The sequence below is a fragment of the Miniopterus natalensis genome, chromosome X, assembly GCF_054644295.1.
Source record: "Miniopterus natalensis isolate mMinNat1 chromosome X, mMinNat1.hap1, whole genome shotgun sequence".
Classification (NCBI taxonomy): domain Eukaryota; kingdom Metazoa; phylum Chordata; class Mammalia; order Chiroptera; family Miniopteridae; genus Miniopterus; species Miniopterus natalensis.
In genome coordinates this window covers 31,009,912-31,082,000 of record NC_142103.1, presented here as the reverse complement: position 1 = coordinate 31,082,000, position 72,089 = coordinate 31,009,912, and the positions used below count along the sequence as shown (strand labels likewise).

At 39.6% G+C, this 72,089-nt stretch overlaps 1 pseudogene; it reads right to left on the bottom strand.

The window, feature by feature from the left end:
* Positions 1–18,450: 18,450 nt before the first annotated feature.
* LOC107524003 (ATP synthase peripheral stalk subunit OSCP, mitochondrial pseudogene) lies at positions 18,451–22,983 on the bottom strand (annotated as a pseudogene).
* Positions 22,984–72,089: the final 49,106 nt, after the last annotated feature.

The window sequence follows — 72,089 nt, the reverse complement described above, 5'->3', positions numbered from 1 at the left end:
AGCATTCCATTGTTGCACCCCGTTCTGTTCCCTGGCCCCACACTTTCTCCATCCTACTCTCCATGCCCCCTTTTCTCTTCCTCCTTCATGCTAACAAACAAACAAACAACTAAAAAACACTAGAACTGTTTGGGTGAGAAGACACTAGATTGTAGATGATGTTCAGAGGGGAAATGATTTAGTTTCATTTTCCTGACTTCAGTGTCCTTGACGTGTGGATCTCCACATTGCAAAGGCATTAGTACAGAACCAGGTAGAACAAAGCAAACCCCCCATTGCCCAGGAGACAAGTTCATTCAATTAAGATCTTATTTAGTAAAAAGAGCCCACTGTAGAATGTCTAGAGTGGAAGAAAATTTTGCAAACACAATAAAAGAAAAACCTGAAAAAAGCATGGAATGGTTGGGAGGTGGGGAGAGTGGGATGGTTGCAGAAGAGAGAATTTTCAACAGGAGTAAGAAAGAAAGAACCAGGAAAAGAGACAGAGAGCTAAAAAGAAGACCGCAGGTGTCAAAGGATATTTATTTCTCTGACTGGAAGAGCGATAAATTATACTCTTGCATCAAAACACTTAGTGCTTAGTATTATAATTTCCATTAAACATAGAAAATAAATTATATACATAGTTTTCCAGGATCAAAAATGAAGGGAGACAGAGGTTGACAATTTGTTAGCAATGAAAAAGCAGTATATATTCTGTGAGCAGAGGGCACCGTTCGACTTAACCATTTAAAACATAGCAAATTTGGTTACTTTTAGAGGACTATGACCCATTTGCTTTCTTTTTAAATGATGCTCATGTTTGGCACATTGAAACATGAGTGTCTCTGTGTTTGGAAAACTTGAAACTGTAACTCAAAGGTGAAGACATTCTTCTAGATATTTTCCTTAGAGTACAAGGTACATAGCGGTGTAGCGCCCATTATGGACTCTAGAATAGGTCAAGCTCCATGAAATACACAAAGGGGGTGGGTAGGCCGTGTAATGGCACAAGACAGTGCCACATGCCTTTCATCCTCAATAAACCGTCCAAAGCAACCACAATGTACTTGTTAACAAATAAGTATGAGAATAAGATGACTTTACATTTGTAGAAATAAGCTTCGATCACAAAGCACATTCTTTTATATGAGTCCCTCAGCCATCTCGTGAGGTTTGCAGGACAAGTTATATTTTCTCTCTTCTGAAGACAAAGAAACTGAAGCTCAGCTCAGCGAGCTGAATTAACCTTTGCAACAACATGGATGGACCTGGAGAGCATGATGCTGAGTGAAATAAGCCAGGCAGGGAAAGCCAAGTACCACATGATCTCACTCATATGTGGAACTTAATGAACAAACTGAACCACCAAGCAAAAGAGAGACAGACTCATAAATAGAGAGCAGGCAGACAGCTCTGGTGGGGTGGGTGGGGGGCAGTTGGGAGGGGTGGACAGATTGAGCATAAAAGAAAGAAAAAGAGAAAGAACTCATGGGCATGGACAGTGTGGTGAAACAGGGTGGTGATGGCAGGGGTAGGGAGGTGGTGGGTGGAAATGGAAGAGGGCATAGAAGGGATAAGTGGTGATGGGAGAAAAAAAAAAAAGAAAAAATATATATATATGTAGCAACTGAAACTCAGGTCTCTAGATCCAAATCCAATATTTTTTCCTTCAACTACGTTGCTCCTAAACTTATGGGAATCACAATTAGTTCAGTCAAATTGAGTGTGGTTATCTATAAATCCGAGCTGCAGATTTAGAACAGAATCTAGGAGATACCTCAACACTATAGCTAAATTTTAGAGTTCTCTCTAAGATCACTATCTTCCTGAATGCACCATCTACCAGACACTTTATTCTTGGTCATTAGCAACTCCTAGCCATATTCTGCCTTAGGTATACAATAGGTGTTCAAAAACTACTTCTTTGGCTTAATTCTGATGTTAAAGACTTATAATTAACAATCTAATAAGCTGTTTGTATTTCCATTTACTTTTCAATTTGACAGTGAGACTAGAATTAAGAATATGAGATATTAAAACCGCCCATAAGATACATCAATTTTATTGACATACTTTTTTTTTTTTTTTTTTTGCAGAGATGAACTATGAACTCTTTTCTTTAAGTTTAGCAAGCTTCTGATGCATTCAAGGAAATAATTAGAAGGTGCTCCAGATATTATTTCAAAAATGATTAGCTGCTTTTGTCTACACAGTGCAACTTATTAAAAATTATTTGGAAATAAATATGACAAATGTGTGTAATACATGGGAAGAAGAAAAAAACATGGGACAAAGGCAAGAGTTTAAGCTTGGGCACATTAATTTTTTTTTTTTAATACATAAAGGCACGCAACACTCAAATTCGGGATTACTTTTTTCTTCTTTGCCTTTTCGCTTTTAAATAGGGACACTTAGAAATGTGATTATTTTTCTTAAAATGTAATATTAACCAAATTTGAAGTGTTTGATGTGAAATAAAACCCTAATTTCGAAGGAAGCAATCTCAAAATGAGACCTAGAAGCCCTGTCATGCCATGTAAATTTATGGCTATCGGATGCAATAGAAGACAGAAGTCTCAAAAGCAGTCTATTCATTAACTGTAGAGAATCCCACGCAAATTGGGTCTTCTAAAGTGTTACAGACAGAGAAGAAATGTCACAAAACCTTGTCCATGTCTAGCAGTTCTGCTAAAACTGAACCAAACCAAGATAAAACCGTCCCACAAACTGGCAAATCTCAGAGGGAAGGTGCGGGAGTGGGGGTTGGGAAGAGATTAACAAAAGAATTTATATGCATATGTGCTTAACCCATGGACACAGACACTAGTGCAGTGAAAGCCTGGGGCATGGGGGTGTGGGCGCAGGGTAGAAGGGGTCAATTGGTGACAAAAGGGGGACATCTGTAATACTTTCAACAATAAAGATAAATTTAAAAAAAATAACCCTTCCATAAATTAATGTAGGAATTACTCCTGAGCTGTTGTAACAAAGGCAGGACAACTCCTTGTTGTTTTTTTACGTACCACATTTTATTGTTAGCATGAGAGGAATTATAGCTGCACTATAATTTAGTGCCAATATTTGCTTTTTCTATCTTTTGCCTGGGACTTGAAGTTTTGTGAAAGCAGGCATCACCGCTAACTTTATCTCCAATACCTAACATAGTGCCTGGCACGCAGAAGACAGTTACTAGGCACTTTTTAAAGTAAATAAATATCAAGAGGGAATAAGTTTGAAAGTATAAGAATGTTTTACAGATATCCAGAAATCTCAAATCTGAAAAACAGTGCTGAAAAATAATGTTTCTTATAGTCAAGAAATAGCCTTTGTACAATAAGCAGGAATGAATCTAGTGAAGAGCCAAGAGCAGGTCAACCACTTATACAGTGACTGGTTCGTTCATCAATAGATTCCATCAGTTGAGAAAAGTCAGTCTTCCAGGTACAAAATCTGAAAAAAACAGAAGTCATGGAGAAAACACGAACAATCAGAGAAAGGAAAACAGAGGTGGAGACTCTGATACCAAAAGAAGCCAGTGGCAAAAAGATAATTGACATTATATTGCTGCATGCTCTGTAGTCTTCTGAGTCTAACAGCCATTTCATTTTCATTTTCTCAGGAGGCCTGTAAACACTAAGGCAGCAGGCTCTTTGGCAGTAGAACTCTGTGTGTGTGTGTGTGTGTGTGTGTGTGTGTGTGTGTGTGTGTGTGTGTGTGTGTGTGTGTGTGTGTGATGGTGGGGGGCGGGGAGAATAAGCCACCTATATCTCAATAGTCCTTAGGTACATCACTGTGTCCCATTATAAACATGCCAGCCACAGAACACTTTTTTGGTCCATCTGAGGAGTTACAGTTTTGTTTTGTTTTTTTTAATTTTATTGATTTTTAAAGAGAGAGAGAGAAAGAGAAACATGGATCTGTTGCCTCCTGCAAACTCCCTGACCAGGGATTGAACCTGCAACCTGAGTATGTGCCCTGACCAGGAATTGAACCTGCAACCTTTCAGTTCATGGGACGATGCTCCAACTCACCAAGCCACACCAGCCAGGGCAAGAGTTCCAGTTTTTATGAAAGAGCACACTATGGTCCATTGTGATAAGTCTAAGAAATAGCGGATGATCTTCAGAATGCTGTTGGCAAATCAAAAAGAGGCTAATAGCAACAGTAAAGATTTCTACCAAGCAAGACAATGACTTAGGAGACGGCTTCTTTGGATTTTGATTCAACAATCGATTCTGTGGGAAAGTAGTCATGCTACATCCAAAGGAGATCGGACTGTTGCACAATCATTTCTTTCACTTTATGAGAAAGGGGAAGATGACAAAACTCAGTTCAATAAAAGTAATTTTTAAAGAGAATGACTTCCTGACTTTGATACTTAAATAATTTTATTTAGCAACTGAATATATATCTAAATAGTTATATATTTGATAGTGATAACTCTGAGTAATTAAGAAGGGATTAAATTATGTTTCATATAATCTTATAGAGTACAATACATTTTGGAAATACATTTGAGAAAAAGAAATTTAAACAGAAGCATTGGTCCTTGCAGGGAAATCCACTTAGTCAAGCCTTAGCAGTCCTGCATGAGGCCATACACACCACTTTCGTTGACTAGGAACTAGCAAACCTTGGATGATTTTAGCCCTTATGGGGGGCATACACCTGTTTTATTCACTGGCACCTACTGAATCAAAAGGTATAAAACCTGATTCAAGAAACCAAAGTTAAAGAACCCGATAGCAAGGTATCAGGGGAAAAAAGATATTCTATCTGTGCTACAAAGCATGAACACTGCGATCCCGGACTCTCACCTAAGATTATTGCAAATAGCTATTATCTCAGCAACAAGTTCTTTTGAATAGAGCTTGTACTACCCAAGATGCAACTCAATATCTTCTTCATTAAACAAACAGTCTTTAGGAATTGCTGTCTAATTTATAGCTGTGCTTTTTAATACAAATTTTCTCATAAGACTGAAGGCAATTTCTGCATTCCATTTTCATATGTGGGCATTATTTGAGACTATTTCCAACCAGAGGAAAAATTTGTAATTTACACTAAGATGAACTCTCCCCATTATTACAATATTTATAGCTTGTGAGTTTAATATTCTGAACAGATCGGTGACATAGCTACCAAGTAAATACAGTGGAAATAAATTTTACAGCTAAATGTGTGCCTGGAGTTAGTGGCAAATGATGATGAAAAAGTATTAAAGAGGGTTCCTTTGGTTCTGTGGTCTTCCTTTATAGTTTAGATGGTATAGTTTATGAACAGAGTGGACAAGCAGACAATTTTCAAAAGCTAGCCGAGTTTTATAATTATCCACAAAATGGGCACAGATTAATTCTCTTCTTTTTTATTACAACTGAAAGTAAAGCACACTTATTTGGTATAGGTCTTCAATGTTTGTTTGTTTTTTTTTAATGTGTCAAATTCTTCAATCTGCATGCTTTTGTGGTTGCAATGTATCCCTCAAATAAAACAAGTGAAGTTCCCATGACTCCTGGGACTCTGACATTTTGAGTCTAGCTTAATCTCTGTTGAAACTTATCTAGACCATCCCCAAATTCCAATCCTCAAACTTTCAAAATGGCCCATTAAAAATAATAATGCAATTTTTTGTGTGCTCATTCATTTAACACCTGTGCTATAGTTCATTTGATCTTGAAGCCTTAAGTTTACAGTTTTTAATGTTTTAGTCACCCACTCCTTGTTGACACATAGTTGGATTCCCCTCCAGTCTTAAGAAATGTTTCATTTAGGTATCTCAAAATCTCTTCTTTTTCCTTTTGAATATGTTTAAACATGGAAAGAAATTGGGAATGGATAACAAAATTTTCAGATCAGTTACAAGAAATCCTTACCTCAGGTGCAATGTTTTCTGGGAATGATTAGAGGCCATTATGACAAAATGAGAGGACTCAGACCTTATTTGGTCAAAGCTGATTCTGTATGGTTCATCAAACCAAGCAGACAGAAGCATGTCCCTGGGAGGGAGGCCAAAGAAGAAAATATATGATTGGCTGCTTTCAATGGCTGGGCGGGTCTGGAGAGTTTGGAAGCAAGGGCTGTTTCTAATCCATGAAGCCCATGAGAGCAAGGGTGAGGTCTGACATGTTATGTGCCATGACTTCCACATCAAACATCAGATCTGGTACCAAGTAGGCACTCACTCAGTACATGTGGATTAACTAACGCAATTCTAACAAGCTACTTCTCTTCTCTTAAAAAACACTTCTAAAACTGTTATTTTCAAAAGACAAATGAAGACTGCAAGATACTCTCCTTCTCTCAAGTTAACTAGGACATCGTGATACAATCTGAAAACTTAGTGTGTCAACTGCATTCAGAGCCTCTAACTTTGGTAACCTGTGAGTATAGATTTAGAAAATGGAAGTATCATTCCAAATATTTTTAAAATGGTCAAGGAAGTGAACTAATTTCTTTCACAAAGGTGAAAAAAACAACCACCCCACAATATTTCCCCTTCAAAATGGAAACCCAATGTAATCGATGGAATGAAGAAGTGGAGTTTAAATTGTGGCATTAAGCAGGAGTCTATCTCCAACATGGAGAGTTGCTGTAGTTTACACTTGAGTGTAAAATTAAAGGAACATTGTAGCCTTTCCGTGTGAAAACTACATGTGTTTTTACACCATAGGAATTTATATTCATATGTATTCAAACACCCCTTTTTTGAGGCTTGAAAAAAATATTGAGTGTTTGTAAATGTAAAAAGTCATTTGATGCCTAGAAAGGGAAGGGTCTTTTGTTAGGGAGAAAGCACTTGACTGATTCTAAAATGCATTTCCTTTTCTTCTATTAAAATAAGTATTGACAGCCTATTGGCTACATTATTGAAGGAGCATGAACTTCTTCTAGAAAGGTCTTTCCCATTAAGCTAGTCAGTTGAATGGGATATTTCAGGTAGCTTCTAATTCATAATTTATTTTGACCCTAGGCAGAAAAAACCCATGATCACTACATTTGCTATTTGAAATAACAACTCTTGTAGCTAGATGTGTATGTTGTAGGAGAGGCAAGACTGTTAATAAAAATAATGTAACTCTAGACAAACTAGGGTTAAAATTTAATTGGCCATGATTTTTATTTAATTATTTATTTTCTTTTACTATTTGTTGCTTAATTCTGTTTGCTGTGATTTTATTTGGGAGTTTTGCACCTATGTTTATGAATGAGATTACTTGTCATTTTCACTTCTTGTACAGTCCTCAGCTACAGCAGTTCTAAAAACTGAGTTGGAGAGACTGAACTCATTTTCAAACTCCTGAAGAGTCCGTATATTGTAATGATCTTTCGTGTTTTGGGAAAAAGCTTATAATCATGCCATTATTTTGTTAATGATTATTATTGCACTTATACGTGGAAGAGTAGATATTGAAATGGTATGTTCAGTTTCTTTAATGCTCTATTCTGATTTATTTCTTCTGGAATCACACACATCTCAATAATGTTGCTTCTACATTGAATGGGCCCAAGGTTTTGTTTCTGGTTCTTTTTGTGGGTATTTAAAACCAAAGCCCCCAGCTAGCATGGGCTCTTTTTGATCCTTGTCACTAGTTATTCATCCCATGCTACCTGGCTGCCCAAGTATTGGTTTGTGTACTTACCAATCTACCTTACAGTCTCCTTGGGCACATAGAGTTTCCCTTTGTTTCCTGAGAGCACAGATATTTCACCATGTATTTAGAACTTGGTTTATCTTTTATCCAATCTTTTCAGGTGTTTATAGTAGGAAGGTTTCCATGCTAGCTCAGTCCATCAAGGTTCCAGAATTGCTCTATTATGTTTTATTTTAATCCTCACTTGAGGATATGTTTTTATTGATTTGAGAGAGAGAGGAAGGGAGAGGGAGAGAGAGAAACATCGATGTGCGAGAGAAACATCAATCGGTTGCTTTCCTTACATGCCCCAACCACGGATCAAACTAGTGACCCTTTGGTGCACAAGATAATGCTCCAACCAACTGAGCCACACCAACCAGGGCTGCTCAATTATGTTTTATGTCCACTGTGTCAGTGCCATCTTCTAAACTCACTGCCATTTTTACCACCTGGATGTGGCCCTCATCAATCCCAAATCTGCTCCAGTGAGGGTCATCTATGACCCCATTGCTGCTAAATCCAATGGGTTCTTTCTGCCCTCTATATCCCTACAGCAGGATCTGGCAGATAGCGTGTACTCAGTAAATGCTTGTGAAGTGAATTAATTTTACTTGACATCAAAGCATCATTTGCCACCTCTATAAAATTTTCTATTTCCTTGCTTCTGAAACCAGGGTTATTTCCTTTTACGTCTCTGTATACTGCTCCTTACTCTCTTCCCAGATTTCCTCTTTTTAAATGTATCCACTAAGTGTTGTTGCTTCCCAACTAATAGTTCCCTCTCTTTCTGGCTAAACCCACACATTCCCTTATCTTCAGATATCACCACAGCCTGCCAGTTTTCAAGTCTTTGCCTCCAACTCAGCCTTCTTTCCTGACATTTAGACTCATACATAAAAGTGTCTATGTGGCTGCCTAACAGGTAACTTAAACTCACATGACCTAAACTGAATTTACTAAAGTAAATTTCCAGAATTTACTTTTCTTCCTATGTTTTCTATTTCATTTCTCTGAAGGCGAAGTCTTGACATCACCCTTCACTAATCTTTTTCCTTCACACTGCCCACCAGCCCAAGCTGACCTCCAAATCCTATAAATGATGTCTCCTAAACAGCTCTTGAATCTGTCTTTCTTTCCCTGTCTCTCTCACTGTTGCTTAATTTAGATTCTTATCATTTTATGCCCATATTATAGAAATGGCCTCATCTCCAACCTCAGGTTTTAATTTAGCTTCCCTTATACTCTACCTTCAATCCATCCTCTATCCTCCTGACAATTTTATCTTAAAAATTAAATCAGGTAATGACATTTTTAAAATTTAAAATTCTTTAGTATCTTCCTATCACTCTCAGGATGGAATCTACTCCCTTTAGTATGTCATTCAAAGTCTCTGCTTGTTTTCAATCTCATATCTCAACACTTTCCCTTTATACTCTATAATCCAGCCGCACTGAGCTATTCTCAGTTCCCTGAATGAGTACTTGCACTAATGCAGCATTCACTGGCTCACTAGATTGTATTAGGTACCACTATTATGCAGCTCTCATCACACTATTTTGTAAATGCCCATAATTAGAGACCCTATGTTATCTAGGTATCATGTTCAGCACACACCAGGACCTCAGTAAATGTTGAATGAATATAAATCTATATGTTAATATATTTTTATTTTTTTTCTACTATCTACCATTTAGTGGAGGTGTTACTAGTAATAATAATAACACAAATATTATGTATTATATATAATATATATAATATATATATAATTCCTTGCTACAAGTCAGGCACTATTCTAAGTGTTTTATATATGTTAACTGATCTAATACTCAGAACAAGCTTTGCATTTCTATTTTTTTCAGAAATTGAGGCACAGAGAGATTATGTGACTTGTCAGGAATGCATAGCCAATAAATGGTGGAGCTGGGATTCAAACCCAGGCAGTCTGTCTCCGGAGTCCATAAAAGGCTATAAGGAGAGAAAAAGAAGAGCATATTTTATGGATGATTCAAAATGCATTACCAAGACCTAAATTATTGATAGCTGAAGATTACACCCTTGCAATTTAGACTTCATGTGACATATAGAGAGCACATAACTTTAATAGAAAAATTAACCTTGGTTTTGCCAACTTACATTGTTGTTATTCTTGATCGCCCCCCCCCCCCCCTTGGGCTTATGTTTTATTCTCTGGCCGCATCTGATCTTTTCCATGTTTGTCATTTCAATCACCATTTCGTATATGAACCAGGTCAAGACAATTGATAATAGCTTTGAAAATTAAAAACATCTTGGCTTTCATGATCCCCAAGACTTAAGCTTACTTCAATTATTATTAAAACAAATGTTTTCTTCTTTTAGCTTTTGTCTTCCTACACTGAGAAGAAATGCCCCCAAACTTGTCTACTTTGTTTGTCTGTTTTGAACCTGAAGATGAAATTGAAATAGCAATACTAATAGCTTTTATAGGTACCAGTAATAACGCAGGATTTCAGAAATATGTCATGTTTTAATAGCAGTATTTTTCCCATCCCAAATACAAAATGTGGTTTCACACGCAATAAACCCAGAATTGTCATTTCTAAGAAACAGCAATCAGATAGGTATCAATTTTATGGTCAATGATGACATGTCTCCAAAGTATCTACAGTAACTTCTGCGATGTCTCACTATTTGGAGATTTGATTGCTATCTCACCCCAATTCCTTCTCTAGCCCAAGTTGCCCATAGCTCAAAGTGACTGTCCAGTAAAAACTTGTGTCAACAACCAAAAATATACTCTATACTTTGAAATTATGAACCTGCTGCAGAGTGGAAAAGCCATTAACTTTTCTTCTTTCATAAAGCATTGCTGTGGCCTCCATTTCTGTTGCAAACCCGAGACTGACTTTTATCACCAGGACACAAAGTTACAAGCTTTACATACTAATAGAGTGATTAACTGCAATAAAAGTTCACTCTCATTTGAAACGCTATTAATATTTTTTCATTATATATGTTATATATTATATATATATATACATAATGAAACGGAAGGCCCCTAAATAATATGAGAAATGGACTGACTCTGCAATGTGTTTCAAATGCAAACAGTCTACCCAATTAAGCAGATATAATCCGTTAAAACCTGAAAAGCGGATACCTTGTCGGTATCACAATCCACATATATGTCTATTCAAATCCCTTGATATAATGAAGACTGATTACTGATTCCTACATCATTTCAAAGAGAAGGTAGATTGCTGCTAATTCTTTTATGGCAATGATCTGTGCCATAACACATTCTAGTAAGCAAGTGCTATAGATTGCTTTGCTTTCCAGTCGTAGGCTCATACGGATGATGTGGGGAAAGAATTGATTTTTTTCATTTTATGCTTTTAGCAGTTCTGTTAGGTGTGTTGTTTATAGAATTAGAACTTTTCTTTTCATTCTTTTTCAGCTTTATCTTTTCCTTCCACTACTGATTTTGTTTGACATAGAAGAGGCTAATGGAACACTCAGTTCTTTCTTTGCTTTTTGTTGGCCTTTGACAACCATTGTATGTACAGTCAGTCTTCTTTTCAGCAATTTGGAAGGACTTTACATGGTTTTGAATAATGAACTTCTATGACTGAACCTATATACTCTTTGAGACAGCAAATATATTTTCTATTACTTTGTGACCTGTGGAGCTTCTGACTTTGGGGGGTTCTTATTGGCCAGGGTAGCCTGCATCTTCCTTCTGCACACGCTGCCCAAAGCTTTGGTGCTTGGCAAGAGCATCTGCATGCATGCGCTTATTTGGAGAAAATAAATTGGCTTTCTCACCTAAGTAAATGACCTTGTTATTTATAGCTGCTCTCTGCATTCGATTCTTGTTTTGTAAAAGTAAAAAGTAAAATGCGTTCTTTACAGTTAAATCTATTTAGGTTGTCATCCTCTCGTGCTCTCTACCTCGTCCTGTAGATAAATTGCTTTGTTTTTCCTAATGTCAAATTTTTCTGGACCCATTTTTTTTCTTTTTTGAGTAACCTTCATGGAATTCTAAATATCTCCTGATTCACAAATATGTGCATAATTCCCCAGCCTGCATCCAAAATATGAAGGAAAAATGTCATTGGACCGGCTCTCACAATAAATAAAAAAATCTACGTGTTTGCTGGAGACAAGAAGGTAATACATTTAAAAAATACCATCCAATCTTGAAATATTCTTGTTATACAAATATTCAAATATTATTTATCATTTTGTAGTTTTGACTTTCTTGTTTTCAAGGCTTCGAAGTTCAGAGTCAGCCTAAAATAGTTGGAATAAGTCTTTGAAAATGGTTTCCAAACTCTCCCCAGGGAGGGTACTGAGTCATGGGACACCCCTTTCACCTTTTCAGGGAGCAGGATAAGTCAGCTTGACTAATTCACTGCCTGACCACTGGGCACAGTATAAATCATGTAGGAAAATGTCAGTTGAAATGTTAGTGCACTTGAAGGTCATCGGTTGAATTTTCAGTGTGTATCTATATCACCCTCAGAAGTCCTCATCATCAATACAGTCATAAAGCAGTGACCAATTGCTCTTCTTGTCTCCCTTTAGACTTATACCCACTGCCTCATATTCAAACTCACATCAGGACCAGTGTGGTGAAAAAGCATGGAACTAGGTGACGAAGCTTCCTGCTATGTCTGGTCATCGGATGGAAATTAACTGAGCAAAGATGAAACTTTTTCCCTACTCGCTTCCAAAACAAGCAAAGAAAAACCAAAAAGAAAAAAATATATTCGAAAACAAAAGACAACTACAAGGATTCTACAGAGAGTGGCAAAAAAAAAAAAAAAGAGTCAAAACTAACAGATATAAAAAAATAATGCTAGTTACTTGATTGGTCATTTTCCCCATAAATACTTAGACACTTCATTAATCTAGGAGATTCAACATGTTTTTGCAGCAGTTCAGAAGACAGTTTCCTAAACACGTGTCATACCAGCAGGAGGTTTCTGTTTTGACAGTACCTTATCAGACGATATTTAGCTAGTGGTGCCTGTTCTGCATGGAAGGCAGGCTAACAACAGAGTCTGAAATAATTTTCCAAAAAAAAATTCCAAAATCAAATTTATGTTCTACTATCTTATAAAACAAACATTAAAATAAGGCAGAAATTATTATAGATGGTAACTAATACACAAACAAAGTAACAACTCAATGTGGTAAAAGAAGACAGTGGCAATTATTATAACTGACCTTGTGGAAAATTGTAGGTGTGGCACTCACTACCTAACACTTTCTGCAACAGCAAATTTGAGGATCAGTTTTAACAATTTATCGAGCATTTGTTGAACTGATCTGTAATACTTTCAACAATAAATATCATTTTTTTAAAAATGTCATTAAAATGTAGCAGTTCAAAATATTTGAGCCTAGATGACTTAGCCCCTATGACCTCTCTGACCTTTTCTTATATTATTTTCCAGCTCATTCTCTCAACCCCAGGCACACTGGCCTCCTTAGGGGAGGCCTCTTAGGGGGCTAACCCCTCAGGGCCCTGTACCTTCTGCCTGGAGTTTTCTTCACTCAATATCTATTTGTTTAATTCACTAATTTCCTCCAAATCTTTCCTCAAATCTTTCTCTCAGTGAAGCCTGCCTTGATTACTGAAACCCCACCCGACCTTGGCTCTTGTAACTCTCCTTATTTTGCCGTAAGATTTTTTTCCTTGATAGTGCTTATCATTTTCTATATTATACTCATTTATTTCCTTTATTGTCTGTGTCCCTCTACTAGAACGTAAGCTCTTTGAGGACAGCGATCATTGTTTGCTTTGATAACCTTGTTCAGTGTCTAGCAGAGAGCAGACACTCGAGAAATATTGTTGAATGACCGACTAAAGGGGGAAAACATGATTCTGATGAAGATGGTAAGTCCATGTGATATGGGGAAGGTTCTGGGGAAGCATGAAGTCACTGGAGCACAACAAACCTGCAAGGTGGGTAGTATACTCATTTTATAGAATACTCCAGAGGTTAAATGACTTGTCACACCGCTAATAATGCCAGAACATAACTTTCATGTATGTCAGTAAGACTCCAAGTCAGATTGCTACATGTCAGATGGGGCTAGAAAAAGTTGCTGAAGTTAAAGTTTACCTGCAAAGAAAACCCAGAGGAGGTGATATGACCTAGTACCTAAGATACTATTCTAATGAGAAGTAAGACCCTAAAAGAGGAAATAGTTGTCAGGGTAGAGGAAAGACATCCTGAAAGATAGATTTTTAGGCTTACTGGCCATTGGTTAGAGATCTGGAGAGTCCAGAGGGGAGGCAATACTTCAGGAGTCCTTGAGAATGAGCTTTATTTCACCCTGTTCTGCCTTGACCGAATCCCTTCGGAGAACCTGAAAGCTGAGACACTTGTCCACCCCCCACTCCCAATTCCTTAAAATCCCAAATAAAATTCAGACATAGAATAGCATGCCAAGATTTACCCTTCACTCAGGGAAGAGAGTATTCAGAACATCTCTAATGGAATTTGAGGTTCTTTAAGGCCTGTCAAACAACTCAGAATACATTCCCATGAAAACAGGTATTGCTTCCATTTCCCCTGCATTGTAACTTGTAACAATTTCTAAATCCAGTTTATCAGTATCTGACTCAAAGAACTGTTTGGGAAAATAAATTAAAGTGCTTAGAATAGTGTTTGACATTTAGTAAATGTTCAATTAGTGTCAGTTATTAAGTATTTTTAAATTATGAGGTAGTATACTTAGATAGAAATATAATATAAATTAAAGCTAAAAATTAAGCCAGCTACATTCTTGGGCATTTAAATTTTTGTTAAAAAATTAAAAATAGAGGTAAAGTCATTTTATTCCAACCTCACTCTTATTTTCAATGATAAAAGGATAAATGACAAATTGTTCATTATTTGAACAATATTTAACATTTACTGAGAATTCAATGAATAATAATCACTAAGCTCTTTTAAATAATGGGGCACCCATCAACAATGAGAGAGAATTTGATATTCAAGATTGAAAGAATCAATTAAATAAATTTCCAGAGGGAAAAAGCAGTGCACCTTCAGAGTGCTTAATATTTGGGTCTTTAGTTATAATGTAGTGTGTTTTTTAAAGGACTGAAATTTTGTTTTTATTTTTCCTTAACTTTAGGCAGTTTACTTTTATTTTATTATTATTATTTTTTAATATTTTTATTGATTTCAGAGAGAGGAACGGAGAGGGAGAGAGAGAAACATCAATATGAGAGAGTCATTGATCGGCTGCCTCCCGCACGCCCCCTGCTGGGGATCGAGCCCGCAACCCGGGCCTGTGCCCTGACCGGGAATAGAACCACGATCGCCTGGATCCTAAGTCGATGCTCAACAGCTAAGCCAAGCCAGCAGGGCTAGACAGTTTATTTTTAAAGCAATACTATATTTTTTGTGCTTCAACATTTCTGCACAACTGAAATTTTCCTAGTTTCACTTGCTTATTTTCCACTTAAAGTAAAAATAAATGTAAAGCTTTGTATTAAAAAGAAGAAGAAAAAACAGGTATTACTTTATGTCTGTACACTCAATTACTATTGGATTTATTGTTAAATGTGACTTCACAGGATTGGGCCCACTTGTAATTACACTGTAGCTGTGGGAGTCAGTGCTGCTCTGTCCCTATTTCACAGGCCACCCCAATCAGTGCTGTTTTCAGGCATATACTTGCACAGCCTGGATTTAGCACTGGGGGCATTCCTGCTCACCCCTAACACCCCTAGGTCACCATTACCCCCACAGCCTCCCAGAACAGGAGGGTTGGTGAGCTATAAAACATGTGATAGAACTTATATAGAGATCATTACAGAGATATATAATTTGTGGAACATGAGTCATGATTCTGTTTGTTTTATGATGGGATAAAAAACTCATATTTTCATCAAAATGGAAAAGGGAAACAAAAAAATAGAAAGGTGGTGCTAGCTTTTGCTGTATAACAAGCCATCCTGAGACTTAGTGGCTTAGAATAATAATAATTTATTGGCTTACACTTGTGTGGGTCAGAAATTTGGACTGGATTTAGCTGGACTAGCTTGTCAATGCTGGACCTCTCTTTTCATGTGGTCATTCATCTTCAAGATGGCTAGAGTGGGCTTATTTTTTTTTAATATTTTTTAAAATTTTATTGATTTGAGAGACAGGGACAGAGAGCAAGAGAGAGAGTGACAAAGAGAGAGAGATTTGTTGTTCCACTTACTTATGCATTCATTGGTTGATTCTTGTATGTGCCCTGACTGAAGATCGAACCCACGACCCTGGTGTATCGGGACGATGCTCTGACCCACTGAGCTCCCTGGCCAGGGCCTAGGGCAGGCCTCTTCACATAGCCGAGGCAGGCTTCCCAGAAAGCAAGAGCAGAGGAAGTTGCCAGGTTTCTGAAGGGCTGGGCTCAGAACTCACACACTCTGACATCTGTGATATTCTAGTGATCCGAAAAATCTGCAAGACCAGCCCATATTCACAGGACAGGGAAATAGACTCCGCTTTTTAATGGGAAGAGCTAAAAAAAAAAAAAAAACTAAAAAAAGAAAAGCCCATTTCAATCTACCACAGATACCTGCCTTATTGTGCTTAAGCCTCAGAGGTAATAAACCAAAGTCAGATCAGGCAGGCACTGATAAACTATATTAAGAAATGTGAACTTTACCCTGAGGGGAGAGAAAACATTGGACTGTTTTGAGCAGGAAACTTGTATGATTAAATGTATGTGCTAGAAATATCACATTGACTGAAGAACAGAGAATGAATTAGAAGAGATTAAAGAAGTGCAGTTAGCACGGTCTGGAATTTTCTTGTTATGATCCGAGCGAGAGGTGGCTTGAGCCAGCGTAGTGACCGAGAGAGTGGAGGGAGATACGCAGAACTGGAAAGCTGTTCAGGAGACAGGAACCGTGAGGATCCTTGAGAAGGTGGCAGCGAACCTAAGTGGGTAAATAAATCAGGCGGTAATAATGGAACTTGAAATATTAATTTTTGCCTGTAACTTGAGCTTGTTTACATCTTGATTCATTTCAGGCCTAGTATTTGACCTGTATAGGTGGTTTCCTATTATCAAGAAACATTGCCTTGGTCAATTATGACTTCTATTTTTTAATGTTTCTTTATCTTTATTGTTGAGACCATTACAGAGGTCCCCCTTTTAACCCCGCTGATCCCCTCCACCCCACACCCATCCCACCCCCAGGCCCTCCCCACACCAATTATGACATTTGTATCATCACACGGTTAAGAAGTCACTAACATAGTAGGCGCTTAAATAAAATCTTATTGCAGAATATGAGTAATGCGTCTCTCTTCCTGCTTACTTAGCAGAAAACAGGTATGCATTCTGCTTGCTAGTATTTTGAATTAAATAGAATATCTGGGTGTTCATAATGAGCAAACACCACCCGTTAGAACTCTTCTAAAGCGAGGCTCCTCCAAAGTCGCAACTTCTCAATCAGTTAACGATATCCATTGATAAAATACAGTGGCTCTGGTCCACCTATTTTCCATGGCTGTTACAATGCACCCCGTTAACCCCCCGACCAAGCAGATTCAGGTTTCCCAACCAAGACAACGCAATGCCCTTCGGAGGCACCAGGGCACCTCCTTTAGCAGCTGCGGCGGGGCCTGCTCCCGCATCCTGCTTTCTGCCCATTCTGTCCCTCCCAGGTTTCCTGCTGCTCTACAGTTTCAGGAGACAACACCGCTTTATTCCAAAACCAGAGGATGACATTTTATTCCCCTCAAGGTCTTTTTCTCCCTCTTCCACGCTGCCTCTTTGCCCAAGGGAAAAACACGCATAAATGAAAGCAACTTCCCCGCGTTAGGTATTTATTGAGCAGCCCTACCTTCTGTCAGGGCGTTTAGCTAAGATGTAAATCTAAGAGCAAGGTGAATACTGTACTTGGTTAAGCAGCCGCCATCCAATTTTCACACAGACGGTTTTCAAGTCTAAGTAATATTCATAGCACCTTTGCTTTTATTCCCATTTATCATTATGAAAGGCAAGTAGGGGTTTTAAGATGTTGGTTTCAGGGAGGGAGGAGGTGTTGTGAAGCCTTATGATCTTGATAGGCGCTAATATATCACTTTCCTCCATCTGAAATTTAAAAAGAAATAAATAAACCAACAACACAAAAGTAATGTCTCCTGAAGTTGAGTGGAGACTAAAGTTTCACCTTCAAAGAATAATTTTATCTCGTCCTAAACTTGAAATAAATCTTAGTAATGCCCTCAGTCCCTCCAACAAATTAGCTCACATTAGGAAGCCGGCTAAATATAAAACAGCTGTGTGCACATCATTCCGCTGGATTGTACTTTCCGTCCGTAATATGAGTAGCCTTGTATGCATACTGAATAATCCATACCCAGAGGGTTGTTTGGATGGGAGCTGATAGATTTATATTCTATTGATTGAGAAAGTTTGAGAAAAGTAGCTCCCCAAACTACAGTAATGAGAAACAACCATAATGTTGTGCGTCAATGGTTATTTAGCTACAAAAGAAATATTACCTCCCAGACCTGATTTACCCTGGTACTAAAATGTATGTTTATTCCAAATGGACAAATTAAGGAGTGCTGGTTTTAGGAAAAGGCTGCAAATGATTTCTTTGAGGATCAGAGGGGAATATTTCCAAATGCACCTTTATTTCTAGAGTAAGCTGGTATTTCAGGGCTGCCATCTTGATCTCACTTGAATGGAAGGTGTGGAAGTCTATTGTACTTCATTGTAGCCCTTGATTTTTTTTGATTTTTTTTCTTTCCTTTCTGTTCAGGAAGCATTTTCCTGTTGCTCCAAGTTTAAGAATTTTCACTGACAGAAAAAATCAACACTTTCAGAAAACCTCCTGCATAACCTTGCTCAGCTTCTGAATCTTGGTTTTTGCAGGCATATCAACATGTTTCTCCCCAATACAGACAATCATTCCACCCATGATTGACAGGCCAACCTTAACTTCCAATTTCAACATTTGGCTTTTACTTAGGAAGCTGTTCAGGACCATTTTTAATTCAGAAAGAGTGGCTTCATCTAAAGGAGATGCAGTGGTCACTGTGCATGGGATTTCTCCACGGTGGACAGTCATCATGGTAGAAAAGGCAGAAATGATGCTGGGAGTACTAGTCAAGTGACCATTTTCAGCAAACAAATCGATCAGGTTGGAAAGGAGGGGAGAAGACCTCTCTTTTGTGGTCCTGTCATTTAGGCTTTCCACTTTAATGGAATACTTTGCAAAGAGATTCATAATCAAAGCAGCCAATTTAGGGTCCTTTGAGATTTGTGCTACTCTCAACAGTTCCTTTTCTACTAGCTCCAGTTTGTTCTGTTTAGATGCAGCAGAATAAAGAGAGGTGGCCAAGTGACCTTCGATACCATATACCTGAGCAGGTGGCCGCACGAGCTCGGCAAACGGCCTGGCCACAGATGTGCTGAAGCATCGCACCTCTGGGAGAGCCCACTGCTGGGGACACTGCTGGGGAGGCTGCCTCCTCCCGGCAGCTGTCGGTCAAACCCATGTTGGGAGAGAGTGACCCATGATTTTCGCAGTCATATCACATTTATAAAAGCAGCTTGGAAGATGGTCTGCTTATTTATAGAGCTCAGTAATCTTGGCTTTTTCAACTATAGCTCCTATCATAGTGTCTGGGATAGAGTAGAAGATCAATGAATGTTCATTTTATTGATCAAGCAATCCATCAATATAAAAAAATACTGGGATTTACAAAACACAGGATGAATTTGAGGAATGGTCACACCTAGAGAAGAATTCTACAGGTAAAGCACATCTGTGAAATAGAGCTGCTAATGAAAGGCACTTAGAACAATACTTGAGGCATATAAGCATGACATTGATATCAATTATTATTAAGATGATGCATAAATATCTCAATCTAAACTCTTGTATTAACTGGAGTCTAATCAGGAAGGTAGAAACAACTCTGAGTACTTAAAACACAGGACATTTGCCTGGCCCAGCGTGGCTCAGCGGTTGAGAGTGGATCCAGGTGATCCGGGCTCGATCCCCAGTTGGGGGCGTGCAGGAGGCAGCGGATCAGTGACTCTCTCATCATTGATATTTCTCTCTCTCTCTCCTTTCCTCCCTCTGAAATCAATATATATTTAAAAAATAAATAAATAAGAAAACATAAATAAAACACAGGACATTTAATGCAGAAAAGAGTTACATAGGTGATGGAAGGTCTCTGAGAGGACAGAAGGGAATGGTGAAGCAATTGAGAGATTAGCAAAAGCAGGAATTTGCTGCAGTACTGGAGCATAAGGCCAAAGGAAGGAGCAGATGCAACCAGAATCAGAATTCAGGGTTCGTGGTCACTGAGAGGTACCTGGAACTGTGGCAGATTTCTATAAACAGAGTTGGAGCCATGGACACTAAGGAGGAGGGAACAAATATTTTGGCTTCACTTTCCTGTCCTCCAATATCTTACCAGTGGCTTCCACTGCTCAAGCTCATGCAGATGCCAGCTGACAAAAGAATCTTAGAAATGTTGCCTGTAGGGGGCCAGCCCCTGGTGATACAGAGCAGAGCAGGAAAGTGCAAGGAATGAATTTGAGAGCCAAGGGACCAAGCACTTGCACAATCCCACATTGGTTGTTCCATTGAATGATTGCATTACCAGTCGTCTCTCTCACTAGAGTATAAATATCTTTGACAACAGAGCCGGGGTATCATACTTTTTTGTATTTCTGACCCCCTTCCCCTGTCAGTACTGTGCTTGTATATAATAGGTGTTCATTTGTAAGGCCTGGTAGAAATTTTTCACATAGATCTGAATCTCTTGACTTCTAGTACAATTACATTTTCCCTTATGTAAACAGAGGATATGAATCAATTATGTCTGCCTTTCTTATGTAAGACATGGCTTTTTACTAAGATGCAGAGATGACTGCATGGTAATAACTGTATATCTGCACTGATTAAAACCGAGCAAGATATGCAAACTGGCTGCCTGAAGCCCTTTGCTTAGAAATCCCACTTATTTCAACTTGAACTCCCCAATTTACTCCAGGAAAAAAAAAAAAAAAAGGCTTCTTTACTTCTGAAATAAAGCAAACGAATGTCATAATTGATATGTTAAGGGTAGAAGTTCAATGCCATGGCTTTCCTACTTATTTTACAATCAACGGTAAAAAATTTATTTTATATACTGACCCAGCACACAGACATACACACAACTGAAACAGAAGTTTGAAAATGTACAACGTACTCTATTCCAAATTTGTTTTTAAATGCTAATCAAACTTGTTAAATTGATTTCAGAACTCACCCATGGATTGCAATCCATAATTTGCAAAGCACTAGTCTAATAGGATTATATCCTTGACAAAGATTGGAAGTACATGGCATCATAGGTCCCCAGCCTCTTCCTTGGTAGAGGTAATAAAAGGGTCAGAACTCCCTCCATCTCCAAAAGGAGCCTGAAGACCCAGGGTCAGGGCAGCACCTGCCCCCCCCCCCCCCGGCATTTACCCCAAACTCCAGCTCTATGCAATTCGGACAAGTTAAGATTCCGTCCTTAGGCAGAGGGAGGAAAACACTGAAAATAACACTTAATTATGTTTGAGACATTAGATTTCTTAGGGTCTAAATCGCTTTAACCAGTCTCTGTGGGTCCTCACATTTTCTCTTTGTGATTAACACAACAAAGCACAGTTTGGCCCAGAATGGGGAAGCATTCTTTATTCTGTCAGGTCCTGAAACAAAAAGTAAAGGGACTAACTAGAAGTCGGAAGGGCAAATGAGCTCAGTGCAAGCTGGCAGCATATTATTATTGAAAATCAACAAGGCTTCTATTATGGTAAAATTAGGAATTCGTCCTTTGTGAATATCACCTCAGAGTTTCCCAGTGCTTCAAAAATCCCATTTTTAAGAAGTTCTGTTTTCTCACAAACTTCAGGATTCCTATCAAGCTGTCTGAAAACAAAATATTTGTGTTCCTTAAACACAGCTGGCAGATTTGAGAGTGTTACACACAATTGGCCGTATGTCAAACAATACATAGAGCATAATGCATCATATATGGCTTTAAAATAGGATACTTAATTAAATGAAGAATCTAGCAATATTCAGGGATATGAATGTAAATGCATAATCTTTTGGAAACCACATCATGACTTCTTGGGTAAATTTTGTAATAATTTAAAATATATAAATATATCTTTATTGTTTTCGGAGAGAGGAAGGGAGAGGGAGAGAGATAGAAACATCAATGATGAGAGTCATCGATCTGCCACTCCCCACACGCCCCCAACCAGGGACCGAGCCCACAACCCGGGCATGTGCCCCGACGGGGAATCAAACCTCGATCTCCTGGATCCTAGGTCAATGCTCAACCACCAAGCCAGGCCCGGCTGGGCTGTAATGAATTTTTAATGCTGGAGCACAATGATCTCCTTATTGCCACCCCAGTCCACATAATAAATACAGTCATTCTAACCACAGTGTTGGGATGATATACAATTCATAGTAGACAAATTCATCCCATAGACACATGCTCACTACTTCAGCCACCTTTACCTGAGTATAAAATTTGACATACTGTCTTTCAAGACAAAGTCAACTCCTGAAATAGTTATGCTTATGCAAAGAATGGGCAGAGGGCATGTAGATAATCTTAAAAAATCATTTATTTCTGTCTTTGTGATACAATTAAAAGATACCTGAAAAAGAAAATGCATAGCCGTGGCTAGCAGCACTGCATAGCTTAGGGGTCTGGAGTTTGGTTCTAATTCTGGCTCTGTTTAATCATGAACCTTTTGGAAGTTACTTAACTTCTCTGATCCTCATTTTCCTCATCAGTAAAGTGGGGCTAATAATAGACTATAAATCACAGAGCTGTTGCAAAGATTAAGTGAGATTTTATTTGGAACAGGGCATAATTTAGTGCCTGGAATGAGGAAAGCTCTCAATAGATAGTGTCAACAGTAATAAAAATATGTGCTGCAATTGAAATGGTGATCATGATTTCATTTCTCCAAGCTCAGCTTCGAGCCTTTTGTCCCATCACATGACTGTTGGTAGCCTGAGATTCTGCATCTAGATGAACCAATGACATAAGATGAAGAATCAAGTGCATGCTCATATTTATATAGGATCGAGATGCTGCTGTTTCGTTCATAGAGATTCATCCTGCAAATCTCACCTGCACCGCATAACCAGTCCCATTTTTGAGAGTAGCTTCATGGTGCAGCTGAATGACAAAGAAATAATACATCCACTCTATTTATCCTTTCTTGACAGGCTCAGTTATCCAGTGCCACTCTCTGTGTACCCTGTCACATCAGGAGCCATAGAACAGGAGTGCGCAGCTCCTATGGGGAAGGCCCAGTGGCGATAGTGCTGAAGTGCCATATGCGAACATGATATGAAATCAAACTTGGGCAGAACAAAACAAACTGTGATTGTCACCTCACGCAGTGCGGTAAATGAAAACACCATTAAAATCTATGAATTAGTCCCCAAACTCTCACACCATGCAGATTAGATGCATTTCCTTACTGAGAGAGCAGAATCCAAGTTTGGTGACCCAAACACAGAAGTGTGCTCAACATTAGAGGGAATGGCATCCGAGTAACAGTTCCCCAGATGTGGAAAGCTAAATGATAAATCTGCTACTCTACGTGCTTCTACATTTGAGCAAATGGAAATAACCTGGAAGCGGCGACAAAGCATCTTATCTGCAAATCGCTTACAGTAGTTTTGAGAACAGAGAAACGTTCCTGTATTTTGACAATGAAAAGTCTCTACCACACACTGAGCTGTCACAGGACATTCTATCTCTGTCATGTGTACACAGTTATCTGAGGGCAATGTTGGAGCCACATGAGTTCCTCACATTTCCCTTGCATTGTAGTACTTCTTGATATGGAATGAATCTTGCTGTTACTTATTGCAAAGCTCCTTTGCTCTGAGTAAATAGAAGGTCATTTCAAGGGACTAAACGTTATATTTTTAGCTGCTTTCACAGTATCTTGAGTTTGGGCATAACTTAAACCTTGCTATGAATGAAAACAGTTTATATTTTCTACATTAGTATCCAAAGCACAGTTTTCTATATGTTCAATGGCTGGCAAGTAAATAGGAAATGAAAAGGTTTAGCAAAATAGATTCATGGTGAAAATAATTATTCCTGAAGAAAAAAAAATTACTCAATAGCGTCTCTAAAATAGACGTCAACACTTATGGAAAAAACGATTCTGTTGTGATGATAAACAACAAATTGTTTGGTAATTTATTAAGTGGTAAATTCTACCACATAAATTTAATGTCAGTCATTTTCTGCTTATTAAATATTTGTATAATTTCTTTTCATATTTTAATATTTGTTTTATAATCAGCAAGGTATTATTCTTATACAATATATAAGTAGACCAAATATAATTTTTTAAAAATGAGGATAATTATCACGTCCCAGTTCACATTAATTTTGCAAAGTAATTTTCTTCCCGTGGTTCTAAAAAACACTCATGGCCCGCTATCCTCTCAATCTCATTTCAAAAATTAGAATTTTTCTCCCTTAGTGCATATGCTCTTACCATGCCCTAGTACATCTTGCCATAATGCTCATCTCTGGTTTAATATGAGAATGACATCTACCATTGATTGTGTACTTTAGAATCTGTGACAATACCATCTGGTAGAATTTGAATTGAAACTCCATCTTACTTCTGTTATATTGAAATGAACACCTGTCCATTAGGTTCTACACTTGAGGAGACCACGGATTCATTCGGAATCATCATCGCAGAGCTCTCCAATGATGGCAAACATTGGCAAAATCCTATTCCCAATTCCCCGAAGTGATCTAATCCCTCTTTAAAATGCATAGCTAATTTCTTCATCTTGTAATACAAAACAAAGTGATTATTTTTTCTAGAAATTGAATGATACTGAAATTATTGAGTTTGGTAAGCTGCCATTGAGGTTGGAAACTGAGGCCAGATTATTTTAAAGACACAGGTTGGGGAAAGTGCAATTTTTCTGGTCTCCTTCAGTCCCTATGCATGTGTCTGCCTGGGCTGCCCTTGAAATGCAGGTCAAGGAACTGGGTATCACTTACCTGTCCAGTTGTTTGTATCAAGTATTACATCACCTAAACTAACTGCACTATCCACAGGGCCCTTGGATATTAGTAAGAAATCTCATTCCTGCCCAGCCGGGCGTGGCTCAGCAGTTGAGTGTTGACCTAGGATCCAGGCGATCAGGGTTCGATTCCCGCTCAGGGCACAGGCCCGGGTTGTGGGCTTGATCCCCAGCAGGGGGCGTGCGGGAAGCAGCCGATCCATGACTCTCTCATCATTGATGTTTCTCTCTTTCTCCCTCCCTCTCCTTTCCTCTCTCTGAAATCAGTAAAGATATATTTAAAAAAAAAGAAATCTCATTCCTTGCTCACCCTGGCACCAGGGAGCCTACATTTGCAAATTTTAATCTCCTGACTATCAAAAAGTGTTCCATTCCATTCCCTCACCCAGTGGCTCACCCATTTCTTATTCCCCAAGGAAGGGGAAGGGCCTCCTTTCTCTAGCAGGCCTTTATTTTATACCCTCTGACCGAGAAATTACTGCCAGTTTCTTCAACCTTCCTAGTGATTACTCCAATATAGGATGGGACAATATATTTATTTAAACACTGAAAGTCAAACATTAACGCAGACTTTGTACAAGGTATTTTATTTTTAAAGTTCTAGTCATAGAATTTTTCAAGGTAATTTGGGACCTATGACTTTCTTCTAATAACATGGTAGCACAATATCAGTGACCATAAACTATTTCAAAAGAAAAACAAGTTCTACTTGAGATTAGAAAGGGAAGATTTGTGCAAAATCAAGATGTAAAATTATGTCTGTTCCTAAAAGCAGACTTTCGGGTTTGAAGCTGGTAGTACTTTAACTTAACCTTCAAAATTCTTCCATCTGCTAGATTAAAAAAAAAATCAGCTTAAAGAAAAATAACCTGAAAGGAGTAACACTTTCTTGCCAAGATCATTTGAGATTTTTTTTTTTTAATTTCAAAATAATTAAAGTGTTTTCTTCTGCTCCACAGGCTGCTTATTTTGACACAACAATATTTTGTGGTTTGGAGTCATTTACTTAAAAACAAACATAAAGTCATTTTTAAAAATTCTAGCTTTTTCTGACAATTAATTTCTAATTTAGTTAGATTTTTTAATAATGCAGATGATTAAGAACAAATAAAATGATCAGGGACCAAGATACCTACCTTGCATCATACACAACTAACTCTCAAGCTGAGATTTCAGGCAAGTTGGACACATAGTTAGACCTTTTAAACCCTAAATAAAACTCAATGTTAATTTTTTTCCTGCATCATCATTTTGGTTTTCCTTTCTCTGTCTCTCTCTAAAAAAACCCCAAACAAAAAACACTTTACTCTCAGGTACTTATGTCTAGAAAACATTGAACCATTAATCCTGGTTTTTCCCTCTTCACTGAGTGACTAAAATTATCTATGTAAAAGGAAAGCTTTATTTTTCTTAAAAATATAAAAATTATTTATGTATACAATTACTATTTTCATGATCTTACCATTTAACTCCGCAGTACTTGGCTTATCTTTTACAGTAGTGCTACCTTCTTCATGGTGGCTGTGTTCCAAGACCTTCAGTGGATGTCTCTAACCTCAGTAAGCATAAAACCCTGTATATACTATGTTTTGTCCTATATATACATACCTATCATAAAGTTTAATTTATAAATTAGGCACAGGAAGAGATTAACAACCATTACTAATGGTTAAATAAGACAATTATAAGAATATACTGCTAGAGCCCTACTGGGCTTGGCTCAGCGATTGAGCATTGACCTAGGAGCCAGGAGATCGTGGTTCGATTCCCGGTCAGGGCACAGGCCCGGGTTGCGGGCTCGATCCCCAGCAGGGGGCGCTCGGGAGGCAGCCGATCAATGACTGTCTCATATTGATGTTTCTGTCTCTCCCTCTCACTTCCTCTCTCTGAAATCAATAAAGATATATATATAAAATATATAATATATATAACATATATTATATATAAATATACTGTTAGAGAAGTTATGTGAATGTGTTCTCTCTACCTTATTGTACAACACTCAACTTTTCACCTAACAGAAGCGCTTTACAGCTTCTCTTTGGCATATTTGAATTGTCAGCATCATTACTCTTGCTCTTTGGGATCATTATTAGGCAAAACAAGGGTCACTTGAACACAAGCACTGCAATACGGCACCAGTCGATCTGATAACTGAGCCAGCTGCTAAGTCAGTAACACACGGGTAGTGCATTTACAGCGCGGATGTGCCGGACAAAGGGATGATTCACATTCCTGGAGGGACAGAGGGAGATAGTGTGAGATTTCCCCCGGCTACTCAGAATGGCATGCAATTTAAAATGTATGAATTGTTTATGTCTGAAATTTTCCGTTTAGTATTTTTGGACCACAGTTGACCACAGGTAACTGAAACCATGGAGGAGGGAGGGCCACTCCCCTTCTCGCCCATCTGTCCCCCACACTGGTTTTTGCCCTCCCTGCTTCATGTACATTCCTTCCTGCACTCCCTTTCATCCTACCTTCTGGCTAATTCAGCAGCAAGTTTATGAAAGCACATTTTCCTGAGTCACAAATAAACAAGTGGCTTGCAAATGGGTAGATATTTGGAGCTTGGTTATGGTTGGGGTGTTGGATACAGTTCATGTATAAATGAAATAGAGACATGACTGGGAAAGGGCAAAGAGGAAGAGGCAGCATCCGTTAATCTTCTTCAAACAGTTTACCTTTTAACTGGCTACATGAATATATGACCAAGACAGAAGATGTAGCACTGCATACAGCCTTTACATTTTTATTTTTTAAAATATATCTTTATTGATTTCAGAGAGAGAAAGGGAGAGGGAGAGAGAGAGTTGAAACATCAATGATGAGAAAGTCATTGAACGGCTGCCTCCTGCACGCCCCCTACTGGGGATGGAGCCCTAAACCTGGGCATGTGCCCTGACTGGGAATCGAACCATGATCTCCTGGATCCAAGGTGTATGCTCAACCGCTGAGCCACGCTGGCCAGGCACATATGGCCTTTATATGGAGTTTAGACAGAGTAGGAGAAGCGATCCCAGTGTAAGAAAGCCTAATTATTAATGTGCCACACAATAGTTTTATGGTATCTAAAGGAAAGAGCTTAGAACCTTTTGTTATTTTTCCTGGAATCTTGCTATTAGATTTCTTGGGACAGCAGAAAGAGGCAGGGGGTTAGTTTATTTGCTTTGATCTGTACTCTCTTAAAGGCAGTGCTGTTAAACTTCCTGAGGTGGGCCTTGCAAGGTATCAGTAAGCTACTTCTATGACACTACATACCAATTCCCACCCACTGCTGGCTGTGCCTGCCTCAGGGACTTGGGGGCAGATCCTAGAAAAGTCTCTTTGACTCACTGCTGCCCACAGCTGATGAAGGGACCTTTAAAATACATTTTTTTAAAAAAAGAGTAAACCTGCTGAAGATATCCACTTCTTTGACTACAAGGCTCCCGGTTCTCTCAGATGCTCCCTGGACAGGCTGACGGAGGGTTCAGTATCACCTCCCATAAGGCCTACCCTACTTCGGCAGGCATGTGAATCCTGAAGAAGGCTTTCTGGTGGTGGCAGGGACCTGGTCCTTCTGTAGTCTCCAGCTGATCTCCTAAGTTTCTGTTACTGCTCTAGATTTTTGCACATAGGCTCATGAAACAGCAAGGAAGTGGGTGGCGCACAATATGGAAAGTAAGGATGGCAGCACAAAAAACCAAAGCAGCAGCAAGAGGCATTATTTGCACTCTCCAAGAGCTGATCCTCAACATATATCTCAATGTACTTCTGCAAATGGTGTGGACCCAGAGACTAAACGACTTTACCTCCTGTGGGATGAAAAGTCAAAGATGCAAATATCATCTTTCACATTCAGAACACTGTGCTCGATGGATGCTAAAAAACATGCTAAAGGTCTAGTGATATTTCTCAGTTTACCCTATGAATCAGCATTCCATGTGGACCCTACACATCATGTTCTAGCACAAAGGACCACAGATCAATGATTCTCTATTATTTATTCTAAATCCACAGAGACCTAGCTAAAGACAGAAAGACTAAAATAACAGTGGCTTGATTTTCTATCCACAATAGAGTATTAGCAAAAAAATTACAGACAACCCTGCTCCAACCAACAGTTTCTGAGACTCTTTCAAGGTCTAATAATTCTGCACTTAGTCATGGGCATCATCCAGAGGCTTCTGCTATAGATCATCTGGGTTTAAGTAGACGCCAATGGCAGAACTTCTGCATCTTTCTAATAAAGCAGAACCGTTATTGTATCTGAGTCACATTTTTTTTTTTTTTCCATCTGCATTGCTGTAACTGGGTAAGAGAAAGCAGCACACTGGGCTCTCGAAGCTCACTGGCCCCTTCATACATACCTGCCCTTGATTTCTGTTCACTCTTCACATGAACTGACTTTCTATTTGGTCTGTGAATAGCTGTCACTTCTTAGTTCATATTTCTTTTGATGCTCCTCATTCTGATCACTTATGTCTGGACTTTATACAATAAGGTCACACTGGTTCATTGGCACATCCTGGAGGGAGATTCCACCAGTCCAGTGTCCTGTTCACTTCAAGGAAGCATTCATTCTGCTGGTGGAGTTATCCAACTCACCACAAATTTCTCAAGCGCCAACTATGCTCTTAGTAGCCTTAGGATAACCTGTTAATATTAACTAGCATATTCAGTACCTGAGATTCACTGAATTCTAGCAAATTTTTAAGTTAAGTTTAAATAATGGACCTATGACCATGTTTTTTGTTGGTAATTAAAACACACTTATTCTCTGATAACATCTTTGTTCTTATATTATTTGATTTTTAGCAATTGAAATATTAAATTCATTTTTGTTACTGTTACTGATTTGTCATAGTGTCATGAAATAATGTGAATTTAAGATATGAAACCAATTTATGAATAAATTCTCACTCATTAATTGAACAAGTAGTTATTGATCTACCACATAACAGAAACTTTTTGAATACGGTATTAGGAATACAGTATTCTCTGCCCTGTTTAAGAGTTTAGGCAATTGGGGAATTCAGAAGAGTAAAGAGACAAGTGCAACATAACGAAGGCCACAAAGAGGAGCAAAGGCTTTAGAGGAGCGCGCAAGATGGACCTCTCACCCACTCATGAGATAGTCGGAAATGACTTGCTGCAGGAATCTAAATTACATCGAAACTGAGACCTGAAGAATGATTATGAGGTATTGGGGTTAGCAGGAATATTCTAGGCAGAAAAACAGTAGTGTGGGGAGGAATTTTACAAGCCAATTATTAAGCCATTTGTAGCTTGGTACAGGCCATGGTAGTAGTTATCCTGTAGAAATCAGAAAATGCTACAAATCAGGGCCTTTCCCTCCTGTATCTCCACCTCCACCTCCACCCTCACCTAATTTACTAGCACTTCACTGGAAGTGAGTAAGAGAAGAGGAAGGAATTAACACTAGTCTGCAGAGGTTGTAAAAATAAGTAGGATCCAGATCTTGAAGTACTTTGTAATCCATAAGGAATTTGGAATTTGTCAGTATGAGGAAGGAAAAGAAATGAAGAGCCTTAAAGAGAAAAAGTCTTTATTCTGTTTGCATTTTTAAATGCAAAATCTGATAGTAGTATGGAGAACATTCTGGACAAGTACCATGTGTACTTTCTCAGAAGCAGGATGAAAGATATCAAGGGATTTGAAAAATATAAGAAAAACTTTCTCAATATGACAAGTGTACTTTGAAGGCAGATTTCCTCCCATAACGTATTGTGTTAGTGTGTGCCCTAACAGATGAGAAAAGATGGTAAAATAGATTATGGCAACAGTTTCATCTGCTGTCAAGTGTAAGACAATAGCCATAAATGGAAGTTGTGTTGCATCTGTAGGGTAACAGAATTTGTCACCTCAACATATGTCTTGGGCAAAAGGATTATTTTAGGTTGGTTATTTTAAATAAACAACAGACCTGGGAAAGGCTCTGAAAACCAAGGAGAAGTTACCCCTTGTAACAGATATTTACATTTGTAAAGGAAATCTTCATTTGTAAGGGTGTTTCCCTAGCTGCGCCAGCAAGAGTCAGGATGACTTTATCTCTGGACACCTTAACAATGGAGAAGGCCATGAGAAAAATCTTCATAACAGCCTTATCCTTGTTTATGAGTTTTTCCTGGTAACCTTCAATAACTGATTTTCACCACCCCCATCATCTGATTTTAGCTGAGGAAAGTATTTAAGGTGGTGGCTTCAGCCATTTTGGAGAGTTACTCAGTTTTCCTGGCTTTCTCCCATGTATAAACGAAGTATACATTACTAAACTTTTGTTTGTTTTTCTCCTGTTAATCTTTTATTAAAGACATTTCTCAGCTAAGAACCCAGGACAATAAAGGGAAAATTATTTTCTTACTTCCCTACACATTGACCACAATGTCAATTTGCACATTGAGGTTGAAGAGAAAGCCAGCCAACACATCATTCATTCACCTTGTGTATGAAAAAAATGGTTCTGTAATAAAACTTACAAGTCTAATAACAGTAACAGTAAGTAACCTCACAGGGTAATCTGGTCATCAATTCTTAACTGGGCTGATCATGGTGGGTAATCACATCCCAGGGGTCATAACTTTTTTGTAAAAGGTTTATCTTGGCCTTAAACAAGCCCTTTACATTGCTCATATGGATCTAGGTTACCCCAGCTTTGAAATGCTAGAATAGTCTTTTTTTTTCCAGACCCCTGGAAGGTGTAACTGTTAGTGGTGACATAGAACCTGAATGTTACTGGCCATTGGACCTTGGTTTAGCAACCTCAGTACATGGTTCTAACTAAGAAAGAACTCAGAGCCAAGACTCAAATACAAGCAAAAGTTTATTTAGAAAGTTACACAGGTAGAAGAAGTGAGCCACGGAAGAAGTGAGCCAGCTGGGCTGTGTGGGCTCAGGAAACAAGTTACAGAGGCAAAAGAAGGGCCCTTGGAGCTTAGGAGAAAGAAAGCAAAGAGACATGCTTAAAGGGAGAAGATGTGGGTGCCTTGAGAGAGAGAGCTGAGGCCTTTGTCTTAAGAGGTATTATCCCCTCTCTAAAGGTGAGGAATCTTAGGGGAGGTCCCAGGGGAAGATCTCAATGGAATATTCATTGAGATCCAGGTGTGCTCTTTCAGGGTCATGGTCTATACTGATTTGTCTCTGCCAGGGCAGGGGGTCATTAGGCATCAAAACTGGTCCTGATAGCAGCCATAGCATCACCCTGCCTGGCCTTGTTGTTTTTCTGGGCCTAGAGCTGAAACACAACTGAGGCCTAGACGTTATCTCTAGTTTGACCAAAACTCTGTCTCTGTGGTCAACAGACCTGAGGTTTTGTTCCAAAGATTATTTTGGGCAGGTCAGAACCTCATTGTCTTGAAGACTTAATGAATAAGGGAGTGGTCATGCAAGGGTTTGTATGAGAGTCATATGAGGCTATTCTCTAATCCCCTATACCTCCTCTAAGGGGAACTATCACATGGCCAGTGACATACCAGGAAAGGAAAGACCAGGGGAGCGTCCAAACAGCATGACCAGCAATATGAAAGGTCAAGAAAAAGGTCACCCCGAGGACAAGGTCCTTGTTTTGTCTGTTGCTAGGTACCCAGAGCTTTCTACTCTGGTGACACTCATACCTGGCCTATTGTTCCTACTCTGCTTATGCTTGTCTAACTGCCTACTATAACCGCCCTCAAGGGATCACATAATCCTGTTAATTATCCTGTACCTTGCTTTTCCCCATGTTCATGTAATCTTCTTTACATTCCCTCCTTAGTTCCAAATGTATAAAAGAAACTCTAAAACTCATTCTTGGGAGCTTTTGAGATCTTTTATCCCAGCAATTGTTGTCTGTTTGGTTCAAGTAAATTCTTACAAAAATTCTCTACAGGTTTGAACGTTTCTTACATCAGCAACCTACTGTGAATATAATTCATTAGCAATTACTAATTAACTGGCAAAGACACCTCTAAAGCTAATTTGAGAGGCTTTTATTGGTAGTATTTGACAATGAAATTTGAAATAATGTTCAGACATCACAAGCAACGTGAACTGTTTCACTGTAGTTATTTATGATTATGATTTACTGTATTTATGATTCAGTTGCTTTCCTGGATAAAAAGGAAAATGTACGACTGATTTTACAATAGAGTCTTGGTATTTACAAATTTAACATGACCATGATCTAGAGTCATTTAAAATTTTGCTAAAGCCCAAATATGAAATGCTCATAATGCTGAGCTGGTTTCTGTGTTGGAATCAGTTATTTACCTAGTGAATGAGTCTGCTTAACAGTCCCACATCTGCATCTCAGTAAGGCTTTGCTGTTGGTCACTTTGCCGCTGACAGACTTAACAGAAGAATTGAATAAATGGAAGGGCACCATATTCTTGGCTAAGAAGTCTCAACATTTTAAAGATATAAGTGCTTTAAAAAATGAATCTATAAATTCCCAATGAAATTTCAAGAGAATTTTTTCAAACAAAATATGCTGACTCAAAACTATATATGGAAAAATAAATGTGTTAGAAGAAGGGAAATTCTAAAAAAAAAGATGATGAATGAGGGGAATCTAGCACTACTAGATACTACCACATATTAAATAGTTATGGTAATTACAGAATGAGATACACATAAACCTCTAGAGACAGATTAATGAAACAGAATAGAGAAGCTAGAAATAAACCCAAGTACATATGGAAATTTAGTCTACAATAAGGTGACATTGCAAATTATAGATTAAAAAAATTAAACATTAAAATAAAGTCATATTTAAAATAAAATAAGGTCATAAAAGTACTAGGAGAAAGTATGGTATAATTTAAAAAATAATGTTGGTATAAGAAAACATTGAAAACATGACACAAAATATAAAACCACAGGAAACAAAACATGCACACTTGAATGAATATAATAAAATTTTTCTGCAAGATAAAACATCAAAACAATGTATAAAGCAAATAAATATGCTGGTGATGAAATATATGTGACATGTGAAAAAAAGGAATTTTTTAGTAATATATAAAGAACAAGTCAATAGTAAAATGAACAACAATCCAATAGAAAGTAGGCAAAGATCATAAAGACAGACTTCACGGAAGAGGAATAAAAATGTCTTTTAAAGATGTGAAAATATACTCAACTTTATTCATTACAAATAAATGCAAATTTAAACTTCAAAGAGATAGAAATTTTCACCTTCAGATTGGCATAGTATCAGTGCATGACACTCTTACATATTTGGTATGAGGGTAAATTGGTATGAATTTTTTACAAGGCCATTTGACAATTTATATCCAAATTTCAAATGCAGATATCTTTTCACCCAGCAATTCTACTTTGAAGGATTTATTCCTCATGCATACATGTACATATAAACACTAAGATATTTATTGTATCATTATTTTCAATAGCAAAATAATTTAAAACAAACTCAATGTTTATTAGTAGAAAATAGTTTAATAAGTTACTGTGTGTCCATATAATGGGACACTGTGACACCATCATTAAGAAGTAAAGCTCCCATCTGGCATGGCTCAGTGATTGAGCATCGGCCTAGGATCCAGGAGATCACGGTTCGATTCCCGGTCAGGGCACATGCCCCGGTTTCTGGCTCGATCCCCAGGAGGGGGCGTGCAGGAAGCAGCCGATTAATGACTCTCTCATCATTGATGTTTCTCTCTCCCTTCCTCTCTCTGAAATCAATAAAGATATATTAAAAAAAAAGAAGTAAAGCATATCTGTCAGGACTAAATAGGACAATCACTAAAATATAATATTCAAAGGATAGAAGATACAGAATTAAAGGAATAAAGGGGTACAGAATATTCTGTACATTGTATTACTATTGTGTGAAAGACACATATGCACAGAAATAAAAAATGCATTTATATGTACAGAACACATTTAAAAGGATACAAGAAAGGAGTGGGGAAAGATCAGATAAATAAAGGACAGCTTTATTGTCTATTTAAAATATATACCTTTTTATAGTACTTAGGAAGGGATCAAGTTCAGACTTGGCTGGAATCAATGACAGAAAGATTATGAGAAGGTTTTAGGAAGTACTTCAGTAAGTACAAAAATGTGTTCATTGAGTGAAAGATACAACTTAAATAAAAGTTGGGAAGACTTTCAGTATAGTACATTTCATCATCTTCATTTATGATCTATCTACTAGATGGTAGTGTATTAGTCACAGGGTTCTCTAGAGAAACAGAACCAGTAGGATATACACCAATAAATAGAAAGATTTCTTATGAGGGATTGGCTCATGATACGAAGGCTGAGAAGTTCCATATCATGTGCCAGCTGGAGGCTCAGGAAACCAATGGTGTAGCTTCAGTCCAAACCCAAAGGCCTGAGGACCAAGGAAGCTAATGGTGTAAACCCCAATCGGAGCCTGAAAGCCCAAGAACCAGGGCCAAAGGTCTAAGTCCTGGTCCAAGCTGAAAGGCCTGTGAACCAAGAGTTTTTATTTATGAGGGCAGGAGATTGGTGTGCCAACTCAAGCAAGAGAACAAATTCCCCCACCCTCTGCCTCTTTCTTCTATTCAGGCCTTTAGGGGGTGAAATGATGCCCATCAGCACTGGTGAGGGTGATCTTCTCAGCCTACAGATTTAAATGATAATTAATCTTCTCTGGAGATGCCCTCACAAACATATCCAGAAATAATGTTTTACACATTGTCTGGATATTTTTTAGCCCAGTCAAGCTGACAATAAAATGAACCATCACAGGGAGGAATCAAGGTTATTTATTGCTCCCGGCTGGGCGTGGCTCAGCGGTTGAGCATTGACCTGAGATCCAGGCAATCAGGGTTCGATTCCCGGTCAGGGCATATGCCCAGGTTGTGGCCTCAATCAATGACTCTCTCATCATTGATGTTTCTATCTCTCTCTCTCCCTCTCCTTTCCTCTCTCTGAAATTAATAAAGATATATTTAAAAAAAAAAAAGATTATTTATTGCTATCACAATGAGTGCCCTCTATGAGGCCTAGGACCATGTCCTATCTTTATCTCCAGTGAATTCATTGAGATTGCCACAATGTTTACCACATAGTAAGCACTCAATAAGTATCTATGGAATGAACCCATAAAAATTAAGTTAGAGTTATGGTTACGTTATGACATAATATATACCTTTTCTTTTAAAGGCAAAATTTTTGTTTGTAGTTTTTTAAGTAACCTTGCTCAAATTTTATTGACATTTTATGTACAGTTGACTCTTGAAGGATGTTAGGATTAGGGGAACCACCTCCCACCCCCTGTGTAGTCGAAAATCTATGTAGAATTTTTGACTTCCTCAAAACTTAACTACTGACAACCAACTGTTGACCAGAAGCCTTACCAATAACATTAACAGTCAATTAACAAGTTTTGTATGTTATATATATTATATACTGTATTCTTACAATAAAGTAAGCTAGAGAAAAGAAAATGTTATTAAAATCATAAGGGAAATACATTTACAGTAGCGTATGTATTTGTTGAAAAATATCCATGTATAAGGGGACTTTCGTAGTTCAAACCTGTGTTCTTCAACAGTCAACTGTATATAGTCGGTGTGTTTTTTTCAGTTAGTCTTATAATGTAGTTCATGAGAAGATATCATACTGTTCACATATATAGGTATTTATGGTTCCCTTTTGCCAGAAAAGGTTGTATTATACTGCTTATAATAGATGGTCCAGAGACCACCTGAGATACTTGTTTAAAATGTAACTTGCTACACTCCACTCCCAGAGATTCTGATTTTCTAGGCCTGGATTGATGTTTGAGAATATTTAAAAATCTTCTCAGGTAATTTTAATGACCATTAAAATCAGGAAACCATCAGTTTTCAATTTCCCCCCACTTAGGAACCTAATAAAAATGATTCATGGTAGAACACCATATCTGGTGTATTTTTCTTTTAATTTATTTAACAAGTATTCCTAATGTGCTTACCTTGTACCGGTCATTGACCAAAGTACTTTACAAACTCATTTAATCTCCATAACAACACTTTGGCATAAGTATAATTTATCTTTCCATTTTACAGAAGAGGAAACTGAAACATAGAGTTGCTTTAAAAAAAAAACAAACAGAAAAAACTTTCCCAAGTTCACATAGCTAGAAACCAGGTCTAAGAAACCCCAGTCTGCATTTACTGCTTTCTTCTACAAACATTTTACAACACCTAAACTGTTCCAATATTGTTTGGCCCTCTAATAGATATGCATTCACTAACACTGGATCACTCATAAAACAACAAAAATAAAAATTTAAAACTAATATCAAAATAAGAATTAGAACTTGGGCAATGCAAAATATTCAGCCAAAAGTTTTTAGATTTTCAGTTGGTTCTCTTCTTTTCAAATGTGATGTGTCCTAATGAAGCATCACAGATTTTGTTCAGACATAGTAATTCTGGAGAAATGACCTGGCAAATGTGAGCAATACCTAGCCAAATCAAAGGGGGAAAAGGCCACTTATTTATCTAATAAAAATTCAAATAGATTGTGGACAAATTTCCACGGCCTATATTTGGAGGGCTTAGATTGTGGTTTTGAAGCCCCTTTCAAACTTTAATAATAATCCTTGTCTTAGTGTTTATCTGTGTTGCATTGGCCAGCTATGTGAACTTCAGAGTTTTAAATGCTATTGCGCTTCTGCTGTCATGCCTGATGATACAACAATTGATCATCCAACTCAAAGAACAAGAAGAAGGCCTGATGCCTATAGAGATCAAAACAACTACCATCAAAAACACGTTACATCATCATGACCTGACAAATAGGGGTACAGATCTGGATTGATCAAGTCCCCAGAAGATAATGGTTTATCCTTCAGCTTAGGTTGAAGAATGACCAGAAAGGGGTGGGGGGAGTAGGGCATTAAAATGAAAAATGGTCCTGGCTGGCTGCTAGGCTGTGAGGGGTAACTGAAAAATAAAAGAGAAAATACACCTGAAAAACTGTACGGTGACTTACAAAACAAACTCTACCTAACCAAACCATAATCACAAATTAGTCAAGCTTTAACACCAGCTTGTTCAGACCCATATTTTCTAGAGGAGGCCACAGACAAACCAATGTAACACAAACAACTTTAACTCCACAGAGATGTGTGTGTTCCAAAGACAAGTTCACTGACTGTTCCAACTACTCTTTAGTTTATAGATTTGGTCCAATTCTTGCCAAGACTGTACTAACTTCGGCCTTCAAAAGTCTTCCCTAACTCCTTTCTTTAGAGACACCCCATGTGCCCCTTTTGTGCATTCTCTCTTGCTGCAACAAGCCTAATAAACCTGAATTTGACTACTGTTGTACCTCTGGTAGTCTTTGGCTGGTTGTCTTTAACACCTTTGTTAACACAAAATAGGATACTCTCTGACATAAAGTGGTCTTCCACTCATTCTTTTTTCTCATGTGTGGAAGCTGCTGAGAGGGATGTACTTGGATTATATTATCCAAGTGCATTTTGTACTCCTGTATTGACTACTCTACTAATTGTACTATTCTATGGTACTGATTTGATTGCTACTAAATTGGTGACTGTATGTTTGTATGCATGATCCAAATTAGCATAGTTAATATGCCTTTATGGGAATGTGAGTTAGACCACATTCGATAATATTACTAGTATATTAATATTTCTGTCAGACACTCTGTACTCAACAATGACTAATCCATCATTTTTCAGAATGGTTTAAGTACTTAGAGATCTATAACTGTGCAGCATTTTACATGAGAAATGTGCACTCTCATTACCTTACCTCACTAGACAGCCACTGATAGAGAACTTCTGTGTCCAGTGCTGTCACTTTGATATCTTCCCTCAGAGCTATATTTACTTTTAACAACAAAGCTGCAAGAAATAATTCTTCAAAGGTTATTTAACAAGGATTCCTGTCAAGATGGCAAAGTAGGTAAATGTGGTACTTACATCTGATCACAACCACATCAAAATCATGACATAACTACAAAACAACTATCATTCAGAACTGCTTGAAATCAGAAGTCTTACAACTAAGGATATAAAGAAGAAGTCACATTGAGACTGGTAGGAAGGGAGATGTGGAATGAGCTAGTCCCACACCCACATTTGGCAGTTAAAAAATTGGAAAGGTTATCTTGGCTGCAGAGGTCTTCCCCGAGAAGTGAGGGGTTTCAGTCCTACACCAGGCCCCAAGCCCAAAGTTCCAGTGCCAGGAAGAGAAGGTCCCATAAGTTCTGGCTGTGAAAACCAGCAGAGATTGTGGCTGAGTGACACAGAGGGCTTCTGGAGTCCCAGGCATTTTTCTAAAGGGCCCACAACTTACTCAGACTCTCTCCCTTTGAGCTCCAGCACTGGGGCAGCAGCATGAAAGGCGCCAGGGACATATTGGGAGAACTAAATTGTCTGGCATCAGGATGAGGGCTGGAGAGGCAACTTTCTCCCAGACAGATGTGCCGGCAGAGGCCATTGTCCCTTTGCTGAGGTCTCCCCCCACAGAGCCAGAAGTGGGGCACTATATCTGAACCTCTATCAGCCTGGCTAACACTGTTCACCCTGCCCTGGTGATTCTCTGAGACCCAGCCCCACCCAACTTGCTGGCCCACTCAAGCTGTTTCCAATAGTTTTTAAATACAAATGGCCTGCTTCAACTTTAATAAAATCTCTCAAACAACCAGCATCTGGCCTCAGCTTGCTCCCTACCTCTTGCTAAATGGTCCCAGGCCCAGCTCTAGCAGCAACTGGCCTTGGTTCAGTTTGTTCTCTCCAGGACACCTCCAAGGCTAGCACAAGTACCATCTATCTGAAGGTCACTTTGTAGCTCATGCCAAGTGGCCCTGGGCAGAGCACAGGCAGCAGCTGACCTTAACCTGCACCTCTCAGGAGGCTGCAGAACGAGTGCACTGGACAGACAGCTTCAGGCTATGCCAAAGCACCACCCAACCCATCTCACAAGTGACACACTCAGGGGATAACTCATCAGGCACCATAGCCCTACTGAAGCTAGTTCTGCTCCCTGGGGTCAGCCTCTGCACAATAGATGCTCCACAGTGGTCTTAGCAAGTACTCATGGCCAATCAGCCCTCATGTATATCACTCCCATTGACATGCTCACAGTCCAAATGGGGCTACACCTGGAGCACCCAGCTCCAATGACAGGAGAGGTTGTGTCCCTAGACCTTACAGGACACCTACTTCATAAGGTCACTCTACCAAGGCCGGGAGACATAACAGCTTTACCCAATACATAGAAACAAACAAAAGAAAGTAGCCAAAATGAGAAAACAAAAAAACATATTGCAAATGAAAGAACAGAGCAAAAACCCAGAAAAAACACTAAACAAAATAGAGACAAGCAATCTACCAAATGCACAGTTCAAAACACTGGTTATAAGGATGCTCAATGATCTCAGTAAAAACTTCAACAAAGAGAAAGAAAAAATAAGAATGGAGATAGAAAACATAAAAAAGAACCTGTCAGAAATGAAAAATACAATAACTGAAATGAAAAATACATTACAGGGAATCAACAGTAGAATACATGAAGCAGAGGATGAAATCGTTGATTTAAAATATAAGGAAGCAAAAAACACCCAATCAGAACTGCAAAAAGAAAAAAGAATCCAAAAAATGAGGATAGTTTAAGAAACTTCTGGGATAACTTCTAGTGTACCAATATTTGCATTATGAGGGTGCCGAAAAGAGGAGAGAACAAAGAATTGAAAACCTATTTGAAGAAATAATGACAGAAAACTTCCCTAATTTGGTGAAGGGAATAGACTTACAAGTCCAGGAAGTGCAGAGAGTCCCAACCAAGATGAACCCAAAGAGGCCCACACCAAGACACATCATAATTAAAATGCGAAAGGTTAAGGACAAAAAAAGAACCTTAAAAACAACAAGAACAAAGCAGTTAGTTACCTACAAGGGAGCTCCGGTTAGACTGTCAGCTGATTTCTCAACAGGAACTTTGGGGTGTTTTTTTGTTTTGTTTTTTAAAAATATATCTTTATTGATTTCACAAGACCAGTGCTCTAACCCCTGAGCTATGGAGCCCTTGTTCTTTATTGATTTCAGAGAGAGGAAAGGAGAGGGAGAGAGATAGACAGAAACGTCAATGATGAGAGAATCATTGATTGGCTGCCTAGCCCACAATCCGGGCATGTGCCCTGACCGGGAATCGAACCCTGATTGCCTGGATCCTAGGTCAATGCTCAACTGCTGAGCCACGCTTGGCCGAGCACAATAGGAACTTTGAAAGCTAGAAGGGAGTGGCATGAGATATTCAAAGTGATAAAAAGTAAGGCCCTACAACCAAGATTATCCAGCAAAGCTATCATTTAGAATCAAAGGACAGATAAAGAGTTTCCCAGAGAAGAAAAAGCTAAAGGAATTCATCACCACCAAGTATGAATATTACTTAACCAGTATTATAAAACCAGTATTATAAGAAATGTTAAGGGTCTTCTTTTAGAAGATGAAAAAAAAAAGATTAAAAATGTGAATAATAAACTGACAATAAATACATATCTATCAATAATTACTTTAAATGCAAATGAATTAAATGCTCCAGTCAAAAGATATATGGTGTCTGAAGGGATAAGAAAACAAGATCCTTATATATGCTGTTTACAAAAAACTTCAGATTGAAAGACACACACAGACTGAAAGTAAAGGGATGAAAAAAGATATTTCACAAAAATGGAAATGAAAAAGAAAAGCTGGTATAAGAATATTTATCTACACACAACAGACTTTTAAAAAAAGGTTATAGCAAGAGACAAAGAAGGACCCAGCAATTCCATTTCTGGGTATTTATTTGAAGAAATACATAACACTAAATAAAAAAGACATATACACCCATATGTTCATTGTTGCAGTATTTATAATAACCAAGATATGGAAGCAACCTAGGTGTTCATCAATAGATTAATAGATAATGAGGAAGTACATATTTACAACAGAATGTGACTCAGCCATAAAGCAGAATGAAATCTTGCCATTTGCAACAACATGGATAAATCTTGAGGTTATTATGCTGAGAAAAATAAGCAAGACAGAGAAAGACAAATGCCATATGATGTCACTTATATGTAGAATCTAAAAACAAAATAAATGAACAAGCAGACAGAAACAGATTCATAGAATCAGAAAACATTTTGATGGTTATCAGATGGCGGGGGGGGTTGGGGGGATGGGTGAAAGAGGTGAAGAGTAAGAAGCACATTTTGGTAGTTACAGAACAGTCCTGAGGATATAAAGTACAGCATATGGAATAGTCAATAATAATGTAATAAATATGTATGATGTCAGATGAGGACTAGGTTTATCAGGGTCATCACTTGGTAAGTTATAGAAATGTGTAATCACTGGGTTGTACACCAGAAACTAATATAATATTGCATGTCAACTGTAATTAATAACAATTTTAGACAGAAACAAAATGGCAGCGTGGGTAACAGCTGCACCCGCCGCCTCCCACAACCACATCAAAATGACAACTAAAATACAGAACCACCGTCCCTCAGAGCCTCCTGGGATCCGGCGGCACAGAAGCCCCGCAACCAGGGAGCTGAGGCGGCCCCGAGAGCGGGAGGAGGGGCGGGGGCGGGGCGGGCAGGGCCGGATCCCGGAGACAGGCCGCGGGCCACACCCGGGGCCGCGGGAAAACCCGGAGGGCATCTCGGGGTGGGGGTTTCCCAGAGGAGGGGGGGGCCCAGCTCACAGCAGCCCCCAGCCCAGGGCTCCAGGCCGGGAAGAGACGTCCCCACAGCTTCGGGCTGTGACACCAGCGGGGACTGTCCCTGAGGGTCACGGAGGCTGCGGGAGCCCCAGCAGCTCCTCTTAAAGGGCCCGGCACGGACTCACTCAGACGCTCCCTCTGAGCCCAGCGCCGGGCAGCGGCCTGAAAGGACCCGGGACACTCGGGGGGAACTAACCTGCCTGAGATCCGGGCGGGAGGCGGAGGGCGGCTTCCTCACGGGCAGAAGGGCTGGCGGAGGCCACGGCTCCTGTGGCTGGTCCTCCCCGCACACAGCCCGCAGGCAGGCGCCATGTTTGAGTCACCAGCACCTGACTCCCACCTCTGGCCCCGCCCCATGATTCCCGGAGGCCCCGCCCTCCCCACCTGCAGCTCATCCAGGCCATTTCCAGGGGCTTTTCTGTGCAAGTGGCCTCGCAAGCCTCATGCTTAGGACTTTCCTAAAATCTCTCAAACAAGCAGCAGCAGACCCCATACGGCTTGATAAGGGGCCCCAAGCCTGGCACTAGCGGCAGCTGCATTGGCTCATAGCGTGGCCTCTCCTGGGCTGCTCCAAGCCCAGCACAAGTAGCAGCCAACTACGGTTTGCTGTGTAGCTCATGCTGGGTGGCCCTGGGCAGGGCACTGGCACAGGCTGACTTTGCACCTCCCGGGAAGGGAGGCCCCAGGGACAGTGCACCTGGTGGTCAGACTTGACCACGCTGGATTACAACCCTACCACAGCCACGAGTGACACTCAAGGGGCGCACTTGGTGAACATCAAAGCTCCACTGAAGTCAATCCTGCTCCATAGGGGTGTCTCCAGCGCAGCAGCTCTTTGGCTGTGGTTGCAGCTGGTCCTCACAGCCGATTGGCCTGGGGGTCAATTCCTCCCAGTGAACCCAACAGCAACCAAGGCTCAACTACAACAGGACAGTGCACACAGCCCACATAGGGGAGCCCCTAGAAGGCCCAGCTCAGGTGACTGGGGAGGCTGAGCCACTACAGGACACCTACTACACAAAGCCACTCTACAAATTCCAGGAGACATAGCAGCTCTACCCAATACATAGAAACAAACACCTGGAAGCAGCCAAAGTGTGGAGGCAAAGAAACATGTCACAAAGGAAAGAACAGAAGAAATCTCTAGAAGAGGAACTAAATGAAATAGATCCAAGCAAGCTAACAGATACAGAGTTCAGAATTTTGTTTATAAGGATGTTTAAGCAGGCTGTTAGGGAAATAACTGAGAAAATCAATAACATAAAGTACCAATTTGAAATGAAGGCTACAGTAACTGAGATGAAGAATAATTTACAAGGAATCAACAGTAGAGTAGAGAATGCTGAGAATCAAATCAGCAATTTGGAACATGAGGAAACAAAAAACACCCAACCAGAAGAGCAAAAAGAAAAAAGAACCCAGAAATATGAAGATAGTATAAGGAGCCTCTGGGACAACTTCAAGAGACCCAACATTCATGTTATTGGGGTGCCAGAAGGGGAAGAAATAGACCAAGGAATTGAAAACCTATTTGAAAAAATAATTACAGAAAACTTCACCTACCTGGGGAAAGAAATAGACTTACAAGTCCAAGAAGCACAGAGGGTCCCAAACAAGAAGAACCCAAAGAGGCCCATAGCAAGACACATCATAATTAAAATGCCAAAGGTTAAAGACAAAGAGAGAATCTTAAAGGCAGCAAGAGAAAAGCAATTAGTTACCTACAAGGAAGCATCCATACGACTGTCAGCTGATTTCTCAACAGAAACTTTGCAGGCCAGAAGGGAGTGGCAAGAAATATTCAAAGTGATGAAAAACATGGAACTACAACCAAGATTGCTCTACCCAGCAAAGCTATCATTTAGAATTGAAGGTGAACTAAAGAGCTTCACAGATAAGAAAAAGCTAAAGGAATTCATCACCACCAGACCAGCACTACAGGAAATGTTGAAGGCTCTTCTTTAAGAAGAAGCTAATGAACAAAAGAATATGACAAACTAAATAGATCCAGAGACATTGACACATGCAACAGTCGATCATATTTCAGAGTAAAGAGGGAAGGGGGGTGGAGGGTGGAAAGAGATTAACCAAAGAAGTTATATGCATATATGCATATCCCATGGACACAGTCAGTAAGGGGGGAAGGCCTGGGGATGGGGTGGGAGCGAAGTGGAGGGGGTCAGTTGGGGGGAAAAAATGGGACACCTGTAATACTCTCAACAATAAAGATAAATTAAAAAAATAATAAAATAAAAAAAAATTTAGAAAAGGTTATGTAATAGAACTCTCTCTTCTTTCTCTCTCTCTCTTTATATACAGAACGACTATCTCTACATATACACACACATACACAGACAAACATACACACTTTTTCTCTTTAGAAAAGTAACCTTGTTATTACAATTTTTCTAGCTTGGTGGACTAATGATAATTGGCTTTTTAATTATTTTTCTTCCATCATCAAGCAATTGTGGTGGCCTTCTTAATTCATTTTGATAGAATCATGCTATGCTGAAACTAAAAGTGATATTAGTGACGGTTCTCCAGAGAAGCAGAACCAACACACACACACACACACACACACACACACACACACACACACACACAGGCATACCTCAGAGATATTGCAGGAGATTGGGTTCCACACCACCACAATAAAGAGAATATAGTAATAAAATGAGTCACATGAATTTTTTGGTTTCCCAGTGCATATAAAAGTTATCTTTATACTATACTATAGTTTATTAAGTGTGCAATAGCATTATGTCTTTAAAAAAACAATGCGCATCCTTTATTAAAAAATACTTTATTGCTAAAAAATGCTAACCAGCATTTGAGCCTTCTGTGAGTTGTAATCTTTTTGCTGGTGGAAGGCCTTGCCTCAATGTTAATAAAAATTCAATATCTGTGAAGCACAATAAAGTAAAGTGCAATAAAAAGAGGTATGCCTATATATATGTATATATTATGTGTTATATATAAATATCTAGAATATATGTACAATATCTATATCTATAGGGGCAAAAAGAAAGAGTGAGAAAGAGAGAGAGAGGAGGCAGGAAGGTTGACTGCTTTATTTAAAAGATTTTTTCTTTTTAAAGAATTTGGCTCACACAGTGGTTGGGGGCTGGCAAGTTCAGAATCTGTAATTTAGGCACAAGGCTGAAAACTCAGGCTGAAGTTGATGCTGCAGTCTTGAGGCAGAAGTTTTTCTTCTCCTGGAAACCTCATTTTTTGTTTGTAAGATCTTCAACTGATTAGATGAGGCCCAACCACATCTTTTTAATTTAAAATCAAGTGATTATAGATGTTAACCACACCTGCAGAAAAACACTGAAAGTAATGTTTGATTAAATGAGTACTATATCCTAGATATACTGACACATAAAACTTAATCACCACAGTGGTTATCTAAACAAACTCAACTAATTTTATACATTAAAGGTCTGAGGCCTAAAAGGGAAAGAGAGATGGCTAGTCATCTAGTTAATAAGTTTATGGCATATTAGAATTAGTATCCAAATCTATTCATACCATATTGAGAATTTCTACTAATCACAAATCTTAGAGTGTACCACTATATTTGTGGGAGAATTATAATTCCTAAGTATTTGTTGATCATAAAATTTCTTATGCTTGTGAATAATTTGTAAGATTATTCTGAGAGTATTAAGGGAAACTAATTAAAAGATATGTTACATGGATCAACTGAGTACTATTATCAGGATACACATAGTGAATTCATATACAGGGTGTCCCAAAAAACATAGACACCCACTTTGAATGATTATAAAGGCAGTGTTTATTAAAATACCTTTCATTTTCAAAATTGAGCTATCAGCTGTTAAAGTGCTTTAACACTTTTGGGGGGATGCCCTGTATTTGTAAGTCCTAAGAACTGAATTAAATATTTGAAACACATGGAAATATTGTTGAACTGTTTTATAACTTGAATGACTAAATACCACTAATTTACTTTTTATTTTACCTCCAAATTGCAATTTTATTTTAATAAAAATATCTATTTTTACATATAAAATAATTTGTTATTTTTTTAATTGAATTCATTGGGGTGGCATTGGTTAATAAAATTATATAGGTTTCAGGTGTACAATTCTATAATACATTGTCTGTATATTGTTTGTGTGTTCACCACCCAAAGCCAAGTCTCCTTCCATCACCATTGATCCCCCCTTTACCAGGTTCTACCTCCCCCTCCCTTCTTCCCCTCCAGTAATCACCACACTGTTGTCTGTGTCCAAGAGGTTTTTGTTTGTTTTACTTACCCCCTTCACCTGTTTCCCCCAAGGCCCGAAGCTCCCTCCCCTCTGACAGCTGTCAGTCTGTTCCCTGTATCCATGAGTTTGTTCCTACTTTGTTTATTTTGTTCATTAGATTCCACATATGAGTGAGATCATACGGTACTGGCTTATTTCACTTAGCATAATGCTCTTGTTTAACTCACATTTACTTACTTCACAAATCAGGAAATATTAAGATGTGTTATTTATAAGAATTTGCATTTTTCTTTACTAGCTATACTTAAAGATTTCCAGTGAGATTACATCATAAATTAGTTTCTAAACAATGCTGGCAAATTCAGTGGGAGAAAAGTTTTATGATAGGAAATAGGATTTCTAATTAAATAAATTGAGCCTGTTACATAAGGGGTGGCCTTAGAATCAAGGACAGGAGGCAGTAAGACTCTCATTAGTCCACCTTTTAAACTAGAATCTCTGTAAATGAAACTGGGGTCGCAAAAGAAATGCAAACATTTATTAGTGACTTTACAATTTAGTCAGGAAAGGAAGGTTTTAGTTCCCCCAAAATGCTCAATAAAAATACCAGTAGCAACTCAAGAAATTGCTCAGTGTTTAACAAAGCAAAAAGCAAAGAACAAACATTCCATTTTTTAATAAAATAATAAAGAATATAAACAAGGAAGTAAAAAGCAAGATAGCCCTGGCCGGTGTGGCTCAGTTGGTTGGAACATCATTGCGTGCACCAAATGGTTGTGGGTTCGATTCTGGGTCAGGGCACATACCCAGGTTAGGGGTTTGATCCCTGGCTGGGGCGCATATGGAAGGCAACTGATCGATGTTTCTCTCTCACATTGATCTCTCTCTCTCTCTCCCTCTCCCTTCCCCTCCCTCTAAAAATCAATAAAAACATATCCTCGGGTAAAGATTTAAAAAAAAAAAAGATAAATGAACCCCCAATAAGATGTGAAAAAATGCTTAATTATACCAGAAATAAATACTATAACAATTAAAATGAGAAAATATTTGTTGGCTTACTAAATTGTCAAATATTTAAAAGTAACCATTCTAGAATTAGTAAGATTATACACGTACAGGGCTAGTGTTTATAGATATTAGTCGTTTCTTTCTGTAGGTCAATTTGGCAATCCTATGAAGTAAAACCTCTGAAAAAAAATGAATTTTCTTTTTTTCAATTATTGAACTCTTAGAAATTTATCTTAAAAATATTATTGAATAAGTGGACAAAATGGATGTACGTGAATATTCATGTTTATAATAATTATAAATTAAAGGTAAAATGTAGGAGTTTTTAATAAGTTGTGGTTTATTTATGCAATGAAATACAATGCAACTTTTGAAAGTTGTATATGAATATCAAACAATATAAAATCAGATTATAAAAACAGGCATAGCATACATATTTTTTATTTTTAAAAGTATGAATGTATATATTATAAAAATGCTTGTACAGCCCGGCAAGGCCTGGCTCAGTGGTTGAGCACTGACCTAAGATCCAGGCGATCAGAGTTCGATTCCCGGTCAGGGCACAGGCCCAGGTTGCGGGCTCGATCCCCAGCAGGGGGCGTGCAGGAGGCAGCCAATCAATGACTCTCTCATCACTGTTGTTTCTCTCTCCCTCTCCCTCTTCCATTTTCTCTCTGAAATCAATAAAGATATATTAAAAAAAATTGCTTGTACATATGTGCAGCAGGGCGTTAGCAGTTGATTTATTTGGGCGCTGAGAGTATTATTGTTTTTTTCTTCTTTTGGCTTATCTTCATTTTACATATTTTTTAATAAATAATATTTAGGAACATGAATTTTTTTGAATGGGAAAAAGAATAGGTTGTCTTTTTTAAAGGTGTGCCTAAGAAAAAGAGATATTACTAGGCAGTACATGACTTCTTTTCAAACCAGAAACATACTGCTATGGACTGAATAGGCCCCCTCCAGGCCAGATTCATGCCTTGAAGCCTTAACACCCAATGTAATTGTATTTGGAGATAGGGCTTTTAGGAGATAATTAAGGTTAAATGAGTTCTTAAGGGAAAGGTCTTAATCTGATAGGATTGATGGCCGTTCGACAGAGATTCTCTCACCTCTGTTAAGGGAGGAAAAGTCATGTGGGCACATGGCGAGAAGGTAGCCACCTGCAAATATGAGAGACCTCTCCAGAACCTGACCGGCCTGGCACCCTGGTACCGGGCATCCAGCTTCAAGAACTGGAGAAATAAATTTCTATTAAGTCACCCAGTTTATGGTATTTTGTCATGGCAGCCTGATCAGACTAAGACACATGCTTTTAGTTAGTTAACACGCTTTTTAGTCGTTTATAAAATTTACCCTGCCTGCTCCCAAAGAGATTTGAATTGGCTAAAATAGGGCTATAATTAATAAGATCAGTTAAGTCAGGGGAAAGAACTTAGTCTAGACCCTGAATAGAATATCCTCTTTGGGAGAGTTGTGAGGTGGTACAAAGATGATGTGGGAGCAGTGTAAGCAATGCATCTGAGACATGGGACACTATGGGACATGGTCAGAGGGAAAGGTGAGTATATAGAATCTCACAGGGGTGGGGAGCCTTTAATCTGCCAAGGGACCTTTGAATATTATAACATCATGGGAGGGCCATACAAAATTATTAACTTAAAAATTCGCTGTGACTCTAGCTGCTTTGGCTTAATGGTTATAATGTCGGTCCTTGGACTGAAGGGTACCGGGTTCGATTGTGACCAAGGGCACCCTGTACCTTGGTTGCAGGTTCAGTCCTTGCCCCTGTCCAGGCATGTGCAGGAGGCAATCAATCGATGTGTCTCTCTCACATAGATGTTTCTCTCTCTCTCTCTCTCTCCCTTCCACTCTCTCTGAAAAGCAATGAAAAAAATATCCTGGGGCGAGAATTAAAAAAAAAAAAAAAAAAAAAAGAATTTGCTGTGGAAAAAGCTCCTAGATTTATTGAATTTTGGGTCAGGCCAAATGATTTTGCGCGCCACATATGGCCCGCGGGCCGGGTGTTTCCCACCCCTAACTGATGATAGAAGACCTTAGGATGATCGGGCTCTCATTCTCTGCATACACTTTCAAAATTGTGGCTAAACACTCACAAAGAACAAAAATAAACTATCAAGTGTAATAACGTCCGTGAAATTTTGTTAAACCACATTCTGTTTTAAGGTATATCATCAATTTTAAAATTTGTACTATTGGAGGAAATTGGGTAAAGGTATGGAATCCCTCAGTATTATTTTAACTACTGCATGTAAATCTATTATTATCTCAAAATAAAAATTAAAGTCTCCTTAAAATCATGTTGCTATAGATACTTCTGGACTCTTCTGGAAGCACTGACTTGCATATATTTTGAAGAAATGAGATTGTTAAACAGGATCAGCAAAAGCCCAATTTACCCATGTGCTCAGAGAAATAGTAACTCCTACCCTAAGGGGCGGGAGGGGGGGGGGCTAATGGGCTCCTGACGGTTAAGCCACCAATTAGGTTTCTGATTATGTAAGTATTCGGAAGACTCTGCTATTGTTTTAAATTTTTGCTTCAGTTTTGAAGATACCCAGTTACATGCTACCTAAAATATGTGACAAGAAGGAAAAAGGCAGAAACGCAAAGGAAATAGCGGGACAAGAGAAGACGACTAATCAATTCATACATTCGAGGTTCTCTATGTCCCAGCACTGGGCCACCTGCACTTCATCAGCAATTACCCATTAAGCTATAAACAAGCATTTTATTATTAAGAAAGGCCTGTATTTCCGAAAGAGAGAGAATTAGGTGTATAAAACGAGGCCAGTGAAAAAGGAAAAGTCCATAGTAAAGTTCAGAAAGTGAAAGTGTTAAAATGTCATGATGCATCTGTTTTATACAGTGGTAACTACAAAGCAACTCTTGAGATGCTGTCTGTTTTAGAAAGATACGAGTCAAAAATCCTCAAATTTTCTTTAAAAAAATACTTCAGCCTAATTTTAAGGGGCTTAAAACCAATGTTTGGGAGGATGGATGGGAAAATGGCTGGACTAGTTTTCCATTAATGATTGATTAAACACATGTACTTACATGTTTACTCGACAAACAGGGAATGCTTACTGTAGTCTAAGAACAGTGGCGCTAGGGATACAAAATAGGTGTTCAGACTTGAAGATATAGCCTCGATAGAGGACTGGTCTCCCAAGTGGAAAGCACAGCACGCCGTAGGGACAGTGTTAGCAATGAAGGCGGGGCTGGGGCAGCAAAGACTTTATGAAAGTATTAGCAATCAGGCATTTATGCCAGAAACTTCAGCCATTATATATTTGTAATTAAATCATGCTGTTGAGACGGGACTTATCCTCATTTTATAGGAAACAAGTTTAGAGTTAAATTATTTGCCTAAGGTCACTGAATTTGTAAATACTCAATTATGAACTTCACCCATGTATGCCTAATTCTAAAGCCAGTTATTTCTTACTGTACTACCCTTCAAGCTGTTTATAATCAAGTTATGCCATTATCTAGTTTCTTATTTACCCTTCACCCTAGCATGTAAGTTCGAGGATAGGAATCTGTCTTACTCATTGCTGTATCTTCAGTGTCCAGATGAGTACATAACATAGAGTTGAAATTTATTAACATTTGTTGAATTAATGTCATTTATTCATTAAAACTTATTTTGTTCCTATCATTATTCTTATTAGCTAATTCAAAGAGGGGGACACACACTCCCGTGAAGGCTGTGGAAAACGATCCATTAGGTTGCAAGAAAAAAGACTTAGAACTTCTGTTTATATTTCATTCATCTTTTTATTTTCCATTTTTGTGTTTTATATGTACATAAAATATTGGTACAGTAGTACCTTGTGAACCCTGAGGGCTAAGAAGGGCTCCTGGTGGTTGGCTAGGCTGAAAAAAAAAAAAAGACAGAGCCTAGCAGCCGTTTGTGTCCAAGGGCCTCTCACGCAAACTGAACTGAACGGAGAAACCTCTGCACCACTCAGCTGCCTGCCTGCGCTGTCTCCGCCATCAGCGCCAGTGCCTTATAAAGGAGTTCCTGGACTCCTATTTCAACCAATAGGACTGAGGCTTTCCCCATCTAATGGCAACTGCACGGCCCTGACCAATCAGAGTGATCCTTTTCTGTCCAATCAGGAATCAGGGGGTGTGGCCTTTCGTCTATATAAACCAGCTCCCCGCTGGGTAGGGAGTGGCAGTTTCGACGAAGGCTGAGTTCCTGCAGCTGAAGTTGAAGCACTGAAGACGTTCCGGAGCTGAAGCGAGCTGAAGAGGTGCGGAGCGGAGCCGAGCAGCGGAGCCGAGCAGCGGAGCCGAGCAGCGGAGCCGAGCAGCGGAGCCGAGCAGCGGAGCCGAGCAGCGGAGCCGAGCAGCGGAGCCGAGCAGCGGAGCCGAGCAGCGGAGCCGAGCAGCGGAGTCCTCAAGCACTAGGAGCTGTCCTGGCCGGCCACGCCGTTCTCACAGCGGCCGAGCCCGAGCACTGGGAGCTGTCCTGGCCGGCCATGCCGTTCTCACGGCGGCCGAGCCCGAGCACTGGAGCTGTCCTGGCCGGCCATGCCATCCTCATGGCGGCCGAGCCCGAGCACTGGAGCTGTCCTGGCCGGCCATGCCGTCCTCACGGCGGCCGAGCCCGAGCACTGGGAGCTGTCCGCGCCGGCCATGCCGTTCTCACGGCGGCCGAGCCCGAGCACTGGGAGCTGTCCGCGCCGGCCATGCCGTTCTCACGGCGGCCGAGCCTGAGCACTGGAGCTGTCCTGGCCGGCCATGCCGTTCTCACGGTGGCCGAGCCCGAGCACTGGAGCTGTCCTGGCCGGCCATGCCGTTCTCACGGCAGCCGAGCCCAAGCACTGGAGCTGTCCCCGCTGGTCACGCCGTTCTCACGGCGGCCAAGCCAAAGCACTGGAGCTGCCCGGGAGGCCATGTTGTTTCCACGGAGGCCCAGCTCAAGCTCCGGGGAGCTGTCCGGGCGGCCATGGAGCTGTCCTGGCCGGCCATGCCGTTCTCACGGCAGCCGAGCCCGAGCACTGGGAGCTGTCCGCGCCGGCCATGCCGTTCTCACGGCGGCCGAGCCCGAGCACTGGAGCTGTCCTGGCCGGCCATGCCGTTCTCACGGCGGCCGAGCCCGAGCACTGGAGCTGTCCTGGCCGGCCATGCCGTTCTCACGGCGGCCGAGCCCGAGCACTGGGAGCTGTCCGCGCCGGCCATGCCGTTCTCACGGCGGCCGAGCCCGAGCACTGGGAGCTGTCTGCGCCGGCCATGCCGTTCTCACGGCAGCCGAGCCCAAGCACTGGAGCTGTCCCCGCTGGTCACGCCGTTCTCACGGTGGCCAAGGCAAAGCACTGGAGCTGCCCGGGCGGCCATGTAGTTTCCACGGAGGCCCAGCTCAAGCTCCGGGGAGCTGTCCGGGCGGCCATGGAGCTGTCCTGGCCGGCCATGCCGTTCTCACGGCAGCCGAGCCCGAGCACTGGGAGCTGTCCGCGCCGGCCATGCCGTTCTCACGGCAGCCGAGCCCGAGCACTGGGAGCTGTCCGCGCCGGCCATGCCGTTCTCACGGCAGCCGAGCCCGAGCACTGGAGCTGTCCGCGCCGGCCATGCCGTTCTCACGGCAGCCGAGCCCGAGCACTGGAGCTGTCCGCGCCGGCCATGCCGTTCTCACGGCAGCCGAGCCCGAGCACTGGAGCTGTCCGCGCCGGCCATGCCGTTCTCACGGCAGCCGAGCCCAAGCACTGGAGCTGTCCCCGCTGGTCACGCCGTTCTCACGGCGGCCAAGCCAAAACACTGGAGCTGCCCGGGCGGCCATGTTGTTTCCACGGAGGCCCAGCTCAAGCTCCGTGGAGCTGTCCGGGCGGCCATGTTTCCAAGGAGGCCCAGCTCAAGCTCCGAGGAGCTGTCCGGGCGGCCATGTTTCCACGGAGGCCCAGCTCAAGCTCCGTGGAGCTGTCTGGGCGGCCATGTTTCCACGGAGGCCCAGCTCAAGCTCCGGGGAGCTGGCCGGGCGGCCATGTTGTTTCCACGGAGGCCCAGCTCAAGCTCCGTGGAGCTGTCCGGGCGGCCATGTTTCCAAGGAGGCCCAGCTCAAGCTCCGAGGAGCTGGCCGGGCGGCCATGTTTCCACGGAGGCCCAGCTCAAGCTCCGTGGAGCTGTCTGGGCGGCCATGTTGTTTCCACGGAGGCCCAGCTCAAGCTCCGTGGAGCTGTCCGGGCGGCCATGTTTCCAAGGAGGCCCAGCTCAAGCTCCGAGGAGCTGGCCGGGCGGCCATGTTTCCACGGAGGCCCAGCTCAAGCTCCGTGGAGCTGTCTGGGCGGCCATGTTTCCACGGAGGCCCAGCTCAAGCTCCGGGGAGCTGGCCGGGCGGCCATGTTGTTTCCACGGAGGCCCAGCTCAAGCTCCGAGGAGCTGTCCGGGCGGCCATGGAGCTGTCTGGGCGGCCATGTTTCCACGGAGGCCCAGCTCAAGCTCCGGGGAGCTGCCCGGGCGCTTATGTTGTTTCCACGGAGGCCCAGCTCAAGCTCCGAGGAGCTGTCCGGGCGGCCATGGAGCTGTCTGGGCGGCCATGTTTCCACGGAGGCCCAGCTCAAGCTCCGGGGAGCTGTCCAGGCGGCCATGTTTCCACGGAGGCCCAGCTCAAGCTCCGGGGAGCTGTCCAGGCGGCCATGGAGCTGTCTGGGCGGCCATGTTGTTTCCACGGAGGCCCAGCTCAAGCTCCGGGGAGCTGGCCGGGCGGCTATGTTGTTTCCACGGAGGCCCAGCTCAAGCTCCGGGGAGCTGCCCGGGCGGCCATGTTGTTTCCACGGAGGCCCAGCTCAAGCTCCGGGGAGCTGTCCAGGCAGCCATGTTTCCACGGAGGCCCAGCTCAAACTCCGGGGAGCTGCCCGGGCGGCTATGTTGTTTCCACGGAGGCCCAGCTCAAGCTCCGGGGAGCTGCCCGGGCGGCTATGTTGTTTCCACGGAGGCCCAGCTCAAGCTCCGGGGAGCTGTCCAGGCGGCCATGTTTCCACGGAGGCCCAGCTCAAGCTCCGGGGAGCTGGCCAGGCGGCTATGTTGTTTCCACGGAGGCCCAGCTCAAGCTCCGAGGAGCTGTCCGGGCGGCCATGGAGCTATCCGGGCGGCCATGTTTCCACGGTGGCCCAGCTCAAGCACTGGAGCTGTCTAGGCGGCCAAGTTTTCACAGCATGTCGTTTTCACAGCAGGCCCCCTGTAACACGTAGAGCTGTCTGCATCAGCCGTGCTGCTTTACTTTTGTTTAATTGTATTTTGACTGAGAATATTACAGGTCTCCTATTGTCTCCCCTTTTGCCCCCTCCACCACAACCCCCATCCCATTCTACTAAGATCTGTTCTGTTGCATGCATCCACGCTGTTTTCACAGCAGCCCAGCTCTAGCACTGTGGCGCTGTTGCACTGCAGTGCTATTTTCACTGCCATCCTGTATTATCATGGAGCTGTTTGCACTAAAGTTTCCTTCCTCACTGCACCCCAAATTCAGGGTTCCTGTTTGAATTGGCCCCAGTGACCATTGGTTGACAACCTCGACGTAATTTATATGTCAATAAATATACATGTATTTGGGGTACATGATTTAAACTTGTTATTGATAGGCAGGTGTTACCACAATGTTTGGAGAACACAAAGGGAAAAGTAGCCCTGGCTGGGTAGTTCAATTGGTTAGAGCATCCTCCCAATACACCAAGGTTGTGGGTTGATCCCTGGTCCCGGCATATACACGAAGCAACCATTGAGTGCATAAATAAGAAATAAGGGGAACAAGAATTCCATGCTCTCTGTTTCTTTCTCTAAAAGGCAATAATTAAAAACTTTTTTAGAAAGGGAAAGTGGACATGTAAATAAACACCTACCACTTAATATTTTATGCAATGTGATATATGTGTTGATACAAATTACTTTAGGTTTAATAGGAAGGGTGGGGGAAGTTACCTTTTCTTCGTTTTGTGCAGGTGCTGGGGGGAGCAGGGGTTATTAGTGTAATATGTAGCTAGAAAAAATTTCACAGAGAAAGTGATGTTTTAAAATACAATTCTATAGGATGGAATGGTGTGATGTGGATTTTTAGAAACAACACTTGCAGAGGCTTAGAGATATGAACATCTTTGAAAATCCTGCTGCAGTAGGATGAAGAACAGTAGTTTAGGTGGCGGGAAGGTAGGATTAGATGCCATGTTGAGAACTTTGGACTTTATCTTGAAGCAGCAAATGTTGAGAGATGAAGCAGGGACCCAATCTTGAGTCTCTGGAATCACAGTTAAAAGGAGTGAGTCAACAATGAAGATACTTTTTTTTTTTTTTAAAGAGTTTGTACTTATGCTTTAGGAAAAGAGGCGCCATTGAAGAATTTTAAGCTGGGAACATGATAAATTTGCATTTTAGGTAAAAGGTCATTCTGGCAATCCAGTGAAAGATGGCTAGCAAGGAGAGAAGCTGGAGGCAAAAACCATTCTCATGGGATTTCAGCTACTGATTTTTTTTTTTTTTAAGCTTCCAATCAATTTTTAAAGATAACTTAAAAATGGCCTCTTGAAACAGATGAATGAAATGTCTTCTCTCTATGGTATTGCCTATTGTGTATATCCAAAAAATATTTTCTCATAATCGTCCCCATGCCTCTTTAACACAATCCTGCCTCAAATCTTTCTTCTCTGTTCCCCATTAATTTTGGGAAAATGCTTGGGTTACTGTTTTCTAAATCACCTCCTCATGCACCCAAAATGGTAGGACAGCTTGCTTCTATCTTCTGAAACTGATGCTCCTTTAAGTTCTCTACTGTTCCATGACCAGCCTGCTTGATAACCCTGCCAGAAAACATTATTTCTATCTTAGTGTCTAAAAACCCCTATGTACATCTACTGTGCAACACAATAACGATGATGATATAAATATTTATTTGGCTGAAGCAGGAAATATAAGTGAGGCAGAACCCATGAAATTCTCAAGAGCCAGTTTGATATGTTGCCTCTGTCTATCTTGGGTCACTGTCATGCAGGAAGGGCTGAATGTATAATTAAATGATTGCCATAACAATTCTAATTAGCAAGTTCTGCAAGTAGGAATTAATTTTTTTAATTGCTATAAGTTTGTTGGCCCTGTATGTATCTTTGATGTTGTGGGATGCTGAGAGAGGCCATGTCAATGTGACTGACTGTGAAACTGACACATTTGGTTGGACAGACTCTCTGCAGGTTGAATTGATAGTTTGTGAATTTTGGATACGGGTGTACAGGTCTTTGGTATCAAGGTGCTGCAGTGAGTTGCACCGTTGTCCCAGAGTCTCGATGAGGCATATAACAGATTTTTTTTTTTTTTTTTTACATCTTTCATTCTAACCCCATCATCACCACACTGTTTGCAAATCCTATGTTCAGCTGACTGTTATTAGCGAGCCAACTAAATGGAGAGGACTCATTTAACTGACACAAAAGAGCTCTGAGAGTCTCCTTTCCCCAAACTCATTCTGCCTAAATTACCATATGATGAACATGCATTTATTTTTGTAATAATAATTAGCATTATTGCGGCTCATATTTTCCAAGAGCGGTAATATTTCATCCTTAAATCTCTAAGGCTTAGCAAGGTAGGTCAGTATTTTTTCCTTATAACAAATTTGGAAACTGAGGCACCATGGGGTTAAAATGGATATGACTTATTTCGACTCTTAGTGCTGGGATTAAAGCCCAGGAGAAGAGACCCAATTCTGGGTTCAGACCAATAGTAGTATTCCCTCCTCACATGAGTTTTGGAGTTTGTATTAATTTTAGCTTATAATAGTGTGACTGCTACCTAAGAGCAATTTTCTATAGATTTGAGAAAGTTTAAAATCCATCATGTTAAGCAACATTCTAAAATTATTTATACCATTTTAGCTTTGTAATTTATCTTTAAATGCCCATAGACACCCAAAGCACATAAATCTAGGAACTGCTAACATGTACGACAATGTTTTTATTGCACATTTTTGGACAAAATAATTTTTAAAAAATAGAGAAAATGGAGTCAAGTTGGAAAGAGCAAAAAATTACAACAAAAGTATTTCCTTATAACTTAGTCAAAATAAAATGATTTAGGCCTTAAATACTTTGGTAAATACCTCTTTTATTCTCTAGTTTATTCAGAATGGCCCATACCAAACCATTAATGTTCATACTTTTATCAACATCTTAGAATGTTCTCATTTTAATCAGTAGTGTGTTTTATTTTTATTTAACCTTTTTCTGATTACTGTTTTTAGCACCAAATGGTCCTGATGTTTCTGGAAATGTTGTTCAAAAAAACAGTAAATTTTTCTCCCTACAGTTATCTTTTCCTCTTTCCCAGTTAAGCAAGCCCTCAGTTTTTCAGGATAATCAGGGCCACAGACACATTGGTTATGACCATATTCATTGGTTAGCTTGGGTTCTGTGTGTAGATGTCAGATTGTTTTTAATATTTAGTGAAGTATGAGGTTTTCTGCTGCTATCAGTCCCTATTTATTCATGGGCCATAATTACATTGTATTATAATTTTTATTAATGTTGGGAAGTGGTTCTAGTATAAGTCCGTTTTATCATAGACTTATAAACAAGTAGCAAAAATAGATGCTGTACACTTTGAATTTTTTTCTACCCCCAATTCTTCATTATAAAATTATTTGAGGTCTAAATTAGTGTTTACATTCTACACACAGGTTACATGAATCACAATATTCTAATTGGTCTTTGTTTCCCAGTTTGCAATGTCAGGGCAGTTGAAAGAATCCAGACTTAGGTTGGTAAGATGTTCAACTTAATTCAACTCAATACACATTTATTGAACATCTAATATCCAATGCAGTGAGACAGAGACAGTTACAAATAGGATACAACCTCTGAGCTCAATAATTTTACTGTTTGTTCAATATTCATTCAGTAAATATGTATTAATCACCTACTATGTGACAGGCACAATTCCAGACATTGGGGATAAAAGTAATAAAACACTGAAAAACATCTGCTCTCAGGAAGCTTACAGTTTAGCAGAGGGAGACAGACAACATAGAAATAATAAAAATAGGTGTTGATAAGTGCTATGTAGAAAAATGAAACAAAAGTAAAAATAAAGCGATGTGGAGTAATAAAGTGTTTTGGGGGAGGACATTTAATCACTTACTACAGTGTTTTATGAGATTAGAGTTGGGAGTTAAAGGATAACCTAAGAGTCCTGGGATTTTTTGCAGCATAGAGATGAAAGCATAATGAAATTAATCTGGATGATCTCAAAGCAATTCAGAGTGACAAAACTGTGAGCATTGCCAGGGAGGGAGAGATACCTTTCCAAAAACAAGGAGAGGTCTGCTCCCACCTCACCCCCTTCAGAGTGACAAAGATGATGTGGAGGCCAGGGAAGAGGGCATCTTACCTAAAGTATCCAGAATTCTTGAATACCGTCTTGCTCCTGCGGGTGGAAGTGTGGGAAATGGAAATGACCTATTATGGTCCTGTGAATAAAAATATTATGTTTATAACTAAGTACAATACATAGAATTTGCTGAGTTCTGTGATAGAAATGCAAAGATAGCACATGGAAATAGAAACAAAACAAAGATTCATCTTTACTGAAAGTCTTCATGGAAGAGTTGGCATCCTTATGAATGAGTGGTTGTAACCACCATCTTTATTTTGAAGGTGATAACTTTCCTTCAATCTGCCAGACATGCTTGCCCAGCCATATAGAAAACAAGTGACTCTCTAGCAGTTTCTTAAATCGTATGTGTCGAAAAACGGTTCCAAAAATCTACTTTGGGGAACATACACCTTCTGTGATCTGAATCCTGCTGCAGATGAATATACAGAAATGAAGTCTAATGTTCCAAATCTGATGAGCTATATACGTGGTCAAAAAGCTATGAATATTTTGACTGGTAATATCCTTAATCATTATTAGTCTAGATTTTTGTTTCAGTTTTTGCAATAAGATCAAGGTTAGCTTCTGTGTCCAGAATAAATTTAAAATAAAATTTTTGTTCACTAAAAGTAGCAGCTGCGTCAATAGAAACTAGATCAAGATTAGTCATAACAAGTACCATTTATTGTGTGCCAGTTGCTTTGCATACTTTATTGCTAAGTCTCACAGAGCTCTGCAAATGTAACAATATTCTCATTTCCATTTTAGAGATGAACTTTTTTACAATGATGTAAATGACTCACCCAAGGCCATACAGTTAGTATGTGACAGGATTTGGATTTGACCCCCAATTTTACTGTCCTTTTTTTTCTCCTAAAAGAAAAAGGTTATGTAGAAAGTCACAGAGATAGAAGAAGTGAAACAGCTGGGCTGCATGAGCTCAGGAAATAAGTTACAGAGGCAAAAGAAGGACCCTTGGAGCTTAGGAAAAAGAAAGGCAAAGAAAATGAGCCTGGGGGAAGGAGAGGGAGAAAGGTGCCAGTGTGCTCCAGAGAGAGCTCACCTGGGGAAAGGGGGATGCGGAAAGGCATGGGCTTCCTCCAGAGGGAGAAAGCTCACACTCTGAGTCCTTTGTCTTGAGGGTTTTTATCTAGAGCTCTAGGGAGGATCTCAATAGAATATTCATCAACTTTCCAGTTCTTGTGGTCTATACTGATTCGTCCACACCAAGGCAGAGGATCTTTAGTCATCGCTGGTCTTGATTTCAGCCATGGTGTTGCTCCTCCTGGTTTTGCTGCTTTTCTGGGCAGGGAAATGAAACACAGCTGAGGCCTAGATGTTATTTCTGGGGCTTACTGCTTAAGGGAGCGGTTGCGAAAGGGCTTGTGTGAGGCTATTCTCAGGCTCCCTTGTTCCCCCTCTAAGAGGGGTCCACCACTTGACTAGCAACATGCCAGGGGAGGAAAGGTCAGGGAGGGTCTGAATGGCATGACCAGCAGTATAAAAGATCAGGGGGTCTAAGCCACATGACCAGCAGTATGATAGGGGAGGAAAAGTCACCCTGGGGTGAAGTCCCACCTTACAATTGTCTGTTGCTAGGTACCCAGGGCTTTCCACCCTGGTGACCTTTTGCACTTGGCCTGGTCTTACCTGCTCATGTCTGTCTCACTGCCTGCTATTTCAGTCCTTCTTCAAGGGTTCTTGGCTCTGAATTCTTTAAGGGAAAGGGGAGTAGGGTCTCTTCTGTAGCTGCTTCGTGCTGAAGAGGGACAGTTTTTCTTCAGAGCCAAGTGATCCTTGCTCTGAATCCGAGGGACAATGAGGCCTGGGAATGGAAGGAGGTTTCGATGGTGTCTAGAGTTCATAAGGGCCAATATTCCCACAGGGCTTATAAGCTGGCCGAGACAAACTGTGTTACAATTTTAGTAATATTGGGGCAAAAGCTAGAATGACAAGAATTATGATGAATGGTCCAATGAAAGGGAGTATCCAGGTAAGGATTCCAGGGGAAGGCAGGGCGAGAAAGCTAGTTGGCCTAGATTTCAAAGGTTGTTTGCCTCAACCAAAAAGTAACATCTCTGGAGCTGAAAAAAAAATCAGGATTCAGTTCAGTTTATAGGTGGAAAAATAAATAAAACTTTGAGTACAGTCAACTGAACTAGAGCCTAATATCCACAACTGTGTATTATAGATTCTATTGAAACACAATTTCTCCCCCTAATATCACCCTCATTTTTATCAGAGAGCCAAATTAGGACCAATATATTTACTGCATTAAGTCCAGTTTCAATTTGGCCTATTATTAGCATAAACACTGCAAGAATAGCAACTGATCATATAGGTTTTCTTAAGCTCGCTTTGCTGAAATCTCATAAAGAATCTCCAGATTGAACTTTAGCCTCTCAAGGCAAAGAAGCCAAGCCACATAATGACATCAGGCTTTGCCTGCAATACCTATAAGTTTGGGTAAATTCCTCAAGTTCTCGCTGTACCCCCAAATGTCTTGAGGTTCTTTCTTTGCCATTGCCCAGGAAAGCAACCTTTGTTCCTTATCTGGAAAGACTTCCATGAGTGAAGTAAATAAGCAAAGTACCAGGCTGTTTCTCTGGGGGAGAGGGGGTATCAGTTTCCAAAGTCAGCCTTAATTCTTTAAAGCTTTCTAGGCATTTTTTTTCTTAAACATGACACTCCAGTCAAAGTCTTGGTTAATGAAGCTAGTTTCCAATTGTGCCTCTGCTCAGTCAGGTGGCCTTAACTCTACACAGTTGATAAGTATGGCCCGTTTCCTCAAGCAAGACCTCCCTGCTTGATGACTTCCAGCCTTAGCTAGTCTTACTGGAGGTACCTCCCCCATTATATCTGTCCTCACAGGGGGTGCCCAGTACCTCTGCCACCTCGGGTGGAAAACTTGTCCTATAACCCTGGTCTTCAATAGTCAGGCTAATGACCTGTTGCCCTGAATTTTCAATACTGTACTTTTTTAACTACCTCATGGTGCCAAGAAGGTAGTCCCAAATGTTAACACCGTATCAGTTGGTTTTAAAGACTGTGCTTCTTATACATGAGTGATAGAAACAAGGTTGACATTTCAAGGTGGCTTATTTGCTTATAGTCTAGCTATCTCTACCACTGTCACCACAGAAATGGCAAGTGGCCTCAAAAATTATTTGTTGTAACCAATACTTGTAAAAACATTATTTGTTTCGCTGAAAAGGCCAGGCAATATCGCCAGACATTAAATGGCAGAGCCAGAACTTAAATGGAAGTTTCCATAAAACTAAGTTAACTCTATAAGAATAATTGTTAGTTACCTCAGGAGAATACTGTTAAAGATTGATAATCCTTTGATAATGTAACAATTTTGGAAACTCAGGCTTATTTTTTGTCTCATTTTATAAACAAGTACTCTTAAAATAAAGCACAATAATGCAGGTAAATTTATTTCAGAATACACATGTTTGCCCAACCATACAACAAGCTGTTCGCAGACTTCTCATTTGCTTTCCATAATGACACTGGGTATGCAGCAGGTATTATTATTTCAGGTTTTCAAATATGGGAACTAAATATCACTTTAAATAATCTGCCAGGTTGCACAGCTAGTGAACCATGGAGCGAGTCATTGAACCCAGGTTTTTTCACATGCAGCTCAGCGGTTTTTCCTTATAATATGGTTTCCCACAGGCATGTATAATCTTGATTCATCATTTGTTTTAATAGAACATCATCAATTGTCTTATTTATCATAGTACAATAATCATGATTCAAAGTATCTGCTACTAGAGTGATCTTTCCGAGCTTATTTTTTTTATTGTCTCATAGCTCAGTCTGAGTTGGTTACTATGGCAACAGGCACTATAGAAATGCACAAGATAAATAATGGATTATGACTCTTCACAGGTGTCCAGCTAGGATACCTTTAATGAAAAGCCTCTCCAAAACTGAAAGAGTAATTCTTATATATATGTTATGACCCACATGTTGAAATCACTCATTTATAAATAGGTGTGCCTATCATCTGAAGGCCAGGTGAGTTCTGCTGAAGTTAGGAAAACACTTCAGAGGAGCTACGTTAGCTTTGTACTTAGCAGAATAATTAAGCTAGTTTCCCTTTGTTCATTTTACAATTGTCAAGCCCGAGAGCCTTGCAAACACCTAATGGCCTCATTGTTTTGCTTTTCCCCTCTCAGATCCCATCAGATGTGGCTTAACATTTGCACTGTAACAAGTTCTTGTGTGTCTTCATGTACATATTTTAAAAGGAACTTTGGCAAGTGACAATATCTATAGATGAGCAAGTCCAGGAGTTTGAGGAGTCTGAAATTCATTTTGTCCACAGAACAGTTGAAGGAACAGGGTGTGCTCTGCCCAACGAAGAAAAGATGGAAGGTACTTCAAGGGTTTGAAGCCTCATCACATAGAAGAGGAAGCTTATTCTGCAGCTCTCCAGAATGCAACAAGAGGACCAAAGTGAAGAAGTGACTGTGACACTGAGAGCTTGCCAACATAAAAATGGCTGCCTGGCGAAGTGATGAGCTCCTAGAGAGGATTGCTGAAGGGCAGGATTCTTGAAAAAGAAAACTGCTAGAATCCTTTCAGAGCTACCCAGTTCTTGCAGAATAATTGTGAACATTTATTGAGCTCCCATATGTCTTACATATTTTAGCTCATTTAATTCTTATGAAAATCTCAGGAAGTAGATACTATTATTATATAAACAAGGAAATCGAGGGACAACAAAATTAAGTAATTTACTCAAGGACACTTGTTAGATATGGTGGATTTGGGATTCAAATCCAAGTAATTTGGTGCCACAGCCAAAGCTATTAACTACTATGCCTCAGCATTGTGTAAACCCAGTGGTGTATTGTTTCTGTGTGACACTAAATGTTTCCTAAGACCTCATGCCTATTAGTAGCCTCACTTTTACCAGTGATGTTATGTTAGTATGCACAATGTCTAACATTCCACTAGATATTAAAAGTACAGCTACTATCAGTGTGTGTGTGTGTTGGGAAAACAGTGTGATAAATGTGGGGCATTAAAAATGAATTATCATGAGTTTGTGCTTCAAGCCTCTGTCTTCTGTCTACTTCAGTTCTCTATCAACACTTTCTGCTGAGGTGATTCATCCTATTTCATGGCATTAAATATGATCTGTATATTGATGACTCCTCAAATTTCAATCTCCAGCCCTGACAGCTGGAGAAGCTCTAACATCCAGACACATTTACACACTGGCTTGTTTATCATGGATGTCCAACTAAAATGTCTAAAACACATTCTTTCCAAAAGCTTATCTATACTCTATGTATATAGGCTTTTACCAGAAATATACTTTTTCTCTTGGTTTTTTTTTTAAACTGAAGTTTGCCTTTCCACATTATACTGATACATAATGAACATGATTTTACAAGCTAGTAACTCAAACTGTGTTTTCTGAAAGCTGTGTTAAGTGCCGTTCATTTCAAATACTCTTTTCATCTTTGAAACTGAACATATACCCTCTACAAAGTATGCCTATGTCTGAGAGTTAGATTGAAAAATAAGAAGACATGGGAAGCTATCATTCTAGACCCTCTTTGTTCTTATTTTGTAACAGCATAATTATAATTTAGGGGAAAATAGTTATCATACCTAAAAAGCTTGGGGACATATTAATCTCACTGCAAAGCGTAAACTTTGGAATCAGACATATCTGGGTTTAATCTGTCATTTACTACCTGTGTAACTCTAAACAAGCTGCGTAACATCTGAGACTTATTTCCTATTTTGTAAATTGGACATAATCTTATAAGGTTTTGTTGGAATGAAATAAAATATTCTGGGCATAGCACCTGTCAAATAGTAAGCTTGAAATAATTATCCACCTGCCCTCTCAGCTCCCACTAATGCTTGATCACCTCAAAGAATGTTCTGTTATAGAGCATGAGTGAGGAAATTGAATATGAAAATGGAGGATTGGACATAAACTATACATTCTGGTTCAGTGAGTTCCATACCCTTAAACTTTTAGGTCCCCCCCCCCTTAGAGCTTTAAGGTTTTTTGTGTAAAAGAAAGAAGTAACTCTGCTGCTTTACATTCATATGTTGTGACTTATTTTGACTGCTATTAACCTATTAAATATTTGTTCTTTAAATGTGATTTTAAAGGTTTTGTTGTTTTTCTTCTTGTGATTTTATCAGAACTTGGAAGCAAAAATTTATTTTGGAGAGGATGTTGTCAATTTTATATAGAAACCAATAAGAAAATAGGATGTGCAGGACAAAAACTACTTCATGGGTAAATTTTGATATCTAAAACATTACATTTTCTGCCTCTATCTGCATTTCTTATCTCAGAATATTTAGAATATGACAAGTAGCTGAAAGTGAATCCCTAGTCTTTCTTAATACTAGGAAGTGCTAAGCTGATAACTTTAGAAATGTAATGAGAAACACAAACTCAGAAAGAAACATAAAGATCTCTAACATCATTTTTGTGTGGATTTTCAGCAATAAGAAAAAAGGATTTGCAGGTTTGGCTTTTGCTCAAGTTACATTTAGCATGTTGGTATGAGAACAAATGTGACAATTAAAAACAACCAAATGGTTACCTAGTTTAGAGAGCAGAAAGAGAAAAAAATAGAAAGTAACACCTTCTGTGGAAGAAAAAGAACAAATGGCAAGGCTAGATATGGGACTGCATCAATACAGTTCTTTTTCCAATAAAAAATGCCTTAGAAACTTGCAGCAAATATTATAAACTCAACAGAATGTGTTCTCTGATTTTCTTTCCATATCTCATAAAAAAGACTAAAGGCAATTCAGGCATCATGTGCACCTTGGCTTTTCCTTCTCTGTCCCTCAGTCAATTGGCTTTTTCATTGCAACCCCTCCCTTTCTATTCCTCCTAAAATATACAGATACTGCTCATGAGATCACATTTTGCTATAAACATACTATAAAACAACCCATTTAGCCCAGCCTTTATACAGTGTTTCACAAATAATGACCTATGGAATATCTGAAGCAGAGTCACTTGAAGTAATTGGTCATTCTGAGGCTCCACCTTAAGCTTTCTAAATTAGAATATTTGAAGATAGAGTTTAAGGATCTAAAATTTAAATAAGCTTTCTTAATGATTGCACTCATGTTGGGAATCACATTATTCAATGATCATTTATTTAAACTTAATATGATTTCCCTCTTCCAGTGATAGATTTAACCATAAGAACAGAGTAGAAAGCTCTGCGATAGATGCTAGAAGACAAGACATCTACTCCTGGCTATAACACTTCCTAAGCACATGATCTGGCTCTCAGTTTCCTCAGCATTAAGACAAGACTAAAAACCACCTGCCCAGGTTGACTCAGGACTGATGAGAAAGCAAAAACTAATGGAAAGTGTTTTGGTAACTAAATATCTACATAAGTGTAAAGTATTATAAGATTATTTTCATTTTACCTAAGATCATCTTCTGAAGACCACTTTGAAGAAAGTTCAGTTTTAAAAAGAAAGAACGTGCCCTGACCAGGTGGCTCAGTTGGTTGGAGTTTCATCCCATACATAAAGGTTGTGGGTTTAATTCCTGGTCAGGGCACATACCTAGGTTGTGGGTTTGATCCCCAATCAGGGCACATATGGGAGGCAACCAATCAATGTTTCTCTCTCACACTGATATTTCTCTCTCTCTATCTCTCTCTCTCTCTTACACACACACACACACACACACACACACACACACACATAGAGAGAGAGAGAGAGAACATATCCTCTGATGAGGATTAAAAAAAAAGAAAAAACAAAAAGAAAAAACTTGTTTGTTAGATGAGGGGGTTGAAACCATGTAAGAGTTATTAGCATGAAGTTTTTTCAGATAAATTCTAACTAGTTCCATTAATTCTAGTCACTGATTCATTCACACTATATGTGCCAGGTGCCATACTACCTGCTGGAGATTCATTGAAGAAAATATTAATATCTCTTCAGATTATAGTGAAACATGGGGAGACAGACACATGATTCTTTAAAAAGCAGTAAGACATAATACATAAAACTAAATCTTGGTCTGTTTAGGCCTGTTAAACTCTGCTGGCCTCACCCTGACTACTCCCTAAGACTGTGCCCCACCACAAAGGTGGGCAAACACTCAGCAGGTAGCAGCTAGACTTGGCATACCCAAGGATATTTGTTGAATGGTCTCAGACACAGCACTGGCACTGACTTTGAACCTGTATTGATCTGGTGAACACCATTCCCTCTTACCTGGTGATTTACTGAGAACCTACATCATGCAACTAGATTACTGCCAGAGGCTCTTTCAGTGAATGAGCGTAACAGCAGCCGGCAGGTGGAGGCAGGCAGAGACAGATGTTGGGGTGTCTTGGGACTTTTGCTGACCTGCCTCTGGGCTCGGTGTTAGTAAAAGCCAATCTTGGTGCACAGCTTGGTCCTTCCTGCACACACCCAGGCCCAACAAAGGCAGCCACAAGCTGTGTATTGCCTTATAGCTCCAAACAGTTTGCCCAGGGCAGTCACGGGTAGTGTTTGACATTGGCCTGCACCAGAGTCTCTTTCAAGAGGCCCCAGAACCAACACATCCAGTGTCCAGCTTCAGAAAACATCAGATCAGGATCTAATTAGCTTCACAAGCTGCATATCCAAAGGGAGATCTCGGCAGGCACCAGACCCTGCTGAGGAAAATTCTGCTTTGTGTGGTCAGCGCCTGCAAAACAGCTCATACACTGTTCAGGTTTGATGCTTATAGACAGCTATCCTGAAGGTTGATCCCATGCACAAATGGGCCAATAGAAATCATGACTCAATTACAAGAGGAGGCCCCATATAACCCAACACAAGGGACATTCCTGGAACACCCAACTTAGGTGATCAAGAAGACTATGCCACTGGGTCCCACAAGAAACTTTCAAATAAGTCAACCTTTCCAAGACTGGGAGTCATAGCAGATCTACCTAATACATACAGACAAACATGAAGAGGCAGCCAAATGGGGAGACAAAAAAAACATACCCCAAAGAAAAGAGAAATTCCCAGAAAAAGAGATAAATGAAATGGAGGCAAGCAACTTATCAGATATAGAGTTAAAAAAAAAGTCATAAGAATGCTCAAAGAACTTAGTGAGAAATACAAGAGCATGAAAAAGGACAGCGATACCATAAAAAAGAACCAGTCAGAAACAAAGAATACAATGTCTGAAATGAAGAATACATTAGAATAGTAGTCTGGATGAAGCAGAGGACTGAATCAGTGATTTGGAAGGTAGCAGAAAACACCCAATCAGAACATCACAAAAAACTTAAAAAAACAGAAGAAAAAAAAGAGGATAGTTTGAGCAACCTTTGGGAAAACAAGAAGCATAACAACATTCACATCAGTTACAAGGAGAAGAGAGAAGGCAAGGAATCAAGAACCTATTCGAACAAATAATGACTGAAAATTTCCCTAACCTGGTGAAGGAAAAAACACACAGAAATCCAGAAAGCACAGAGAGTCCCAAACAAGATGAACCCAAAGAGGCCGAAATCAACACACATCATTATTAAAGTGACAAAGGTTAAAGACACAGATAGAATTGTAAAAGCAGAGAGAAAACAATTAGTTACCTACAAGGGAGCCCCCATAAGACTGTCAACTGATCTCTCAACAGAAACATTTCAGGCCAGAATTGATTGGCATGAAATATTCAAAGTGATGAAAAGCATGGACCTTCAAACAAGACTACTTTAACCAGCAAAGCTATCATTTAGAACTGAAGATGAAATAAAGAGCTTCACAGACAAGAAAAAGCTAAAGGAGTTTGTTATCACCAAACCAGTGTTACAAAAAAATATTAGAGGGTATTCTAGAAGAAGAAGAAGGAAAAGGAGGAGGAGGAAGAGGAGGAGGAGGGACAGAGAAATATTGTTAAAAGAATTAAATGGCAATAAATACATACCTATCAATAATCACTGTAAATGTAAATGGCTTAAATGTTCAAATCAAAAGACAGAGGGTAGATGAATGGATAAGAAAACAAGGCCCATATATATGCTGTCTACAAAAGGCTCACGTCAGAACAAAAAATACACACAGGCTAAAAGTAAATGCATGAAGAAAGATACTTCATGCAAATAAAAAGGAAAAAAGGTGGGTAGCAATACTTGTATGTGACAAAATAGACTTTAAAACAAAGGCTATAGTAAGAGACAAAGAAGGACACTACATAATGATAATGGGATCAATTCAACAAGAGAATATGACCCTTGTAAACATTTATTCACCAACCATAGGAGCACATAAATATGCAAAGCAAATCTTGATGGGCATAAAGAGAGAGATTGACAGTAATACAATCATAGTAGGGGATTTTAACACCCCATTGACATCAATAGATAGGTCTTCCAGACAGAAAATCAACCAGGAAACAGTGACCTTAAATGATACACTAGATGAGATGGATTTAATAGATTCCAGACAGAAAATCAAGGAGGAAACGTGACCTTAAATAATGCACTAGATCAGATGGATTTAATAGACATCTTCAGAGCATTTCACCCCAAAACAACAGAATATACATTCATTTCAAGTGCACATGGAACATTTTCTACAAAAGGCCACATGTTAAAACATAAAACAAATCTCAATAAATTTAAAAAGATTGAAATCATATAAAGTGTCTTCTCTGATCATTATGGTATAAAACTAGAAATCAATTATAAGAAAAACACTGAAAGTCACACAAAGACATGGAGGCTAAAAAACATGTTACTAAATAATGAATGGGTTAACAATGAGATCAAGGAAGAAATCAGAAAGTACCTTGAAACAAAGGAAAATAAAAACATAACAATTCAAAATCTATAGGACACAACAAAACAATTCTTAGAGGAAAATTCGTAGAATTAGATGCCTATGAAATAAGAAACAAGAAAAATCTCAAATAAACAATGTAATTTTACTCTTAAAGAAACTATAGAAAGATAAAAAACAAAGCCCAAAGTGAATAGAAGGAAGTAAATAATAAAGATCAGAGCAGAATAAATGAAATAGAGTATAAAAAAATATAGAATATCAATGAACCCAAGAGCTGGTTCTTTGAAAAGATAAATAAGATTGACAAACCTTTAATGAGACTTAACAAGAAAAAAAGACAGAGTATTCAAATAAATAAAACCAGAAATGCAAGAAGAGAGGTAACAACTGACATCACAGAAATACAAAGGATTGTAGAGAAAAGACTGAAAAACTATATGCAACAACCTAGACGAAATGGATACATTCCTAGAAACATACAATCTTCCAAAACGGAATCAGGAAGAATCAGAATTTGGACAGATAGATTACAACTAGTGAAATTGAAGCAGTAATCAAAAACTTCCAGCAAACAAAAGTCCTGGACTGGATGGCTTTGCATGTGAATTTTACCAAACATTCAAGGAAGAACTAACACCTATCCTTCTCAAAATATTTCAAAAAATTCAAGAAGAGAGAAGACTCTTAAGCTTATTTTATGAGGCCAGCATTATCCTAATTCCAAGGCCAGATAAAGATGCCACAAAGAAAGAAAATTATAGGACAATATCCCTGATGAACATAGATGCTTAATCCTAAACAAAATATTAGCAAACCAGATCTAGCAATACATTAAAAAGATCATAAATCATAATTAAGTGGCATTTATTCTGGGGATGCAAGGTTGGTACAATATCTGCAAAGCAATAAATGTGATACACTGCATTAAAAAAAAAGAAAAAGAAAGCCGGCATGGCATAGCTCAGAGGTTAAGCATGGACCTAAGATCCAGGAAATCTTGGTTTGATTCCCGGTTAGGGCACATGTCCAGGTTGCAGGCTCAGTCCCCAGTGGGGGGCATGCCAGAGGCAGTTGATCAATGACGACTCTCTCATCATTGATATTTCTGCCTCTCTCTCTCCCTCTCCCTTCCTCTCTCTGAAATCAATATATATATAAAGAAAGATAAAAACCACATTATCACATCAACATATGCAGAGAAAGCATTTGAAAAAATCTGGCACTCATTTATAATAAAAACTTGCAGCAAAGTGGGAACAGAGGGAACATACTGCAACATAATAAATGTCCTATATGACAAACCTACAGCCAACATCATACTCAATAGGCAAAACTATAACTGTTTTCCCTAAGATTAGAAACAAGATAGGGATGCTCACTTTCACCACTCTTATTTAATACAGTACTGTAAGTCTTAGCCACATTAATCAGACAAGAAGAAGAAAGAAAAGGCATCCAAATTGGAAAGGAGGAAGTAAACTGTCATTATTTGCAGATGACATGAGGCTGTTTATAGAGAACCCCATAGATTCCACCAAAAAAATACTAGAATCGATAAATGAATTCAGTAAATTAGCAAGATACAAAATAAATATCCAGGAATCGGTTGCATTTTTATACACCAATAGCAAACTATCAGAAAGGGAAACTAAGAAAATAATGCCATTCACAATTATTTCAAAAAGACTAATACCTAGGAATGAGTTTAAGCAAGGATGTACCAGATCTGTACTCAAAAAATTATAAGACACTGAAGAAAGAAATATAAGGAAACACAAATAGTGGAAGCACATACTGTGTTTATGGATAGGAAGAATTAACATCTTTAAAATGTCCACCCTACCCAAAACAATCTATAGACTCAACACAATTCCTATCAAGATACCAATGGCATATTTCAGAACTAGAACAAATATTCTAAAAGTTTATATGAAACCACAAAAGACCCCGAATATCCACAGCAATCTTGAGAAAGAAGAACAAGGTTGGAGGAATCACTCTACCTGATATTAAACTATACTACAAGGCCATAGTAATTAAAACAACATGGTATGGGCATAAAAACAGACATATAGATCAATGGAACAGAATAGAGAGCCCAGAAATAAATCTATGCCTTTATAGTCAATTATTATTTGACAAAGGCGGCAGAAACAGACAATGGAGTAAATATAGGCTATTCAATAAATGGTGCTGGGAAAATTGTACAGATTGTGCAAAAAAAGGAAACTAGCCCACCTTATTACACTGT